This window comes from Myiozetetes cayanensis, unplaced genomic scaffold (assembly GCF_022539395.1).
Source record: "Myiozetetes cayanensis isolate MyiCay16 unplaced genomic scaffold, myiCay2020 scf1, whole genome shotgun sequence".
NCBI classification, from domain to species: Eukaryota; Metazoa; Chordata; class Aves; order Passeriformes; family Tyrannidae; genus Myiozetetes; species Myiozetetes cayanensis.
In genome coordinates this window covers 149,817,038-149,888,197 of record NW_026086604.1, presented here as the reverse complement: position 1 = coordinate 149,888,197, position 71,160 = coordinate 149,817,038, and the positions used below count along the sequence as shown (strand labels likewise).

At 46.4% G+C, this 71,160-nt stretch overlaps 1 protein-coding gene across 1 annotated transcript; it reads left to right on the top strand.

Moving 5' to 3' along the window:
• The first annotated feature begins 21,877 nt into the window (after nt 1-21,877).
• On the top strand, nt 21,878-44,303 carry MYL3 (myosin light chain 3). Its single transcript, XM_050310017.1, has 7 exons — nt 21,878-22,000; nt 32,240-32,267; nt 37,254-37,403; nt 38,383-38,556; nt 40,023-40,100; nt 41,496-41,531; nt 44,018-44,303. Exons 1-6 carry the CDS (start codon nt 21,878-21,880, stop codon nt 41,522-41,524), a joined length of 582 nt encoding a protein of 193 aa, XP_050165974.1. The 3' UTR covers nt 41,525-41,531; nt 44,018-44,303.
• Nucleotides 44,304-71,160: the final 26,857 nt, after the last annotated feature.

The window sequence follows — 71,160 nt, the reverse complement described above, 5'->3', positions numbered from 1 at the left end:
AATTGCTGGCTGTGAGGGTGGGCAGGCCCTGGCACAGCTTGCCCAGAGAAGCTGTGGCTGCCCCTGGATCCCTGGAAGTGTCCAAGGCCAGGTTGGAGCAACCTGGGACAGTGGAAGGTGTCCCTGCCCATGGCAGGGGTGGCACTGGATGATCTACAAGTCCCTCCCAACCCAAACCATCCTGGAATTCTCCCACATCTCCATGTGATGCTGGCTGTGCTGAGGGATCCTTCCCTCTCCAGCCTAAAATCTCAGTTCCTGGGAGGTCAGAAATGCAGCACCAGCCTGGTCTGACCCAAACTTTGTGGTGCTTCCCGTTTTTCAGGGCAGCTCCAGCCTCCTGGAGTGCCCTCACTGACCCTTCAGGCATCTTTGTTGTTGCAAACATGACCCAAATTCCATTCCTCACCTAATCCTCGGAGCTGCCCCTGGAACAGAGCAGGTTTCTATAAATAGTGCTCCAAAAAACCACGGTTATTCTGCCTGGGTGAAGGGGGTCTGTTCTCTGCAGGGTGAGACACAATTCCAGCCTTGTTAATGGATAGGAAGGGTGGGAAATAGAGAAAAAGAGGGGGAAAAAGGGTCTCCTTTGTAAAAAAAAATGTGTTTGTGGAAGGGGGAAATATCCAGCCAGGGCTGTCCGAAGCTCTGGAAGGCTGAATTTATTTTAGAGCCTCCTGTGGTTGGATTTAATCAGCTCAAAAATCCAATTTCACTCTGAACATGACATGAATTCTCTGTGCCAGCTGAAAGATGTCTGGGTCCTCGCTGGAAGTTGTCCTTTTCCCGTGGCTGAGGCCAAGGACACATCCCCTCTTTCCAGCCCTCTCCAGGAGCTTTGAAGGGAGGCAGAGCAGGGAGTGAGGGGCTGATTTTGGCAGGACCATAAATATGCCTGACAGGGGGACAGCTGAGAAAAACCCCACTTTAAATACCTTGGGCTTTGTCTGAGGAGATGGGGAATGTTTAACTGGAGCCTCTGCAGTGCCATTCCCTCTCTTCCCTGTGCTGCTGACAGATGAGGGTGCTCTTCAAGGACTTCATTCCAACACCACCACCGGTATTTTGGGATGCATCCTCCTCACGTTCAGCGAGCGAATCCAAACACCAGGAGTCCCTCCCAAAAAGGGGATTTTCTTCCACAAGCCCCAAGCACTTGTCCCAGATGTGTTGTTAAACTGAGCCTCGAGCCTGGATTGGAGACAGGGCTGGCCCTTCCTGCAGGATGATGAACCCACCAGGCCAACACCCCCACCATGAGGTGTCCAGCCAGGAATTCACCGGGCACAGAAGCCTGGAATGGTCTGAGTGGAAGGGACCTCAAAGATCAGCTCATTCCAATCCTGTGGAAGGGACACCTTCCACCAGAAAGTGGCCAGTCCTGGTGGGATCATTCCAGGGACGCTGCTTTTCCTTCTGGGAGGAATTCCCTCCTTCTCTGCTCTCTTTTCAGAGCTGCACAGACTCTGCTGCGTTTGAGAAGGGTGGAAATCACCTCTTTTGGGACCCTTCCTCATTTTCAACCTCCCTGTAACTCCCAAAGACCTCTGGGGTGAACCCAAAGCAGCACAAAGTCGAGGAAACCGGTGATGGGATGGGAGAATTCCCAACTTTTTATGAATTCCAGTGGCTGTGCTCCATCCTCCTGGATGGCATTCCTTAGGGATGGCTGTGTAGGAACCAGAACTGAGCAGACAAGAAGCCACTGTGGCAGCAGAGTGTGGTCAGTCCCTGGATGGGCACCCTAATTTAATTAAATTGGGAATGACAAGTCCATGGGAAAACCTCGGAAAAGATGATTTCAAAGGAGGTCACGTGAACTAATTTGTCAGTCTGGGGATATTATAATTTTATTGCTTAGGATATGATGTCTCATCAGAGCTTCCTGCAGGGCTCCATAAGGCAAAGGGTGGGACAGCAACAGAACTCTGTTAATAATTAATAAATATTATCATTTTATGCCCTACCTTTTGAAATATTTAGCAGAGCCACATGAATAAGCAATTATTTTGGTTCCCTCAGTGAAAAATAAATAAATCAATACATGCAAGGGCAGTCAGAGATCAAAGGGAAAGAAAATTGGCCTGTTTCCTGAGATTTCTTTGTACAGCAGGAAAAAAAAACAAAAAAAAGTGAAACATTTTGGAGTTTTAGGAATCACTCTGCTCCAAACCATATCCTAATCCTTGACAACCTGGGATTAAAAATTCTGGTGTCTCTGTAGGATTTTATTATCCAGAAGCTGCTGAGGCTGAGGCTTGGGAAGAGAATTTGATGGAGCTGTTTGAATTTATGGGAAGAAAAGTGGGAAGAGCATCCATTATCCCAAAGGCACTGAGGCCCAAATTCCCACGTGGATTGGCCATGGACCATGGCCAGGGAATGAACCCTGTTTTATCACTTTTTTCACCAACATCTGCATTTGACTTAAGCATAATATTAATTTTTATATGTATAAATTAAAATAAAGAAATAATACAATAGAGACTAATAAATATTAATACATGATATCTAATAAATAAGTAATAATATACAATATATAATATATAATAAATATATTTCTATATTTTAAATACATATAATAACATTAATTATTTTTGCTAATCTAAAAATAATTTCATCACTTTACTCTCCGGCATCTGCATTTGACAGAAGCATGAAAAGCATTTATATATGTATTAAAATATTTAAATAATAGAATAATATTGGTAAATTATATATAATAAATATAGACAATGAAAATGTGATATAATATAAATATATAGACAATAAATATGTGATATATAATATAAATAGAAATATATTTTATATAGCCATTCCCTGTGTCCTGTCCCTCCATCCAAAGTCCCTCTCCAGCTCTCCTGGAGCCCCTTTAGGCCCTGGGAGGGGCTCTCAGGTCTCCCTGGCTCCTTCTCTTCTCCAGGTGAACCCCCCAGCTCTCCAGCCTGTCCCAGAGGGGCTCCAGCCCTGGGATCATCTCCATGGCTTCCTCTGGACCTGCTCCAGCATCTCCATGTGTAGGAATTTGGATCAACCAAGTCTGCCTGACACCCACGTGGGGTGGCTGCAGAGGTGACAGTGACCCCAGGAGTCTTGGAAAGTCCCCACTTGGAACATTTCCCTTCCATGGAGAAGATTTTGCTTCTCCCTCAGAAGCCCAGGACTGAAGGAGAGGCTGAGCTCTGATGTCCCAGAGCGAGAACCCTCCTGTGCTGACCTACATTTTTTAGCTTGTTTATTTATTTTTACCGTTTCCTGCTTATTTTACGGGCCCATTCCAGAGTTTATCATCCACAGCGGGAAGGTTCCCAATCCTGCTGGTGGTTTCACGCTCAGAATGCAGAAGACTGATGGAAATTCCTGGATTATTTGTGCCAGCCTTGCAGGGTGGGCCTCACTTGGGCTACTGGGAACTGATGGAAAGAAAGGAGAGGTTTGGGGCTTTCAGGGGGCGGATCAGCATTTTCAAACCCAAAATGCCCACATTGCCTTCATTTCTCCTCCCCCACATCCACAACCCACCCCCTTCCACCAGCCCAGGTTGCTCCAAGCCCCGTCCAACCTGGCCTTGGACACTTCCAGGGATCCAGGGGCAGCCACAGCTTCTCTGGGCATATATATATATATATATATATATATATAAAATACACCTAAATATATATAAGATATATAAATATATATATTTTATATCTTTTTATTTTTGTTATATTTTAGTTAAGTTTTGTTTTAATTTCTAGTTTTATTTTTTTGTTTGTTTTTAATTTTAATTTTAATTTTATTTTTGTTGCCCAGAGAAGCTGTGGCTGCCCCATCCCTGGAAGCATCCAAGGCCAGGTTGGACAGGACTTGCAGCAACCTGGGCTAGTGGAAGGGGTTGGAATTCAACGATTTTTCAGGTCCCTTCCAACCCAAACCTTTCTGCTGAACCAATTTTTTTCTGCCCGTTTTCCTGCATATACACATGATTTACATTTCTTTGGCTCAGACATTTTTGACATGAAAGCCACAGATTTTCCACTCCCCATTGAGGTCTTCCCAGTCTTCCACCAGCCCTGCTCCACATCCCTAATTAGATTTACCTGCATTCCCCTTCAGCTAAAACCCCACCATTTTAGGCTTTCCCCACAACAAGAAACAGTTAATTCATTTTTCCCTATTTTTATCTTTTTAGGAAACACATTACTTTTAAGCAGTCACAGGACTTCAAAAAGCTGGAATTATTGGGGGGGGGGAAACCAAACCAAAAAAAAAAAAACCCAAAAAAGCGAGACTTGCAATAATAACTTGGCAGTTGGGGCAGAGCAGGCCTGTGGTTTGCTATTTTTATTTCTGTCTGATCTGTTTGGCTCTTGTCTCAACCAGATCGTGGAGGGGGCATTGCTGCCTGATTTGTAATGCACCAAACATAACCCTGGGATGAAAATCAGCAGGGCCCAGATGTGTTCCCTGCACACAAACACCTCCCAAAAAATCCCTGTGCAAGGAGACACGGAGGGTGGAGCAGATCCCACTCAATTGTTCCACTCCCCATCGTTAATTCACTGCACTGGGATGCTCAGTTGAACCCTCAGGAATCACATTTTTAACACCTTCTCATGTGAAAATTTTTAACATGAATTTTTTAACAGGAAAACAGAATTTTAATTGAGTGATCCCACTCAATTATTCCACCCCCCATCGTTAATTCACTGCACTGGGATGCTCAGTTGAACCCTCAGGAATCACATTTTTAACATCTTTTCGGGGATGGTGATAAAAGCAGAGGGGAACAGCCCCAATCCCCCCCCCAATAAACTGGAAATGCGTTGAAATCTGAGTGTTAATTCCTCCTAAAATCCTACTCAGTGATCCTCCTGCTCAATCATCCTCCTACTCAACCATCCTCCTACTCAATCATCCTCCTACTCGATTCTCCTCCTGCTCTTTATCCCTCCCCATTTTTACTTCATTAAATTATTTTTGTTGAACCCTCATTACTTGGGTTTTGAACATCTTTTCACAGATGGGAAGATGATAAATAAGAGGGCAAAAAAAAAAAAATACTCCCAGAAGCTGGGAATGCATTGAAATTGGAGTGTTAATTCCTCCCTAAATCAGGAGCTTCATGTGCAGGAGAAGGACGGGACATGTGAGCTCATTTCTGCCGGGGAAGTTCTGGTCTTCTCCAGAAAGGAGGCATTAAGTGGTTGGGGTGTTTTAGTCAAGTGACTCCATGAAAAAAATCAGTTTCTAAGCTGAAAAAACCCAGATATTTGTGCTCTCAAATGCCTCGTTCTTCCTGAAGTGGAATCACGTTCGTGAGATGCTTCGGAATCCTGGAATGGTTTGGGTTGGAAGGGACCTTAAAGCTCATCCAGTCCCAACCCTGGGGCAGGGACATCTCCCACCAGCCCAGGTTGCTCCAGCCTGGCCTTGGACACTTCCAGGGATCCAGGGGCAGCCACAGCTTCTCTGGGAATTTCTTCCAGCTCTCGTGACTCCAAGTCCTCTTCTTGTAGATGCCCCTGGGAGCGAATCTTCCTGCAGAGAAACCCTTGTTTTCATCCCCACAAAATATTGCCCATACTCACTTTTCTTAAACTGTTACAAGGATAAAAAGAACTGAATTTTTCCTGGAGTTTTGAGCTTTTTGGTTAAACTGCAACAAACCCACATCCCTGTTTCTGGTTGAAATGCAGGATTTGTTGTTTAAAAAAAAAAAAATCAAGCTTTCAGCACTGACCAACAATCCTTATCTTCCCTGGATCAAAGTGTCTCTGTCTGGGTGGAACTGGGGCGATGGGACACTTTGACTGTTTTGTGGGAATCTTCAAAGGCTTTTTCCCCTTTGGGAAAAAAAACCCACCAGAGCTGTTCATGGTCATTTTTTTTTTCCCTTTACAGCCAACTTTAATCCTAGAAACTTCATATTACAGAGAGCAGGGAGGATTAAATGATTCAATAAATCAAGATTTGATCAGTCAGTGCCTCGTTCCCCAGGCTGCAGAAAGCAGGTTCAGTGGTTTTGTACATCTTTTTTTAACAGATAAACTCATTCCACGTCCATTATTAAGTTGTCAGGGAGCTGTTTGGCCAAATAAAACATAACAAGCCTTTGATATTAAAAAAAAAATCGTGGAGATTTGTGCATTCAGACCAGTCTTATAAAAAAAAAAAAATTGGTGAAGTAGCAGGGGGAGGTAGTTTAATATAAAGGGGGTTTTATCTGCCACTAGAAAATATGTCCTGCTGTATTTATTGCTTTACAGCTGCTGAGACACATAACACAGTCTTTATCTTATCTAAATTTAGCCCCCCCAAACGTTAGGCAGCTGGAATCTCAGCTATCCCAGGGATTAGCCTGGACAAACTTTGTTTGATCTGTGCTTTAGATAAGCAGAAGGTTCCCTGAGATGATTCCTGCCTTTGATTGGGAACAGCCCAGGGAGGACTGAACCCACTGGGGGGGTTTCTGGATTCAGATCCAGTGAGCTGGAAAAGGAGTTTGTCTCCTCCCAGCAAAGGTTCATTCCCCAAAATGTCCGGGTTTTTCCACAGCCAAGGAATGAACAAACTGAATTTACTCCTCTTTCCACACGGGAGCAGAAGAGGAGAGAAATCCACGGAGCCAAATCCAGGGAAGGTGAGGAACTGGAGCTGTGCCAAAGCCCTTGGAGGACACCTGTCAGAGCAGGGCTGGGAAGAGCAGCTCCAACTGGGAATGTCACTGGTGTCTAATTAACCTCCAGGGGGAATGTCACGGCTGTCTAATTAACCTGCTGTGTGTACGTTGTTAATGATGGTGAATTAACGAGGATCTCTTTGCTTTTCCAAGGCCTTGCACCCAGGCTGGGGCAGCCCCTGGAGCCATCCAGGCTGTGGGAGGAAGGGACCAGGACAGGCACAGTGATCTCAGCACCTGCAATTTTGATGGTTTACCCTTTGGCTCCCACTTTCATCAGTACAAATTAGACACTCCTTGATCTTAAAGAGTGAGAGCCACAGAGTTCTTGCATCGTCTCATCTCCAGGACAGCCTCAATCCTGGGAATTCTCCATTCTCATCTTGAGGGCTGATCAATTCCTGCCTCTGCTCCCAGCCCATGTGGAAGCTGAATTCTTATTGCAGCACTATCTGTGCTCTTTCATGCTGATAATGGGGGAAGAGTGCCCAACTCTTAATTAAAACAGCTGCTGCCTCATCTCCACACATAAGAAAATGAGCTCTTTTGGCCTTTATTAATTTGCTGCATTTACAGGAGATGCAGAGAGAGGAAATTTTTCACCAGGTAATGAAACCTGGATGCACTTCAATGAAGCTCTCCCGTCTCATCATTCCCTCACAGACCGTGCAGGCAGCTTGCAAATTCACCTCCACCCTCAGAGCATGAGCAAAGGGTGTTTTTTTTACCAAACTAATTTTCCCATATTTTGTGCCGTTTCCATATTTGTTTTTTTCTTTTTATTTATTTATTTATTTATTTATATATATATAACCAAACTAATTCTGAGCTGTTTCCACCTTCCTCCTTCTCCTCCATTCCACCGAGTCCTCCTGGGGTTTGCTTTAAATACAACCTGAAAAAAACGGAGGTTCCACCTTGACCCTGCTGCCCCAAAGTGTTGATGGGTGATGGGGAAGATGAAACAGGGTGGATTTAGGGCAAAACTCGGGGTCGATTCCCTCTTGACTGTTCTGTTTCCCACCCCAAATCTTCACCCCGGGCTGGTTGTTTCCCAGTCTCAGCGAGCACCACCCGCTTCTCCCCTTGAAAGCTCTGCTGGATGAAGGAGCAGCTAATCCCGGAGGATCAGGCACATTTGGGAGCAGCAGGAGCAGCTCTGGGGGTGTCACCGGCAGATGAAGGACCCGGAGCCGAGGGCCCCTTGTAAACAGCTCGTTAAGGACTTTACATCTTGTTTCTTTTTCCCCTCCGGCTTCCCCCTCCCACACTCCCAGACTGCTTGATCCGCTCTGTCCCAGGCTGAGGGTGTTGTAAGAGGATCCTGTTGCCATCCAGGGGGGCATTTTTAAGCCTCTGCAGCTGATGGTCTGGTTTAAGTTTCGGGGTGGTTTGGTCTTGGCCTTCAGGGCTTTGCAGGACCTGGGGCTGGAAGGTTGAGCTGCATCTGCTGCTGGGAGATCATGGAGATGATCCCAGGGCTGGATCCCTCTGCTCTGGAGCCAGGCTGGGACAGCTGGGAGGGTTCACCTGGAGAAGAGAAGGAACCAGGGAGACCTGAGAGCCCCTTGCAGGGCCTAAAGGGGCTCCAGGAGAGCTGGAGAGGGACTGGGGACAAGGGATGGAGGGACAGCACACAGGAAATGGCTTTAAGATGAAGGAGAGTAGATTTATATTGGATATTGGGAAGGGATTCCTGGCTGGGAGGGTGGGGAGACCCTGGCTCAGGTTGCCAAGAGAAGCTGTGGCTGCCCCTGGATCCCTGGAAGTGTCCAAGGGCAGGTTGGAGCACCCTGGGCTCGTGGAAGGTGGGGGTGGAATGAGATGATCTCAAAGGTCTCTCCCAACCCAAAGGCTGGCAGGTTTGCCTGGGTGGCACTGCCAGTCCTGCTGGAGCTGCCTGGAGCTTTCCCATCACTTTGCTTTTATGGCACAGAAAGTCTTTCCCCTGTTGGAAGGTTCTCATGGGCTTCTCCAAGCACAACCACTGCTGCCTGCAGTGGAAATAACTCATTTTCTAGAAGTTAACTGCCTTTTAAATAAACATTCCCTCATCTCCAGTAGCTCCATCAGAGGCTCATTCCCAAAATCCGCTAAAAAAACCCCACTGAAGAACAAGAGAGCAGGAAACAGGCTGGAAAAAACAACCTTGAGATAAACAGAGTTTATTTTTCTGCCTCTATTTTAACGAGGTAAGAGGTGGGGAGATTACACGGGGTTTGCATCTCCCCACGCTGCTTTTTCCTCCTCTGGGATTTCCTTCCGTTGGATTCTGGGGAATTTCTGCAATGCTAAGTGTTCTCTTGGTATGGAAAAGAGGAATCCGGGGTGGGGGGAAGAGTGTTTGTAAACATGCCCTGGCTGTTGGAATAAAGTTACACACACACACACGAGGTGGGTTTGTGTTGGGTGTGCCTGGAACAGCTGAAATTCCACGTGCAAACACGTGAGTTTCTCCGTGCTTTGGGCTGTTGGAGGTGGCAGTCACACACTGAAAAGATGATTTTCTGCAAGGAAAACACGCTGTGGAATGATAGCCCAGGGATGTTTCACCGGCTGGGAAGAGCAGAGCGAATTAATGCACCACCTCCCAACCAAGAGTGTTTGCAGGGGGAGGGATCAGCTTCCAAAATACCCCAGATTTGGGATTTACCCACCTGAGAGCCTCTATCCCAGTGTGTCAAGCATTCAAGGCACTGGGAATCCCTGGAAGCTGCTGGGAGGTGGATAAATGAATGCAGGCAGCTGTAAACCACAGTCAGAGCTGCAGTTTTCCTGCTTGCTGGGATCAGGAATCGTCTCCTGCTGCCCAATGTTTGTGAACCCACTGTGCCACCCATTCCAGTGCCCACCACCCTCCCAGCAGAAAATAAAACCTTCTCCCCAATATTCTAAAAGTCCTTGAGACAGAGAATTCTGGATCTGTGTTTCTTTTTGATCTTCCAGTCTTCCCAGGCACTTGATGTTGGCCAAATTCCAAGGAAAGCTGTGCTGGATGGACCAGCCCACTGCCCTTTTAATTCTGATGCCTTCCAGTGGGATAAATCCCTGTCTGGAGGTGCCTGTTGGGTTTTATTGGCTGGAGAAAGTCTGGATCAGTTCTGATTATTGTCAGTTATCATATTATCAGTTACCCAGCATCAGACTGGGCACGAGGGATGGGCTCTGACCTCGTGAACATCTGCACTGGATCTGACCATCGGGTCATTGCAGAGAAAAGGGCCCAAATCTGTCTCTTCTACACAATTTTCCCTCCCTCTCCTCCCTGTTTCTCAGAGAACCACACATCTCCTCCTCATTTCTGACCTCCAAGTCCTTATTTCTTTCTACTTCTGCCTCAGACCTGTTTGGCACAGCCCACAGCAGATGGGAGGAATTCCTGCTCCACGTGGTAGCTGCAGGTAACTGTGGAGCTCACCTTTCCAGGGGCTGGGAGATACCTGAGGATGGGGCATCTTTGTCTTGAGGCTGGGAGAAATCCCAGCTTTTCATTTAAAGCAACAGATATTTCAGATAAAAACCCATCAGGTGGTTCCACCTTCTGCCAAATCAACACTTCATTCCACCATTTCCCACACAGTTCCCATCATGGGGAGCAGGAAGGGTTTGCCCATGTTGACCTAAGGTGGTTTCCATGGGCTCTGATTAATCTGTGATGTGGTTTTTTTTTTACCAGGGGTTTACTCAGGGCTGAACAATAAGGTGGAAATTTAGGAGGAAACAGTGGGGACCTCTGGAAGTTCTTCCTGCTGCTTGCAAGATTTTTACTGACCCAAACCCACTATATCCTGGATTTCCTCTTTACCCTCTAGAACTCAGAGCCATTTCCAGGAAAATGGGTTTTCCAGGGAATCCGTTCTGCCCATGATCCAGTGTTGTGTTTTGATCAGAAATATCTTCTGCTTTCCATAAAAGCCAGGATGTGTCCTGGTGACAGGACCAAGATTCCAAAATTCCAGGTCTAAGTGGGATGGGGGAATGCTCTGTTCGATGTTTATTGCTGAAAATTGGAGGGAAACCACATGGATTTGCCAGACAAGACTTCCAAAAAAACCCCAAACAACCAAAACCCAGCTGCAATAAAAACTTTACAGCATCTCCCCCAGCTCCATTACAGAGACTTCCTTCTGGTTTATTAAATTAGGCATTAACTGATGGGCAAAACGTGGCAAACATCCCTCTCTGAGGAGGGGGATGAAGAGTTTTCCTGTTCCCACTGCTTTGGAAAACTGGAACTGAACACACAGCTGGAGGCTGGCCCTGCATGGGGCAGAGCTGAAGGAGGAAGCAAAGAGGAATGTGATGCTGGCGAATAAATTCCATTTATTTGACTTCATTTCTGCCTCTGCTTGGGGAACATTTGGTGTAAATTGATGGGGATCATTCTGACATCAGATGGGGGGCAGTTATAAATGGTTTGGTTATCTCAGCTTAATGAGTTTATTCATTAATTTATATGCAATGCCATCTGAAGGAATTCTGCTTTACACAGCAAAGCTTGGAGAGCATGAAGATACAGCTATTTCCTCAGTTGTATTTTCCTTTGAACTTCAAACTGCTCCTAATAAAAACTGTTCTAATTAATAAAAAATTGATAAAACACTATTAGTATCACTATTGATATCAGTATTACTATTTTACAGTCTTACAGCACTACACTCCTCTTGTTGGATAGACCAGAAGCAGCTTCAAATTCCTGACAAAAATGAAAAGAATGTTCAATGCAAAACCAAAAATCACAAAATAGAAGGGTTAAAAAGTGATTTTCACTTTCTCAGTGTCCAACTCAGAGAGGCCAAACACTCCCAGGGTTAAAGGATGAACCAGTTGGGGCATCTGCACAAAAACAAACAAGCAAATAACTCCCCAAAAATGGATTGAGGAAGGAGATTTTCTCTGCTTTACTTGGGCTGACGGAGAATTTCCCATCCCAGGGGATTTCAGGCACATCCCTGCTGGGAGTGCCAGGGAAACTCAGCCCTGGCTTGGCAGAGGGAGATGATTTGCCGAGCAGGGAAAGGGTCACTTCTGCAAATATTTTGTTAATTCTGCATTTGCTGGTTTTGGCAGCAGCAGGAAAACAAAGCCTTGTTTAGAGGGGAGATTTATACACGAGATTAAGATCAGGCCTGGTAGCTCTGCTGTTTGACAGGTCCCATCCCGTTTGTCCCATCTGTCAAGAGAGTTTCCTGCTGGAGGAACACTCAGGAAGTGCTGCTTGAAATAAACCCAAACAGAATGAACTGACTTGGTCATTATTTGAGGGGAAAAGAAGGTCTTATAAACACATTTTGTTAACACGTGCTGAGTTTGCCTTCTGTGCTCACAGAACTTAGGATGATGGCTTGGGTTGGAAAGGACCTTGAAGATGATTTAATTCCAGCCTTCCTGCCATGGGCATGGACATTTTCCACTCCAGGATCTCCACTGTGTTCATGGATGTTCGTGATCTGCCTCTTACCTGTTGGAATAGGAGGCAAAATGATGCTCAGAAGTGGAGAAAAGTGGTTTTTCCAAGTGTGCAAGTGGGTAATTCCTATGGCAAGGCTGGCAGTGCCAAAGGGGCTTCCATGGGAGCAAGGAGGGAGGATGGATGGAGTCAGAGATCGATCATCTCTCTCATCCACCGTGGAAACTGAAAAATTCCTGCTCTTTACCTGCTTCCACCTTCTATCCCAGCAGGATGTTGGTTCCAGGTCCTTCTCTGGGGTCAAGTGTGTTCACTTTGAAGGAGGATTGTTACCCTTCATCAGAGGAGATCCAAGAACTGAGGTGTGGGAGGAGATCCAAGAACTGAGGTGTGAGAGGAGATCCAAGAACTGAGGTGTGAGAGGAGATCCAAGAACTGAGGTGTGACTTGTTGACCACTTGGTCAGTACAGGAAAGGCCATGAGGGAGGTGTGACCTGACAGGAGGATGGAGCCCTTGGAAGACAGAGATGTCTCAAATCCCTTGCAGGAAGGCAGAGCTGACCTAATCCTGACATCTGACCACTTCCTGTGCTTGGCTTTGCAGAGAAAACCTCCTTTGGCTTCAGCAGGTCTTGGATTGGCCCATCTGAGAAATCACCAGTAAAACCACCTCAGATTAGAGCTGGGAAGATCCTTGAGGATGAACCAACTCCACGTGCCTGTCCCGAGGTGGAGCTGGGGTGGCTCCAAGGCATCCTGAGATGAGGGACCTGTGCAGGGCATGGAATTCCCATTTTCCCACCTACCATCTCTCTCTGCTGCTGGAAGAAGCTGGGACTGAATATTTCTAGGCCCAGTAGGAACACCACATCCCAACATCTGCTGGGCTGGCCCTGGTTTGGTCTCCTTTCCTCTCTCCTCTGCCTTTCCAAGTGAGCAGAGAGAGAACCTTCTCAAGGCTCATCTCGCTCCTTCCAGTCCTCCTTGATCAAGGGTTGTGGCTCCTTCCCATGAGGTCACCTGGGTTCCTGAGCCCAGCTGGGCTTCGGTGCCAAACCTTCGACAGCAAACTTTGGGATCAGATGGCAGGAATTGCTCCCTCTGTATCCCAGCGGATGGAATATGTCCATGGGAGAAATAAAAGAAATATGTCCATGAGGGAAATAAGTCTGGAACCTGGAGCACTGTCAGCCCAGCTGGATTCATAACTGGTACCAGTGACTGATAAACCAGGACTACACAATGACCTGGACAGTCTGAAAGTGGAAAATCCTGGAAAAACCTTGGGATTGGTTCAGCCCCCCACACAAATAACCCTCTGGGGGACTCTCCACAGCCGTGGCTCCGTCCCATGAGGTCACCTCGGTTCCTGAGCCCCGTGGAGGTTTCAAGGCAAGGCAAGGCAGAGCCTGGGGGATCAGATGGCAGCAATTGCTGCCTCTGCATCTGGAACCCTGCCTGTCATTCCAGAACTATGCCTGGAATGCTGTGCCATGGTGTTCCCCCAGAGGAGCAGTTTCCCTGCAGGGGCACAGCAGACCCTGGCAGATGTTGGCAGCCCCAGGGCCCAAACCCTTAAACCTCTGCTCAGACTGCTCCTGTGGCTGAAAACCAAACTAAAAGCAGCTGCCCTGACTATATTTAGTGATATTTATTTGGGGGTTGATGCTTTCATTACGATGTTTAATCCATCTGGCTGCGGAGCATTCCCAAACAAGCATTCCCAAACAAGTGTGTGCCCCAGAGCAGCCAGTGGGAACAAGGGCTGGATAAAAGGGGTGGACACCCCAAGTTGAGGGGGGCACAAAACCCCAATGAACTGACCAGAAAGGGCAAAGGAGCTTTATCTGTCACGGGGTGGTGGCTGTGAAGTGAAGCAGCAGATTGTCAGGGCTGTGGGAGGGAGAGGGTGGATAAGCTGTGATTCCTGCTGGGAATTTTAACCAGCCTGGATGACACCCAGTCCCGAGGGAGGAACGATGAAATCTCCACTCTCTCCCCTGACAGTGGTTTGTGTAAATTCACCTTAAAGCTCCCCAGCAGGCCCAGGTTTTCCAGCAGCCAGGGCTCATCCTGACGGGGAGTTTATCCCGATATTTCAGCGCAAGGATTATCTGCACTTGGAACTCCTGCCACGGACTTTGGGAACTGAGCAGGTTTGTGGGCTCTGAAACACAGAGGAAGGAATGGATTCCAACTGGAAATAGGGTTAGATGGGATATTGGGAAGGAATTCCTGGCTGGGAGGGTGGGCAGGCTCTGGCACAGGTTGCCCAGAGAAGCTGTGGCTGCCCCTGGATCCCTGGAAGTGTCCAAGGAATGTGCCAGTGGATCAACTGAGGAAAAAGAAGTAGAGGAGAAGGTGAGAACTAAAGCAGGGAAGGGAAGGTTTGGGAAGAGAAAAGGAAAGGTTTGGGAAGAGGGAAGGGAAGAGAAAAGGAAAAGTTTGGGAAGAGAGAAGGGAAGAGAAAAGGAAAGGTTTGGGGAAGGGAAGGAAAGGTTTGGGAAAGGGAAGGGAAGGGAAGGGAAGGGAAGGGAAGGAAGGAAGGGAAGGGAAGGGAAGGAAGGAAGGAAGGAAGGGAAGGGAAGGGAAGGGAATAAACTTGTGCTTATGAATAAGACCTAAAGAAATGAAATAAATCCAACTGAGGGCTGGAGGGTCCCCAGGATTCCAGGAGGGCAGCCCTGGAGTCCTTCAGCCCAGGAATTCCTGGCATTCCCGTGCCAGCTCCCTGTGCCTATTGTTCCCAAGCTGTGGATCAGATTGGATTACAACCCTCCAGGGGGCAGGTTGGGTTTCACAATCGGGGCCTGAATTCCTGCATGAGAAAGGAAGGGGAGTATTTTGGGAAGTGACATTAACTTTACACCTGTGGCATCCCAAACCCAGCTCTGTCCCCTCTGCTGATCAAACAAAGGGGCACCAGGCACGTGATTCCCAGTTAAAACCCTGCTGGGGGAGGTGTCGGGAGAATATTCCCATTTTTCCCTCACATACACGATTCCTTCTGCAGGAATTACGTTTCCCTCCCAGGAAAAATGTGGAAACATCCTGATAAATTCATTTCTTCCCTGATTTTGTCACAGCCCCTCTACTTGACCTTGGTCAAAACTCATCAGTTCTCTCACTCCACAGAAAGAAAAGCTGTGGGATGACATTCCCAACTCCCCATCTCTCCTCTCCTCACTTGTACATATGGTCCTAATTTTTATAGTTTTATGTCTGTTTTTTTGGCATAATTTTCAATATTTTTTCCCCCAAGTCTTTAATAAAAGCTGGAATTGTGGCTTCTGCTGCCACCTCCGTAATTCCAACGACACCAACAAATGACAGCCAGGTGGGAATTTGAACAGCACTGCAAAAGTTGCCTTTAGAGCCCAGGATTTGAAATATCCCTGGTAATAAAAACAAAACAAAAAAAGGGAATAATAAAAAGAGCTGCAGTGCTGGATCTTGAGCCCTCACAAGCTGTCAGTGCTGATGTCCTGGTAGGAATTCTCTTGCAGGAAGCAGGGCTGAGATAAGCCGGGAACGTCTATTTTTGTCCTGGAACACAAAAGCCCTAAAAAGGTCTCCCTTGGAGGTTGTTTCTTGGGATGTGGGATTTGTGACTTCATCTCCCACGGCAGCAGGAGGGAACAGGAGGGAACAGGAGCCCTGAGATTCCCCAAATTAGTGTTGGAGTTGTGGATATCCTGGGAATTTCCTCTGCTGTGCTCTGGGCTTTGGTGGGGACTGGAGTAGAGGCAGCTCCCCCCAGAATTCCTGAGGGTCTCCTGCCCATCAGAACAGGAAAAACGGGAATCTGGGCCTCAGTCTGGGACCTTTGGCATCTCCAAAGTTCCAGCAGTTCCTGCTGCAGTTCCCAAAACTGCACAGCCTGGAATTGGGTTTTGTTTGGCTGCAGCTCATTTTGGGTAACGGCCCATCCTGGTTGGGATGGAAGAGGGAAAGGTTTGGAGGGATATTGGGAAGGAATTCCTGGCTGGGAGGGTGGGGAGGGACTGGAATGGATTTCCCAGAGAAGCTGTGGCTGCCCCTGGATCCCTGGAAGTGTCCAAGGCCAGGTTGGAGCAAGCTGGGCTGGTGGGAGGTGTCTCTGCCCATGGCAGGGGGTGGGATTGGATAATCCTTAAGGATCCCTTCCCACCCAAACCATTTTGGGATTAGATGACTCTGTGAGTAGTTTATAACCCATCAATTATCCCAAGGACAAGAGTTCTCAGACTCCTCTGAGTCCCAGAGACAGAGACACAACAACCTGTGCTGGAGGGAGGGGGGGGGGTGGGTCCAATCCTTGGGAAAACAAAGGAATGTGTTGTTTTATTCCTTTCCTGGGAAAAAAATTAAAATATCCTGGTGGGGATGAAATCAGAGAATCCCAGAATGGTTTGGGCTGGAAGGGACCTTAAGGATCAGCCAATTTTCCATGGGCAGGGACACCTTCCACTGTTCCAGGCTGCTCCAACCTGCCCTTGGACACTTGCAGGGATGGGCAGTGCTGATGTCTCTGCTATCCGGTGTCATCCCTCTCTCCTCACATTTTTAGCAGGAATGAAATGATTTGCTGGAGAAAATGAAAACCTCTCCTTAGCAGGAGTAGGTTATCATGAAGTCTGCAAAACCAGCTGCTAATTAGTCCTTTAATTGCCATCTAATACTTTTCCCTCCCCACAAACCACTGAAGGATCCTATGGATGTTTTTTTTTCCAGGCTTTTGGATTTATTTATTTATTTTTCCCTGGCTTTGCAGCAGGACATCACCAAGAGTTTGCTGAACCTGGAATCCAGAAACCATTTATTTCCCTTGTGTCCCTCATGGTCCCTCCACAGCCTCGGGATCCATCAGGAACCCATTTTCTCCTAAATCCCAGGAGCACATTCCCGCTGCTTGGTCTCCTAGATGTGATATTTTCTACATAAAAGATGTTTTTCCCTCCCGTTTCTCGTGCTGATGAGCAGCAAACATGTGTTCTCCTGCTCCCAGCAGTCAGCAGGCAGAGGATGGATGTTGCCAGACCATCCCCTATTCTGGTCCATCTTCCCAGCTGGAATAAATCAGCCTTTTCCCCTTGAAGTTTTGGAAGAATTTAGAGCAGCTGCAGAGTTTGGGCTCTCCTTTGGAGCTGACATTCCAAGGGGGAGCAGGGGGAATAGTGGGGGGATGAACACCCCCTGGAATGTGGGAGCTGCAGGTTTCACCTGGTGGAAATTCACATTTTTTTCCCTTGATTTCTGTCTCCACCTTCCCAGCAGAGCAGTTTTCCCACCACATCCCTGTCTCTCCACGTGGGTACAACCCCATCTGTGCTTCCTCCCAGCACCTCCTTGTCCCGTTGGAACCCCTCAGGTGTCAAGAGATGGATGGAAAACCATCCCAGAACATCCAAGATTCGACCAGATCTGCAGATCTGACAAAAAGAAGGGCAGAAATGGAGGTTTCTTGGCAATTCTCCCTCTGGTTTTCTTTCTTTTCTTAATAATTTCTGGTTTTCCTCTTGTCCCGTTTGAACCCCTCAAGAGGTGGATGGAAATCCATCCAAAACTATCCCAAAATATTCCAAACTACAGAAGACCTACAGGTGACAAAAGCCGGGTGAGAAATGGAGGTTTCTTTTCAATTCCCCATCTGGTTTCCTTTGTTTATTTGTAATTATTTCTGGGTTTTTGTGTTTTTGTTTTGTTTTGTGGGTTTTTTGTTTGTTTGTTTTTTTGTTTGGGGTTTTTTGTTTATTTGGGTTTTTTTGTGTGTTTTTTTGGTGTTTTTTTTTTTTTTTGGTCATGTTTTAACCCCTCAAGTGTCAGGAGATGGATGTAAAAAGCATCTCAAACCATCCCAAAATACCCCAAACTCTACAAGACCTACAGGTGACAGAAATAAGGAGAGAAATGGAGGTTTCTTCTAAATTCCCCATCTGGTTTCCTTTTTCTTTTTAATTATTTCTCTTTTTTTTTCCGTGTCCTGTTTTAACCCCTCAGGTGTCGAGAGGTGGATGGAAATTCATCAAAAAACTATCCAAAAATATCCCAAACTCTACCAGACCTACAGGTGACAAAAATAAGGTGAGATTTCTTGTAAATTCTCCATCTGGTTCCTTTTTTTTTTTTTTTTTAATTATTTTTCTTATTTTTCTTCTCCTGTTTTAACCCCTCAGGTGTCAAGAGGTGGATGGAAAGCCATCCCAAAATATCCCAAACTCTACAAGACCTACAGAGGACAAAAATAAGAAGAGAAATGGAATTTTCTTCTAAATTCCCTGTCTGGTTTCCTTTTTATTTTCAATTATTTCTCTCTTTTTTTTTCAACTTGTCCCATTTGAACCCCTCAGGTGTCGAGAGATGGATGGAAAACCATCCCAAACCATCCCAAAATATCCCAAACTCTACAAGATCCACAGCTGACAGAAATAAGGAGAGAACTGGAGGTTTCTTTTCAATTCCCCACCTGATTTCCTTTTTAATTATTTCTCTATTTCTTCTTGTCCTGTTTTAACTCCTCGGGTGGCAGGAGATGGATGGAAAACCATCCCAAAATATCCCAAACTATCCCAAAATTCTGGAAGACCTAGAGGTGACCAAACCAGGGCGAGAAATGGAGGTTTCTTGCCGATTCCCCACTTGATTTTCTAAATGTGTTTATTATTTTTAATTTTTTTTTAAATTATTTCTCTTTTATTTTATCCTGAACTGCTGCAGCTGGGAGGGGGAGGAACAGCCGAGCAGGGGTGGTTTTGGGGGCTGAGGAGCTGAAAATCTGCTTTTCTGCCTGCAAACCTTCTCCAAACCCTTCTTTTCTCCCCCTCTCCCAGCCCGTTCTCTGGGGATGATGCTCGAGCTGAGGCCGTGTCCCAACCCAAGGCCAGCGTTCCTCGGTGGGAAGAGTTGCACCAGCACTCCTGATTTATTTTTAACAGGAAAATAAAAAAACACCCCCCCAAAAAAAAACATATTTCAGAGGGGGAAGGGGCTGGAGAAACCCCGTGTCTGAAAAGAATCCGAGGCTTGTGGTGAGATTGAATCCCAACTCGTGTTGGGAAGTGAAATCTGGGAAGAGCGATGAGTTCGTCGTTTTCCTCAGAAAAAAGGTGGTTTGAGTCCCATTCTCCATCATAATAATAATAATAATAACAATAATAATAATAATAACAATAATAACAACAAGAATCTCAGCCAGGTTCCCTCCCCTGTGAAATGTTGCACCAGACGACCCTCTGAGGTCCCTCCCAACCTGGGCTGGTCTCCTGATTCCCGCAGACATTCCAGCGTTCCACTGCACATGGCCAGACTTATGGAGGAGCAGAGGATCACAAGGCACTGTGGCAGCATTCCCAAATTTGCAGTGATGCCGATTCCCGGCCCAAATATTTTGTTTTTCCCTTCAATTCCAATCCTTTATTTTTTTTTCCCTTCGATCCAGTGGTTGGGTTTGGTTTGGGTGGGTTGGGTGGGCAATGTCCGGTCTTGTTCTCTTTGAAGATGATCCTTGTCCACCTCTCAGGAGAATCTCCTCATACCCCAATGACCAAAGGAATTTTAGACAATTCCCAGCCAGCCCAGCCTCTGGAATCACTTCTTGGCACCGGGATCTGCTGTTGACATCTGCTTGGAGCGTGACTGAAATGTGGAAGAGCCTCCCCCCCATTCCCTGCCCTCCAAAACCCATTAATAGGGAGAGGGATTTTTTGCTCCTGCATTTTTTTTGGAGCTGCTGGCACTCCAGGGAATCCTCAGGGAAGGGATGAATGAGGGATTTAGGGCAAGATTAACTGCTCTGATCTGGCTGTTTACAGAAGGATTTGAGGGCACTGGGATATCTTTAATCCATGGAATTGATCCAAGAAATCCACCCAGTGGTTACAGGCACTTCAGACTCTCCATGGGACAGTTTTCAAACTGAAATGATGGATTTAAATAAAGCTGAGCTTAAATAGCAGCAGTTCTGAGAATCCTGGAATGGTTTGGGTTGGGAAGGAACTTTAGGATCATCCAGTGCCATGGGCAGGGACACCTCCCACTGTCCCAGGTTGCTCCAACCTGGCCTTGGACACTCCCAGGGATCCAGGGGTAGCCACAGCTTCTCTGGGCAATCCATTCCAGCCCCTCCCCACCCTCCCAGGCAGGAATTCCTTCCCAATATCCCATCTCCACTTTCCCTCTGATGGATTCTTGGGAATTCCCCTGGAGCTGTGGGAAAGGGTCTGACGTGCTGGGATCATCTGCTCCAGGCCAGATGGACAGAGAGGAACACCCAGAATTCCAGAGGTGATTCCCAAGGGCCTAAAAGAGGAACAGACAGGTAGGAGAGGGAATAAAATCCCAGAGTGTTTGACTGGGATTTAGCATTCCCAGAAGTCCCCAATCCAAGCAGAAGGGACTTTGCAGGGAGTGTCAGGACACTGGAACCATTTGGATCTTGCTGGAAGTGCAAAGGATCCGTTCTGCCAGCTGGATCAGGAATACATTTAATCAGGAACCCATCAAATATATACTTTGAGATAATATTTGGCAATTCTCTCAATATAACATTGAGATGAACATCTCCAACTGCCAGTAATGGATTGGCCATAATTTGAGAGCAGCTGGGCAGGAAAAAGCAGGAATTTTCCAGCAAATTCACCCAGGTAGCTGAGGAGATCCAGAGGAAGGTACTGAGGGGTCCAGCTGGGAGCAGAGCCAGGAAAAGCAGCTCTTCAGAGGGGTTTGGATTGAAGGTTTTCAGGATGACACCACAAGAGGTTTATGATTCAACTGATATTTATTTGAAGTGCCAGCCCAGATCCCCTTTACAAATAGGTTGTGATTTGGTGGGGGGTTGATTTGTTACAGGAGATGGTGGCTTTTTTTTCTGGAAAATCAAACCAATCCAACTAATGTGGAAGTGACCGTGTCTCAGTGACCTCCTGAGAGAGAAAAATGACACCAGTGAAAGCAGACCTGAGAATTATTAACTCCATTTTGCTTGAAGGGGGAGGGGAATTTGTTCCATCAAAGTATTGAATAAAATCAGATTAATTAGATTAGTATTGGTTAGAGTAATGTTATAGATTATTTAGGTTAATAATACGTAGATTGATATTGTGTATTAGGGTAAATTAATTACATCAGTATTGATTAGAGAAGCTTCAAACGGACACCCTTATCTCCCTTCTTTTGATAGGAATTTGGCACTCCAATCCCTAAAAAAAGGCTGGAAAATCTCAGCCCGCGCGGTGCCTTCCCTGCCCCTTAGGTTTTCCTAGGAGGAATTCTGGGTGCCGGGCACCTTCCCGGGGAAAAGAAGAGCCGCGTGTGTTAACCCGAGCCGGGAATTCCTCACCAGCCGATGGGCGGATGCTCAGCCTCCCGTGGAGCCGCATCCTCAGCTCTAAATATAAACCCGGGCTTATCTCCGGCCGTGCCGCTGCACGACAAAGGCCAGGGGTGCCAGCCAGGCTGGAAAAAAAAAGCCCCGCGGTGGGAATGGCAGTGGCAGGATGGCCCCTGGGGAGGATAAACCCGACCTTCCCCCCCCCCCAGCCAGCGCACCAAAAATGTCTTGAGCCCCCGCTCAAGCCCCCGAATCCTCTTTCCATTTACGCGCTAATTGGGAACAATGCCGGGGCCGGGGGGCTCCAAAATAGCCGGGGCAGTGTCTTGTCCTTTTATAGCAGTGCCCCCTTTGTGAGGCCGGGCATGTGACGGGGTGGCGGCCACTCCAGGAGGGGACAGGGATAAAGCCCCGCGTGTGCCCGGGGTTCATCCTGCGGCAGCATCTCCTCCCCGCCTCCATCCCTCAACTCCCGGCCCTTCCCAAACCGGCCCCGGGATGGCTCCCAAGAAGCCCGAGCCTAAGAAGGCCGAGCCTAAGAAGGAAGAACCCAAACCGGCGCCTAAACCGGCGGAACCAGAACCCAAAAAAGAAGTGGAGTTCAACCCGGCTTCGGTCAAGGTAGGGTCTGCTCTAAGCCGGGGAACAGGCTGGGGTGGGGGGGTTTGGGATGCTGGGAGAGGACATTCCCCACAATCAGCTGGTGGATCTGAGCAGAGAATGAGGCTGATTCCCACTGATCCCAACAAGCAGGACACTTGTTGTTCCTCCCCTGGGAAATTGCGGGAAGGTCTGACTGTGCTTGGGACTGACCACTGACTATCCAAGGGCCAGGGCTGGATCATGGGCTTGGAATTAATTTCTCTTGGCCTGGAATGCATCACTTGGGCTGACAGCAACAGCCTGGGGCTTCCTGGAAGTGAGTCAGGAAAACTCCCTTTGGTTTTCCAGAAAAACCCAACACAAGGGAACTGTGTGTTTTGGAAGGCAGAGGGAAACTGGGGCAAAAATCCAGAGTTCCTGAATGACCTGCTGCTTCCAGGTCCTGCCCCAAGGATTCCTCCAAAGGGCATGAGCCTCCTTCTCCTTCTCCTTCTCCTTCTCCCTCCTCCTCCTCCTTCTCCTTCTCCTTCTCCTCCTCCTCCTCCTTCTCCTTCTCCTTCTCCTTCTCCTTCTCCTTCTCCTTCTCCTTCTCCTTCTCCTTCTCCTTCTCCTTCTCCTTCTCCTTCTCCTTCTCCTTCTCTTCTCCTTCTCCTTCTTCTCCTCCTCCTTTCCAGGGTCATTTCAGAAATAGGTTTTAAGAGAATTTGGGGTCCCTCCTCTAATCCTGACTTGCCTAATTTGGGATTTGATTAAGTAATTAATTTGCCCTTTAGGATTTTGGATGTCCACTTAGAATTAGATGAAATTAATTAATTAAATCGCCCTCTCAGTGAACCCCCCATTGACAGGGAACTGCAAATGTTTAGGAAACACTCCAGGTTTTAAAGCCAGGAATTAGGGAATTCCAGTGAAATGATGCTGGAGATCAGTTTCCCTTTCAAAGGCACTTTTTCTTTTTCCCATGGGAATCGAACTTTTAGTGGAGATCTGAGAAATTTCTCCCTGAAAATGATAAGGCAAAAGGAAATTCTATATTCCTGTGCAGATGCCCGTGAAATGGCCCCTCAAAGGGTGACCTTTTGACTTCTAAAATGCAATAAGGAAATAAAGATGTGAAAATGAGCAGTTGCTCCCTGTGCACCATTCCCAGGCAATTCCAGAGATCCAGGAGCAGCTTTCCCACAGTAAATGAGGGATAGACACTGCAAGACACAGTAGGATTTCTTTGCAGGGCGTTGCTCTTTGGGAATTGTCCTTGGGGAAGAGGCTTTGCCCTTGGGGAAGAGAAGAGGAGCTTTGCAGCATCTCCCAGCTTTCCTTTTAATGGGGATTTGGACCAAATAATTGTAGAATCAGAGAATTAGGGAATCATGGAATGGTTTGGCTGGAAGGGACCTTGAAGATCATCCAGTGCCACCCCCTGCCATGGGCAGGGACACCTTCCACCAGCCCAGGGTGCTCCAACCTGGCCTTGGACACTTCCAGAGATCCAGGGGCAGCCACAGCTTCTCTGGGAAATCCATTCCAGCCCCTCTCCACCAACAATTCCTTCCCAATATCCAATATAAATCTATTCTCCTTCATCTTAAAGCCATTCCCTGTGTCCTGTCCCTCCATCCCTTGTCCCCAGTCCCTCTCCAGCTCTCCTGGAGCCCCTTTAGGCCCTGGGAGGGGCTCTCAGGTCTCCCTGGATCCTTCTCTTCCCCAAACTGAACAATTCCAACTGCTGAGTGTCCCTGGACCTTCTCTTCTTTGCTCAAACCCCAGTTTTCCCTTCAGGAAAACGTGGAAAGTGCACAAGAACAGGAATAAGTTGCTCTGTCTCGGTGTCCCCCCCGAGCTCAGCACAGCAGATCCCGTGTGGAAATCCTTTCCCTCTTCTCCACGGGATCAAATCCTACAGCTGGGAATTTCTGGCAGAGGAAACCCTGCCTGGAATCACAAAAACCTTGAAAATCTTTGATTTTAAATCCTGGTAGGGGGAAAAAAAAAAAAAGCCATGATTTGTATCAAGAAGTTGGATTAGAAGGAATTCAGCTTTGGGATAGTTTGGAAAGGACTCCCAGAGTTGGAGAGGAGGACTCTTCCATGACCTTGGATAAGCAGGATCCAGCTCCCTCCAACACCTCTGGACTCGACATTCCTGCCTGTAAAAGGAGCAGGGGGAGAAGGCCAGGATAGGGTGACATTGTGGGAATTCTCGGCTGGGATCGGGTGACGTTGTGGAATGAGGGGCAGGAGAGACAGGAGGTATCTTTAAAAAAAAAAAACCACCTCAAAAATATCCATATTTTTCCAGTGCACACAATCTCAGCCTCACCAAATCTGTTTTCATCCACGTAGGACTGAATTTTTGCAAGTTCTTCTCTTGCCCTTCAGCACATTTTGCAATTAACGGTTCTTATCGTGCTTTATAACGAGCTTTATAAAGACGTGTCCTGAGTTCCTAAATAATAAATAACTCCAAATGCAGTGCTGGGGTGATACCAGCCCTTCAGAGGATATTCCATTATCTTTTCCACACCCAACTGGAGTGGGAAAAATTGGTATTTTCTCAACAGGTTTTCCTGGGAATTTTTTAATTAAATGGTTTTTTATCAGCAATTTTTTTAAAATTTTTTATTTTTTTTTAAAATTTTTGTTCAAATTGAAGCTGTTTGTGCTGGGGCTGGCTCTGCTCCAGAAATCCAGCTCAGGGCAGCTGGTGGAGGTCAGAATTCCTCCCTGGATCGTCGTAAAAAGGTCTGAAAAACAAAATTGTTTTAAGGGGTTTTAAATTCTCTGAACGTCCCATTTTTGCATTGTAGGATAAAAACAGGTCTTGTTTTCCTGAAGAAAAGAATCTGTGTTAAAAAAAAAAAAAATGGAAAAAACCAACCTTCCTTAGAAGAAATAAATGTAGAAAAGATTCTCAAAATGCATCTTTTACTGTGAATATGTCAAATTATTTCCATTTATTCTCGGGCCTTATTAGGCAGCTTTGTATTTGGAATCCTTAGTCATCATTTTTAGCCACACTAAAAAGTCTCAAAACTAAAAATATTTCTGTGGTAGAGAGGAGTCCTTCTTGTTTCAATTTTCCTGACTTTCCTAAATCATGATAATGATCGAAGAACCTCATTTCCCACCCAGAATCCCATGGGATTTTCCCATTATCTTCCTCCCCCTGTCTGATGGTCCCGGGCCGTTTTGTGCCTCTCTTGTAATGCCAATTCCAGTGGCCTAAATATGAGATAGATCCCCTAAGTAAATCCCATTATTCCAGATTTTTTCATGCTAATCCCATGCACATTCCCATTGGATTTGATCCATCAACTGGAAATTTTCACAAAGATCTTCCAAATTTTAGAGTCAATTTTTTTTACAACTCATTGAAAAGAGGATTTTTTTGGAGGGGGAGAGATTTGGAATGTGCTGGATCCAATCCCAGCCCGGACTTGGTCAAGGGTTTATGGACAGGGTTGTCATTGAACCTTTATACAACTTTGTCCTACAAGATCAAGGATGGCAAATATTTATATTTATATTTATATTTATATTTATATTTATATTTATATTTATATTTATATTTATATTTATATTTATATTTATAGTTATATTTATATTTATATTTATAGTTATACTTATAGTTATAGTTATAGTTATAGTTATAGTTATAGTTATATAGTATATATACACTATATATAATAACATACTATATAAAATATAAAATATAATATATAATATATAAGTTATATAACTATATATAGTAATATATAGTAATATATATATGTATATATATATGTATATATATATGTATATATAACACATATATATGTTATATAACTATATATAGTAATATATAGTTATATATTATTTATATCTATATTTTTTATATTTCTGTATTTATTTATATGTGCTTTTATATCAAAAAGATGTACAGATATCTTTATAGATACATACATAAATATATATATTTATAGAAATACACATGATTTATTAGGACAAAAATTAGGCAAAAAGGTCTTAAACAAAATTATTTACTACCCAGCGTGGGAGCTGGAACAGCTGTTAAAATAAAGAGCACTGGGAAGCAATAGTGAAGCAATTATATTAAAAATTGGATGAAAGCAAAAGCAGTTGCTGAGCAGAGATTGGCGTCACTCACCCAGACCGAGGACAGCGGGCAAAGCTCTTGGGAGTGACCTTGAGGGGTGTCCCTGCTCCAGCAGGGAATCTCCACTCACATTCCCAGGAAAGGGGATGTTGGAAGTCCCTGCTGGTAAAATTTGGGCTGAGCTTTGCAGGTTGAAGGGGCTGGGCTGTCAGTCAGGGGGGTCCAGGCTGGGCCAGCCTTGGAGAAATTATTGGTGGTTCCTTTATCCGGGGATTTCTCCCTGTCCTACCTCACTCCTGGGGTGTTTCACTCTGGGAATTGTGTGTTTCCCTTTGGGAATTGTGTGTTTCACTCTGGGAATTGTGTGTTTCACTCTGGGAATTGTGTGTTTCCCTTTGGGAATTGTGTGTTTCACTCTGGGAATTGTGTGTTTCACTCTGGGAATTGTGTGTTCCCTCTGGGATTGCTGTGGGTTTCAGCTCTGTTCAGCCCCCACACCAGCCTGACCCCCCTCCTTCAGTCCCCTTTGCAATCCAGGGCGTTGCTCCGGTTGTTTTCCCCGTTCCAGGCAGAGCGTCCCATCCTGGATCCCTCAGCCTGACCGTGGAATCCTGGAGCGTCTGGGGTTGGAAAAGACCTTAAATCTCACTTTACCTCTTTCCATGGGCAGGAACCCCTGCCAGCAGCCCAGCTTTCTGCAGCTCAGGCACCGAGCCAGCTCAAGGTGGTGGCTGCACGTGCCCAACACCCTCTCACTTTTCCCTCTCCAAGCTACTTTTCCCTGGGTTTTATCCCTTCCAGGTGCTGCCCCGTTTCCATTGTCATCACCAGTGTTGTTGTTGGCTCAGCAGGAACATTTTGGGGGAGGAATGTCCCTGCTGGGCTCAGCTTTGGGAAGGGTCCTGAGGTGGGCAAACACCTGCCAGGTCACTCCAAGCCCAGCCTGGGCCTCCTCCTCCCTCAGAGGTTCCTTCCCGAGCCTGAGAAATTGGAGGAGCGAGTCTTGAGGCCTAAAGGTTTGGAATTTTAGCAAAGAAAGACAAGAGACCCCATTGTGAGTTTTGTAGGAAATGTTTCCTTTGGAATTTTCTGGGATTAGGCTCCGGGTCCCAGTTGCTGTCAAGGAGCAGCGCTCTGGCGAGGAGGGAGAACTTCTGGGAGCTTTTTGTGATTTAATTTTGATTTAGTGAGCAGCAAATGGCTCTTAAATGTGTGTGCTCGAGGACTGCATGGCTCTGGTGCTGCTTTGTATTTCTGCCAGCCTGGGGGCTTTTCCAAAATCCAGGTGTTGGCTGTTGGATTTTAGCCCTGCCCGAGGCAAAGCTCTAAAACAAGGGATGGTTCTGCTCCAAAATGCTGGCTCTGGGCTGACCACGGAGGGGAACAGGAGCCTGAACCTGGGCAATCTTTGCCATGGCTGGAAGAACATCCTGTGTTTGCCCCATCCATCATCCCTGTGAAGCTGCAGGGGATCCAAATTCAGCAGCCTGTGATCCTTCCTTGGGAAACCCTGACCTGAGGATTTCAGCTCATGGGGGAATCCAAGTTCAGTATTGTGGGAATATTGAGGGAAAAACTGATCTGAGGTTCTGGTGGGAATCCAAATTCAGTGCCTGTGGGCCTTTTAAGGAAACCCTGACCTGAGGATTTCAGGTCCTGGTGGGAGGACAATGCTTTGGGAGGGATCCCCCTCCAAATTCCCATCAGCTGAAGTCCATGGCACAATATTTTCCCTTCATGAATAGTGGTTTCTCCTGCCCTCTCTCCCATTCTCTCCATGTCAGGGGGTGCAGAGGTTGGACATTCCACAGCCTGTCAGGGCTCTGTTCCCAATCCAAAGCCTTTTTGCTCTCTGCAGCTTCCACTGGTGCTTTCCCAGGATTTGCCTTGCTCATAAAATTCAGGTGGTGCTCAAGCCTCTCATTCCCCATTAACAATTTGCTTCAGTGCTCCTGGGTGGACTCCAGACATAAGGGGAATTAAATTTGCCCTGGTGCTTCCAAAGGCATCTCTGCTCCTTCCTTCTCTCCTTTATTTATCCCACTCCATGTCAGTCTGGAGGCACAGGATGTTCCCAGCCAGGCTGGGATGGTGGCACAGCTTTGAAGAGGGCAGAGAGCCCTTTTCTCCCTCCTGGGCCTCCCTTGGGAGCAGCTGGGCCCAGACTGACAGGAATTTGGCAGCTTCCCTGACAGGAATGAATCAGTGCCTGGAAGTGGAAAGGGAATTTCAGGGTTAGGAAACAATCCATAGCCTTGATCCCATGAAGCCTCTGCTCTGGAGCCAGGCTGGGAGAGCTGGGGGGGTTCCCCTGGAGAAGAGAAGGCTCCAGGGAGACCTGAGAGCCCCTTGCAGGGCCTAAAGGGGCTCCAGGAGAGCTGGAGAGGGACTGGGGACAAGGCATGGAGGGACAGGACAGAGGTTATTGGTTTAAGTTGAAAAAAAGTGGATTTAGATGGGATATTGGGAAGGAATTCCTGGCTGGGAGGGTGGGGAGGGACTGGGATGGATTTCCCAGAGCAGCTGTGGCTGCCCCTGGATCCCTGGAAGTGTCCAAGGCCAGGTTGGAGCAACCTGGGACAGTGGAAGATGTCCCTGCCCATGGCAGGGGTGGCACTGGATGATCCTTAAGTTCCCTTCCAACCCAACCCATTCCATGATTCCATGATCCAGTAAAACATTTCATGGGAAGAGGGGACATGAGATGACTCAAATCACCAAGTGACCCCCAAGAATTGCAGATCAGGGCCCAGAAATAATCAAACCTTGAGCAGGGATGGATGAAAACCCACCCAAAAGCTTCCTCTGGGTATGTTCCACTCACCCCCAGCTCCAAACCTGGACAGCACTGGAAATCCAGGGAATTTTCCAGCTGGATTTTCCAGGCCAGTCAATCCTTGTGTATGTCCCTTGTTCACAGAGCTGGGGGATGGTTCCCAAAAAAAAAAAAAACTCGAGGAAAACTTCCAGAAGGCATTTTGGTGGGACCAGAATGTTTTGCAAATGCACCCAAGACTTTGCCAAGGGTTTTCCAATAAAAATCTGAGGAGGATAAAGAAAATGACTGGTTTCAGCTTTTTTGCAGTTAATTCCCTGTTTGGATTGTTTTGATCTGAAGCAATTATTAATCTTTGAGGGTTCTTTCCTTCTTATATAGGAAAAAAAAAAATATCCCAAAATTGTTAACGATCGAAATTCCTTCAGTTTGGGCTGAAGAGAACATTTTGACCAATCTGGAAGAGTTTTTCTCCCTCATTTCCAACTAAAACTGTCATCAAGTAGAAGACAAAACCCAAACCTGTTTTCTTAGTTAATGAAAACAGCTTTTTCCCCACGAAAATTGGGGAATTGCTCAGTGGTCCCTAAAATAGATGATGATATTGGGGTTTTTTTTAAACATTTTTTGGAGGGGCAGTTTTCTCTCCCACTCCTTCATTGTGCAGCTGCCAGGGAACAACTTCTGTGTGTCTGTGGCACAGGGAGGTACAAAGCCTTGGTCTGAGGGGTGGAGAGATGGAAATCTGTGGATTGTAAAGGCTTCCCATGTTGTCTTTCAGTTTGAAATAAATCCAAATTTCAGCAGGGCAGAATCGGGAGATTTTGGAGCAGTTTAAAGGCAAAGGTGCGGCTTTGGTGGCTCAGGATTGCTGGAGATGAAAGATCATCTCCTTTCACCTCCTGCCACGGGCAGGGACACCTTCCACCAGCCCAGGTTGCTCCAACCTGGCCTTGGACACTTCCAGGGGTGGAGCAGCCACAGCTTCTCTGGGCATTTGGACCAAACTGGTTAAAATTGTGCAAGGCCAAGACTTGTGCAGATGGAAAGAGGTGGATTGGAAGGGTCTGCTCTGCCCTCACAGGGTGATTCCCACACAATTCTAATTTTCCTGCTTGGTTTTCCCTTTACAGTCCTCATCTCAGACCAACCAGGGCACAAGAAGTGCTCATTTGTTCCATTATTTCTGCTTTGCCACGGAAGGAACTTGCCCAGACTCACAAAGGGCAGCAAAGACCTCGAAGATCCTCAAGTCCAACCATCCCCACCATGTTCACCCCTAAACCAGCTCCTCAGGGGCCACATCCATGGGTTTTTGGAACACTTCCAGGCATGGGGCTCCACCCCTGCCCTGGGCAGCTCATCCCAAAGCTTGACAACCCTTCTCCATACAGGAATTTCTCCTGATATCCAACCCAAACCCCTTCTGGTGCAACCTGGGGCTGTTTGTTTGCAGCAGCAGCAGCAACCAAAACCTGCCCCTTCGCAGCTCTTTGAAAAGGAGGGGATGAGAGAACGAGAAATAGGTCATGGTTTGATTATTTTTAGGGGTTTTCAGGGCTCTGCAGCAGGTCCTGCCCTGGAAACCCCTCACAGAAACACATCCTGCCTTGGAGATTTATCTTCTGAGAATTTATCTTCTAAGAATTCATCTTCTGAGAGCTCAGCCAAGACATCTGCCTGCTCCTGGTGTGGATGTGGCCTCAGAGGGCTTGTTTGGTGCCTCTGCCTGTGGGTGGGAGGGGGTTTCTCTGATTTACAGATGAGGAACAACCTCTCCTCGGGGCTGTCTCGTGTTCCAGGCGTGGGCACCGGGGCGGGAAGGGAGAAATTCCCCCTCCACGCTGCCTTCCCATCATCCCTCCAGCCATTCCCAGCCTTTCCCCCCTCTCCAATCTGCCCCTGGAAGAGCAGGGAGTCATTGCAGACAAACACACCCTGGCTGTGGAGCAGCCCTGTAACGAGATCTGCATTTCTCGCATAGCTGCGAAACCTCCACCAATGTGGTTTTAATCCCCACTTGTGTAACGTGCAATAACTACTAAATTGAAATTAAATGCCCAGCTCAGAACATGCACGAGGCCCTGGACAACGTGCTAACTTCTCCCAAATTGTTGGAAAGCTGGGCTGTGAGGATGGGGGGTTTATTCCTGCCCTAAACCAGCTCGATCTTCACGTGGAGAAGGGGGAAAATTGGTGAGAGAAACTGGAGGAGGGCTGGGGGTAGAAATAAAAGCTTTGGGTTTCCCCCAAACTTTGCCAGGCAGAGGTGCCTGGGTGCACTTTTCCCTGCAGCTTGTGCTGACAGGATGGAAAAAGGCAGTGGTTGGGTGTTCCCTGTGGGAAGTGGAACCACACAGGTTGTGGGTTGGATGGAGATGGGACTCAGGAAATCATCTGGGAATCGAAGATTGGTTGAGGTTGGAAAAGACCCTTCAGATCATGGAGTCCAACCATCCCCCAGCACTGCCAAGGCCACCACTGCCCCGTGTCCCCAAGTGCCACATCCACAGGGGGTTTGAATCCCTTGGGGGATGTTTATAAACTCACCCCTCACTTCTGCTTTCTCTGCCTGCTTTGGGGTTTGATGTGGGTGTTGTCAGACCATGCAATGGATACTGGGGAGAGTATTGGGAAGGAATTCCTGGCTGGGAGGGTGAGGAGGGACTGGAATGGATTTCCCAGAGAAGCTGTGGCTGCTCCTGGATCCCTGGAAGTGTCCCATGCCAGGCTGGAGCAACCTGGGCTGGTGGAAGGTGTCCCTGCCAGTGGCAAGGCTGGCACTGGATGATCTTTAAGGTCCCTTCCAACCCAAACCTTTCTGGGACTCTCTGATTTTCTACAGGGAAAGTTTTGGCCCATGGGAAAGTGGTTCTGGGTTACAGAGGGATTATTTTGGGAGCCCTGTGAGTGTTGGGAAACAAAAGCAGAGCTCTCCCTGTGCCCCCCTTATCAAGGGACTCTTTGGCAGCTCAATCTGTTTCTTGTCCAAGGCAGTTGCAGGGCAGGAGCTGGGACATTTTGAAGAGCTCCAGCTCCTCTCTGATCTTTCAGGAGCTGGAAGTGCAGAGGGATGGGGTGGATTTGCTGAGGGCTGACAGTCTGAATGGCCTTAAGCTGAAAGAGGGCAGGCTTAGATTAGATGGGATATTGGGAAGGAATTCCTGGCTGGAAGGGTGGGCAGGGACTGGAATGGATTTGCCAGAGAAGCTGTGGCTGCCCCTGGATCCCTGGGAGTGTCCCAGGCCAGGTTGGAGCACTCTGAGCTGGTGGAAGGTGTCTTCCCTGGACCTCCCCAGCCCCATCAGACAGACCCTCAAGCAGCATCTCCCCCTGTGCCTCAGTTTCCCCGGGTTCACCTGGGGTCATTCTTTGTGTCTTGCAGGTGGAGTTCACCCCTGACCAGATCGAAGGTGAGGAAGATGTTTCTCTTCTCTGCACAGCAAATCCTGTCCCAGGAGGGGCTGGCAAGTCCTGGCATGAGCAGAGGGGGGGACACTGGAGCCACCTTGGGAAGGCTGTGCTTGCTGTGCTTTCACTCCTGGCTTTTCCTGTGCTCTGTCCCCTTTCCAATTCATGTGTGGAACTGGTAAAAGAAAAGGGAGAAAGTCAGGGATTGTTTTAGAGCAGTTACACCCCCAAAACCTCAGCCCAAATATGTGCTTTTACTTTTAGAAAAAAAAACCAAACAAACCAAAACACACTAAAAAAAAAACATGAACCCTTTCAAGAGAAAGTGCCCCAACCCAACCCTCTCTGGAGAACTTTTCCCTGTGTTCAATCAGAATTTAATGTGTTACAGTTCCACACAAAACCAGCAAACAATCACAGAAACGGCTTCTCTTTTTGCTCCTTTCAAAGCAAAACATCAGCATTAATTTCTGAAACCTTTGTCCCAGCCCAAGAAAAATGATCCCAAAACCTCAGGCCCGAAATCTGGGAACGCTGTGCCTGCAGCTGTCCCCTTTTTCCCTCAACTACCAGCCTGCTTTTTTTTTTTTTTTTTTTTTTTTTTTCACTTCCAGGATAATTGATGGATGGAATCAAACATCTGGGAGAGCTTTGCTTTGCTGTTTAAAACACTTGGCAGGGCTCGGGAGAGCCTGCAAAAGATGGTATCAGAAAAGGGGCTAATTGGAACAGGAAAAAATAAATAAATCAGGGAGGAGAGATACAGAAGGAAGGATTTGCTGTACTGGAAAATGCCATAATATCCTGGAGATTGAGGTTTTGCCACAAACTTCCAACATTATGGATTTTCAAGCCCCTCCTTTAATGGCTTTAGTTTCTATTTTCTACCAACAGCTCAAAAGTGACTTCAGATTAGACCCAGCTTTTAATTTCTGGGAATTTGCCCCTTTTCAAGTCCCAGAGTCCAGGGAGAACCATAGGAAAGGCCCAATCCTGAGCTCCAAACCCTTGGGGTGATTCCAGCAGCACAAAACATCTGGATGTCTCCTCAGCTAAAGTTTGGGGGCGATTGGAAAGGACACACTCCCAATTTTTGGGCCTTGTTTTCCATCTCCCTGAGCAGGACGAGCTCCAGGGATTCTATCAGAGAACGGGAAAAGAGCCCTGCAGAAAAACTGGGATGCTTGTCCGGCCACCAGCACTTGGGATGGCTGGGAAAGGGCAAATTTGGAGGGAATCCAGGGTTGTCAAAAAGAGAGCAGGTCTCAAAACCCCTGGAGATGTGGCCCTGGGGGACGTGGGTTACTGGTGGCTTTTTAGTGCTGGTTTAATGGTTGGACTGGGATTTTCCAGCCTGAATGACTCCAGGATTCCAGAGCAGATGCAGGACATCTCTAGAAATGAAAAGCTGTGCCTTCTTTCTCGTTTTCTTTTTCCTTTTGCAGCTGACTTTTGTTCTGGGGAAATCTGGGAATGTAGGACTGGGAAATCTGGGAATGCAGGACTGGGAAGTAGGATGGCCTTGAAACACCAAAGGGGAAGCCAAGGGGCAGGAAGCAGATAACGTGTGTGAGGAGGGTTCTGAGACCTCCCCAGCAGCTCCAGCAGCGTCTCAGAGTCCCCCTGTGTGTGCTGGCACTGGGGGGGAACCCCAAATCCACTCCAGCTTAACCCCACAGTCGGTCCAGAGGTTCTTCCACGAGTGTCCAACAGCCTGGACATCACCTGGGGAGGGAGCAGGAAAGCCCTGCTTGTCCCCAGCTCCTCAGCTCTTTTCCTCCTCCCCTTCTCTGCTTCTTTTTCCTTTTTCCCTGTTCCTCAGGGGTTTTTTTTGGCCCCCAGAGGGGTCCCCAGACACCCCGAGAGTTGCCAAGTAGAGATTTCCTCCCAGGTGAAGCTGAGCTGCTCCAGGGCTGGAATTCCCTGCCCCTCTGGGCTCTTTTGTGCAGGTCAAGACCTTGCCAAGGAGCGTCAGCAGTGAGAGAGAACTGAGGATCCCATTCCAGTGCTTGGAGTGGTTTTATTTTGTGTCCACTTTGGAAGGCCAGGACCACTTGCCATCACTGGCACCACTGGAAAGTTGGGACTCACAGGAGAGTGGGATTGATTTGTTCTCTCCTTCCCATTCTCTCCTTGCTCCCTCAAGTTTCCACCATTCCCAGCTCTCTCATTTTCCTGGGTTTCAGCTGCACCTGTTTGATTCTGGGCTCATTTTCCAGCTCCACTTTGCACTGTTAATTTTGTCAGCTTTCCTCTTTCAGGAGCTCCAGCTCCCCTGTCACACCTTTAAATGTGGGGGTTTATATTAAATCAGTAGATGGATAATAATACCTACAATGATTTATAATATATATAATAATAATGTATAATAGTCACCTCTCCTTCTCTCTCTGTTGACCTGATGAGTACTCAGGTGTCTCAGGGAGGTTGGATGTTTCCCAATTTTTCAGCTGGTCCCAGAGCAATGGGAATTCCACCCTCTCTTGGGTATCCCTGATCTTCACCATTGACCCAACTGGTTCCTGGCAGCTGATTCTGAATCGAGCTGGTGGAGGAGAAACAGAGGCTGCAGCACCTCAAGGTCTTTTCCAACCCTTCTAGAACGTTCCAAAGCCCTTCTCTTTGCTAAGGAAAAGACTTTGATGTGCCAAGGAGGCCCTGAAAGGTTTCATTGTCGTGTTGGGCCCCCAAAATGCTGCTCTCAGGGGCAGAATGGTCTGTGGGTGAAGCCACACACCCACCTTTCCGTGCCCTGCTGCCTCCCCCAGCTGTGAGACCCAGCCCTTTGTGGCAGGATGTGTTTATAAAACTGCATTTCTGGCCTCTTCAGCCCCTCAAACTGCTGGAAGGGGAAGAATGGGAGCTATTCAAGATGAGCAGAGAGGCAGTAATTAGACATCTGAAAATACAGGTTGCTCCTGCCAGTGGTTTCATGGCTTGCAGGAGGGCAAAGGACAGCGTGGCCAGCCTGGCCTGGGTGCTTTGATGGGGATTTGCATCCAGTCAGCAAATGCAAATGAAACCAAAAAACAGAAATAGAAAGGGGGAAAAAAATTGGCAATGAGAGCTGGCAGTAACTGGGGTGGGTTGGGAAGCTCTGGGAGTTGCTCAGGAGGTTGGTGCCAGGCAGGAGGTGAGTGGTGGGTGGATGAGCAGCTCAGGGGGGTGGATGGGTGGGTTTCTCCTCCACCTCAGGAGCTGAGACCACCAGGACAGGCCAGAGCTGGGACAGGGTCTCTGAGCCCCTTGCACTGCCAGCAAGGAGCCCGGGAAAATCCAAGGATGCCCTCTGCTGGAATGAGGGGCTGGCCAAGGGACCGGGGACACGAGCAGAGAGCCAGGAGGGAAGGAGGAAGAGGGGGATGCAAAGAAAAAAACGAGGGGAATGGGAATCAGTCCCAAGTGAGAAAATGTTGTTTGAAAGCGTTGGATGAAGTAGGAGATGAGTAAGATGTGAGTGGAATGGTAAAAATTAAAAAGGAGGGAGAAAGGAGGAGAAACAAACCCTGAAGGAGGAACAGAGGGAAAGAAGCAAAGGAGAAGAGAGGGGAGAAAAAAAGGGGGAGGTGGGAGAAGGAGAAGGAATTGAGAAGGGAAAGGTGGAGAAAACCTGGTGTGCAGAGGGAAGGGCTGAGTGGCTGAACGGGTCAGGACCTTGGGAAAAGGGGGATAAACTCACTGTGTGTGGAAAGTGGGAGGGGAATGTGTGCAGGAGGGCAAGAGTGGGACGAGGGTGGGATTCAGGGATTCAGGATTTAAAGCCAGAGGGATATTTGTGGATGGGGTGCTCTGAAGTAAAGGATAACAGTAGAGTTGAAGGATAAAGGATGGTAGCAAAGGGTAACAGCCCATTATTGCCCTCTGAGGTGTTCCAGCTCCAGCAGAGAGAGGGGACCTGAGGAACTGCTGTGTCCAGGGAAGTGTCCTGGGCTCCTGCTCTGACCCCATTAGAATCACAGGATCATTTAGGTTGGAAAAGACCTGGAAGATCATCAAGCCCAACCATCAGCCCACCACTACCAAGTCCAGCACTAAGCCATGTCCCCACATCTGCAGGTAACTGGGGGCAGAACAGGAATCATCTCCTGTGGGAATGTTCTTACCAGGATACTGCTGTGGTAATTTAGGCCTCAATTTAGGGCCAGAAGAGAAGACATGAGGATGTTCCCAAGGATGTTATGGAGAGGATCTGTCTGCCTTGCAAGGGACAGGGCTCTGCAGGGGGCCCAGGGGACAGGGAACAGATGAGAAACCTCTGGAGGGAATGATTCCATCTCCACACAGGAGACCTGGCCTGCTGGCAGTAGCTGATGGAACACCAGACCCTGTTCCCTGGATCCTGTCCCTCTGCTCAGCCCTGGGGATATTCCAGACCCATCTGGACACAATCCTGGGCCATGTGCTCTGGGGTGGCCCTGCTGGGACCAGATCACCCAGAATGGTCCCTCCCAACTTGACAGATTCTGGGATAAGGTTTTCCATCTTACCTTCACCCTCCCCCACCAACTGCTTGGTGGGTGGTAATTCCTGTACCTCATCATGGCATATCTTGCTCCTAATTCCAGTATCTCATCATGGCACATCTTGTTCCCTGCTGATGGAGATGCTCCTTCAGCTCCAGGGGCTGTTGCTCCCTGAGTGCCTCACGTTTAACACGACACCCAGTTATCCCAGGAGCAGAATTACTCCCGAATCCTGGGCCTTCCTGAGTGTTCCTGAGGAGCTGGAAGGCTCTCAAGGCCAACCATTCCCGCCCTGTTTTCGGTTCTTTGAGGAGGAAATTCCACGAGGTAAAAAAATGTGACCTCTCCGATCCCATCCCTGGTGGAACCGGAAAACGCAGCGGAGGAGGAACACAAACATTGCAGATAACAGAGGCCACAGAGCTCACCAAGGTCGTTCCCAGACTCCCAAATGAAAGGCTCAGGCGGATCTGGCTTTGGGGGAGCGTGGAATGAATTTCTCCTCATCTTTTTTTCTCCTCCCAGAATTTAAGGAAGCGTTTTCCCTCTTCGACCGGACCCCGAAATCGGAGATGAAAATCACTTATGCCCAGTGTGGGGACGTCCTGAGAGCTCTGGGGCAGAACCCAACCCAGGCTGAGGTCATGAAGCTGCTGGGCAGACCCAAACCAGAAGGTTGGTGCCCTCCCTTTGTGTGTGTGTGTGTGTTTTGGAGAAGGTCACTCCAAGAATTACCCGTGAACTGGTGACATCTCCATTTTCTGATGGAGACATTAATTTTGGAACAACAAGGGCTGCAAAACAGAAAACAAATGAGGAGAGAAGTGGCCTTGCAGTCACTAAAATTGTCCCAAACTGAGGAGAAGGGTTTAATTTAGCCCTGTGCATCGATGTGTTTTACACTGAGAATTTTTTCCCCTTTTAAAGTTGCTTTGATGGCAGGAATTTGTGTGTGTTGACTAAAAAAAACCAGGGATATTCCAAAACCATCCAGAGAAACAGAGGGATAGACTGATTGTGAGGGCAGGGATTGTTCTGCTGAAGATGTGTGAGAAGGTGTGGGATGTTTGCAGAAACACCTCCCTGTTGCTATGCTCTTCTCTCCCAGAAATTTTTGGGACAGTTCTTGTACCCATGGTGGGTGTTCCATTGTGAGTGTCTCATGGTGGATGTCCCATAGTGGGTGTCCCATGGGTGATGTCCCTTGGTGGGTGTCCCATGGTGGGTGTCCCTTGGTGGATATTCCATAGTGGATGTCCCATGGTGGATATCCCTTGGTGGATATCCCGTGGTGAGTGTCCCATGGTGGATATCAAAGTGGATGTTCCATAGTGGATGTTTCATAGTGGATGCCTGCAGAGCCATGTGGTGTCCCTGGTGGAGTGTCCCATAGTAAAATCATGTGATATTCCATAGTGGATGTCCCATGGATGACGTCCCTTGGGGGGTGTCCCTTGGTGGATATTCCATGGTGGATATTCCATAGTGGATGTCCCATGGATGATGTCCCTTGGTGGATATTCCATGGTGGATATTCCATAGTGGATATTCCATAGTGATGTCCCATGGGTGCTGTCCCTTGGTGGGTGTCCCCTGGTGAATCCTGAGCCCTCCCAGACTCCAGGGTGCCTTTGCTCTCCCCCTGTGGTTGCAGAGATGAACTCCAAGATGATTGACTTCGAGACCTTCCTGCCCATGCTGCAGCACATCGCCAAGACCAAGGACACCGGCACCTACGAGGACTTCGTGGAGGGGCTGCGGGTCTTCGACAAGGAGGGCAACGGGACAGTCATGGGGGCCGAGCTGCGCCACGTCCTGGCCACCCTGGGTAGTGTTTGGGTTATCTATTTTATGTTTTATTTTATATTATTCTATTTATTTTATTTTTATTTTGTTTTATTTTATTTTTACTTTATTTATTATATTTTAGTTTCTATTTTAATTCATTTTATTTTATTTATTTTTTAATCTTATTTATTTTATTATTTTATTTTACTCAATTTAATTTTACTCTATTTTACTTTATTTTTATTTAATCTAATTTTTAAAGTTTTGTTTTATTTTATCTCATTATTTCATTTAATTTCATTATTTTATTTTATTTTATTTTATTTCCTTTAATTTAATTTTTAATTTTTTTCACTTTTTTTTGATCCCTTCCTTCCTCCCTTCCTTCCTTCCCTTCCTTCCTTTTTTCCTTTTTTCTATTTTATTTTATTTATTTTATTTTATTTTATTTTATTTTATTTTATTCTATTTTATTTATTTTATTTTATTTTATTTTATTTTATTTTATTCTATTTTATTTATTTTATTTTATTTTATTTTATTTTATTTTACTTTATTTTACTTTATTTTATTTTATTTCATTCTGTTTTAATCCACTTTATTTTGTTTTACTCTATTTTACTTTGTTTTTATTTAATCTACTTTTTTTAGTTTTATTTTATTTTATCTCATTATTTCATTTAATTTCATTATTTTATTTTATTTTTTTTTATTTCCTTTAATTTAATTTTTACATTTTTTTCACTTTTTTTTGGATCCCTTCCTTCCTCCCTCCCTTCCTTCCTCCCCTCCCTTCCTTCCTTTATTTTATTTTATTTTATTTTATTTTATTTTATTTTATTTTATTTTATTATTTATTTATTTATTTAATTTTTTATTTATTTTATTTTATTATTTTATTTTATTATTTATTTTATTTTTTATTTGTTTTATTTTATTATTTTATTTTATTTTAATTTTTTAATTTCATTTTATTTTATTTTATTTTTCATTTTATTTTATTATTGTATTTATTTATTTATTTATTTATTTTTATTTAATTTGATTTTATTTTTATTTTTATTTATTTTTCATTTTATTTTATTTTATTATTTTATTTATTAATTTAATTTAATTTAATTTAATTTAATTTATTTTATTTTATGATTGCCTTGCCTTCCCTTCCCTTATTTTTATTTTATATTAATTAATTTATTATTATTATTATTATTATTATTATTATTATTATTATTATTATTAAAATTTAACTTTCTTTCAGTTCATTTCCCTTCATTACTTTATTTCACTCCTGCTTTTTTGGGGGGGATGGAATTCCCTCACCTTTCAAGCACGAAAAGCGCTTTTTTTTTCAAACGACACAGAGGAGAAAATCCCCTCTCTGCTCTGTGCTCTGTGCTCTGTGCTGTGTGTGCTCTGTGTGCTCCCCGTGCTCTGTGCCGGTGTCCTCCGGGAATTCCGGCATTCCCAGGATCATCCCAGGCGCTGACGGGGCTGTTGCTCGTGCAGGGGAGCGGCTGACGGAGGAGGAGGTCGATAAACTGATGGCAGGGCAGGAAGATGCCAACGGCTGCATCAACTACGAAGGTGGGTCCGAAACCCCCAGGGAGGGAAGATTTTATTCAAATTACCCTGAGCGAGTTCAAATCCACGGGCTGGGCCTGATTTTACACCAATTCACACTCTAGAAACTCTATTTATTAAAGATTAATTCCATTTTCCATAACGGTCCTTTCTGAGGAGGGGGCTGTAAATTATAATTTTATTTCATTTTTATAATTTTTATATTATTTTAAATAATAGAATTTTTATTGTCTATTTATATTATTATATATAATTAAAATATTTTTATGTAATGATATAATTTATATAATTATTTTAAATATATAAATTTATATTAATTATTAAATGTATATCATTATTTTAAATAATAGAATTTTTATTGTCTAGATATTTATTTTATTATTATTATATATAATTGTAAAATTATTTTTATATAGTGATATAATTTATATAATTAAAAATATTTATATTACATAACATATATAGACATTATTTATATATATATTAATATATATCTATATATATCTATATTAATATATATTAATATAGAGAAATTATTTATACATAATATATATTAGTATAGATATTAATATTTATTTTAAAATTTAGTTGCCTATTTTTTTAAAGTTTAACGTTGTTTTTTCTACCTGATCCCACAATTCCTTGTCCTCTGAAAAAAGGGATTGACATCCCTTTTGACACTTACAGAAAATATGGAAGATAAAAATATACCCATATTTGGAAGGAGATGATCTTTAAGGTCCCTCCCAACCCAAACCACTCTGGCATTCCACGAAAATCCCTAAATTTTCCTGCAAAATCTCAGAAAAAATAAAATAAAATAAAATAAAAAATAAAAAATTAAATTTTGCATCCTCTTTGTTGTCCCAAGAACCCTTCCAGACCTTCCCAAATCCCTCCATTTCATTTCACTGCTGCTGTAGAAAAGCAGAATGAAAGGAGCTGGTCCTTCTGAAGGTGGAATCTTGCACCTTTAGGTGCTCCAGGCTGCTTGGAAATCCCAAAATATTCCAGGAGGGATGGTGAACACTCATTTTTGAAGTCCTTTTTTAAGGGTAACAGGTGACAGTTGTGTCATCCTGGGGGTTTAACTGCTCTGTCATGTTGACAATAATCAATATTTACACATTTAATGAAGAGTTGGGTCCGTGGTCTCCTTCTATTTCCAAATCCCACGATTCAATAAATTAATGGAATTCACACAATGAGGGAATCATTCAGAAGGAAAAACATTTCCTTGCATCAAACCCTCTTGTTTCTTTGCTTTCGAAATTCAAAATTACCTATAACCACATAAAATAAATATAATTACATATATATATACAACTATAATACAAAAATTCCATTTTTAAACATAAAAATGACCCTTCTTTTCCTCTTTTTTTTTTTTTTCCCCAGCTTTTGTGAAACACATCATGGCCAACTGAATCCCAGGTGAGTCTTCCCTGCCTCCCTCTGCTTTCCCCACAACATCGTTTCCTTTAGGATTCCGTTGGAATCCTTGAAGGATGGGGTTTTGTTTTTTTCCACATGGAATTCCAAATCCCTGCCCCTGGATTTGGTTGGGCTGGGTTCCATCTGCTCCACTGGATTCTTTTCCCCTCTGTCAGCAGTTGGTTTGATTTGGTTTGGGTTCAGACCTGACTTTTCCCAGCCCACCCAGACCTGGCTCTTGTGGAGTTGGGGGTGGAAATTGTGATTATCTTCCTTGGCCCCCCCGGGAGGGAGTCGAGTGGGAGTCACATCCAGCTTTTTGGGCACTTTGGTTCCAAGAAATGATTGAACCCAAACATAAACAAGCTAAAAAAAGAGAACTTGGGGTTTTGGGGTTTGTTTTTGTTTGTTGTTTGTTGGTTTTTTGGGTTTGTTTTTTCCTTATTATGATCCATTTTGCTTTCTTAAAAAGACATTTATCTCTGACCTTGGGTCAGAGTTTTCCAAGCCTGGTTCCCAGTTTTCTGTTCCAAAGATCTGGACTGGACAATCCCACATCCATGGTGGGCAATCCCACATCCATGGTGGGCAATCCCACATCCATGGTGGGCAATCCCACATCCATAGGGATCAATCCCACATCCATGCAGGGCAATCCCACATCCATAGGGATCAATCCCACATCCATAGGGGTCAATCCACATCCATGGTGGGCAGTCCCACATCCATAGGGGGCAATCCCACATCCATGGTGGGCAATCCCACATCCATAGGGGTCAATCCCACAGCCATAGGGATCAATCCCACATCCATAGGGGTCAATTCCACATCCATGGTGGGCAGTCCCACATCCATAGGGATCAATCCCACATCCATGCAGGGCAATCCCACATCCATAGGGATCAATCCCACATCCATAGGGGTCAATCCCACATCCATGAAGGGCAATCCCAAAAGCAGCAACGAGCTTTCCATGTTGTTCAGGAATATTTTCAATCCTCAATCCAAACCCACTGCCACGGCAAATTCCCACTCTGATGATGCCAAAAGTCTTTCTGGTCACCTCAAGCAACGTGTCAGCCCCTGGAGAAGCCAAGTGAGCCTGGAAAAAGCTGGAATGCTGGCACAGGGCCGGGAGCTGCAGCTTGGGATTGTTTTGGAGTGGGAGCTGAGAGCTCCTGACTGACTCCCAGAAAACCAGGGTATGATTGTGACTGTTTTAGACATCTATAATATTTTATACTGATTTTTCTCAGGTCCAGCCTCTCCACTTCCCTTGTCTCCAGGTGCTACACACTGTTTACAACCCAGAGGAATCAATTCCATCTCCAATTAGTGGCTCTCCCCTAATTTTCCACCCCCCTGTCAATGTTCTTCAGGAACAGGTTGCCCAGAGAAGCTGCTGGATGCCCCTGGAAGTGTCCCAGGCCAGGTTGGAGCAACCTGGGCTGAGGCTGAACCCACTGTATCAATCTCATGAGTGCAGGGAATATTCCCAATCTTTAGAGGAAAACTGGAGAAGTCGAATTCCCAGCGATCAGCAACAAACAAAGCCTTGCTGACACCTTTTCCTCAGCTTTGGGAGCTACAAGGTGCCCCTAAGTTGGTGTCCACACCTGTTCCCAGCCCTAAAATGGGGTGGAGGATTCCCAGAGATTCACCTCATCCCAGGAAGGGATGGGGATGGAGTTAGTCCTGGTGCCAAGAGTGAGAAGGACAAAGCATTTCCAATCCACATGGGAATGTCCTGAATGCCTTTGGGGGGTGGGGCTCAAATTGCACCAGATCCTTCTGGTTTAGGAACTCATGAGGATCTCAAGTTGCATCAAATCCTTGTGGTTTAGGAACTGATGAGGATCTCAGATTGGACCAGATTCTTATGGATTAGGAACTGATGAGGATCTCAGGTTGCATCAAATCCTTGTGGTTTAGGAGCTGATGAGGATCTCAAATTGCCCAAGATCCTTTTGGTTTAGGAGCTTATGAGGATCTCAGATTTAACCAGATCCTTGTGGTTGAGGAACTAAATCCTGCCTGAAATCCTGGTGTCATCCAAGAGAAATCCCTGAGCTCCAATGTTGCTGCTGGGAGACCGAAGACAGGCAAAGAAAAAGTGGGAAAAACTCTCAAGTAGCCGAAGAATTGGCTTTTTTTTCCTGGAAAGCTGAGCCTTTCTCCTGGATTCACGTCTGGCAATGCCTCTCATGCCACTGCTCCCCGTGTTTTGTCCATCAGTGGTCAAAGACTGGGGGGTTGGGACAGGTTGGGACAGGTTGGGACAGGTTGGGAGAGGTTGGGAGATGTTGGGACAGGTTGGGAGATGTTGGGACAGGTTGGGACACTCCTGTTGTGTTTTGTCAGGTCTTGTGTCCCATAAACCCAGGCCAGACCCCAGAGGATGGTTGAGGTTGATCTCTGGTGGGATTGCTGGTCCTTCCTTTTCCCTCCAATACTTCATTTTTCCCTCCAACAACTTCATTTTCTAGGATGAGAAGCACCCAGATTCCCTCAGAATTCCATGGCCTGGAATGTCTCCTCATTTCCCAGCCCAGATTCCCACCTCAGAGCCACAGAAGGAGATTTTTTTGGAGCCCTGAAGATGTTTTGGTTGGTTGGTTGGCCTTGTTTCCTGCTGGGAAGAGGGTGATCCCTGTGGAGCTTTGAGACACTCAGGAAGCTGAAGGAACTGGAATCTGAGCAATGAACACCTGGGAATTGTTTGGGATACAGGATGTGAACAGCAGTGCAAAACTGAGTGAGAAAGGGAATCATTTTTTCGTGGTTAAAGTAATAAAAAAATGAATTTGTCATTTGAACATCTGCTTCCCTTTTTTTCCCCCCCCGCAAAAACAAATTTCTCTTTGTGTTTATGGCATGGAAGAGAGAAAAGAAACTGAATCAGTTGTAAAAAAAAATCTCATTTATCCCAGGAATATTCTTATCTTTAGAGAAAAACTGGAATTAGGACCAAACAGAACCCCGTTCACACATTTTCACCCTAGGAAGATAAACCAGAAAAGATGTAAAAGGAAAAAAAAAAAAACAACAAAGCAAACACAGTGTTTGCTAAAATACCTCTTTTCTCCACAAGGATTGCTTCCCATTCCAAGAAGGACAGGCAAAGGGAAGTGGGGAAGCGTGGAAAAGGACAGGGGTGAAGAGGGATCATTTTCTGGGGGATAAGAATTCCAACTGTAAGGAGAGAAACCCTCTGGGAAAAGGAGAGGTTGGAAGCTGGTGCAGTTTGTTAGGAGATGCCAAAGAGTCTGAATATGGAACAGTCCTTTTGAGCAGGAGGAGGGATAAAATAACTCAGAGCTTGGAGGAGGAGGAAGGATAATCAGGGAAATATTGGAATACCAGGATACAAAGCTCACAAAGCCTTGCTGGGGAGCCTGGAGGGGCAGGAAGGAACTCCCTGGCTTTCCAAACTCCTGCTCAGGGAAAGCTGAATCCCATCTTTTAGCCCCAGGGCCGTGTCAGCAGCTTAAATTTAAAGGAATTGCAGAGCTATTAAAGCACTTTGTCCCACAGGTTTTAATGGTGGCGGAAGGAGAATGTTTATACGAGATGAATCATTTCTTTGATACAAAATAAACCTCCCAAAAGCAGGGGGTGTGTTCAGGGTGGGATGACCCAGGATGGTTTCAGCAGAGGTAACACCCAGACATCACTCTGGCTCCAGGAGCTGGTCCTGCATGATGGGTTTAATTAATAACTGATTGGATCTTGAGTCTGCTCAGGGTGGGACTGAGCTGTCAGAATTCCCACGCAGATCAAAGCCTGGTTGGGTTGTTCTGATCCCTTGGCAGAGAGGTTTGGGCAGCACAGCAGGTGCAGCTCAGGGGGAGGAGAAGTCCCTGCTCTCCAAACACAAAGCACCACTGCTCAAATTCCCACCTGGAGCAATCCTGTCTCAATCTCAGCCCGTATTTCACCCCAAACAACCCCTGCCCTCATCCAGAGGTGCAGGTGGCCCCCCCACGAGGGGCAGGGTCCCCATCCAAGGGCTGGGATCTCTGGAGTTGGTGTCTCCAACACTTCACTTCTTCTCTTATTGGCACAGGTGGTGTCTGTGACATGAGGATCTCACATTATTATTATTATTGTTATTATTTTTGCACTGGTTTTGTTGTTTCTGCTGCCAAAACCACGCCTGAAACACCCTCAGTGCATGAATCCAGCAGCTGGGAATTCCATGGAGTTCATGGGTGTGTCAGGAGAACTTGAAGGGCTGGGAATGCTGGGAGTGAGCAAACAAGTCCTTGGATGGAGGAACATGAGAGACAAAATCCACCAGCAGAAACTTCCTGGAGTTTGGGATGGAATAAAGATACTGGCTGGAATTTCATCCCTGTCTCCTTGATCCACCTGGATTAGAGCAAAAGGGGGAAACATGGATTTCTTTTCATCCAGAAGCCAAAAGGAAAGCGAATCTTATTTTTTTTTCCCCAGTGCTATTCCCAATTAAACAAACAAGTAAACACATCAAGAATGAAATCTGGAGAATCATTAAAAATTAAACTAAAAATTAAATTAAAAATTAAATTTAAAGTAAAAAATTAAATTAAAAATTAAATTCAATTAAAAATTAAATTCAATTTAAAAATTAAAAATCTTGTGTCCCCCATTGATACTTTTCTACTTATTCAGCACTCTAAAAGCTGTGTTGTTTTTAATCCTCAATTAATTAATTCCTGGCTTGGAGTGAAAAATCCAAATCCATCCATAGGCATCATTTTAACATGAAATATTCTTATATTTTCAACATTTCCCTTTCTGAGCAGAATTTTTACAATTATTTTTATTTATTCTTTTTTTCAGCCAAGCCTGTTGCCAAAATGACAAAAATTGGGGATTTTAAGCCCCAGTTCCCTCCTGGAAAATCTGTAGGGTTTTTTTTCCCAGGATTCCTTTACCTCAACTGCCCCATTTGATTTTTCAGGGCTTAGATTAATTACCCCTAAACCCCACTGTGAACCAACCCTAAACAACTTCTTATTTGAGCTCAATTTGAGCAGTTATTTCATTCCCAGCTTTACTGAACACAGAAATCCTTGGAATTCCCTGGAGTTCCTCGTGTATCCTGTGTGGATATCCTGATTTCCCCCTAAAATCCAACCTAAATCTCCCCTCTTTGAGACCAAAACCCTTCCCCTTGTCCTGTCAATATTTCTGCCCATGGAAAAAGTTGTTTGCCAGGCCAAAGGCATCTTTTGTTTCTGGGACAGATCACGTTTGTCCCGGATTTCAAACCCTCAATCCTGGATTTCAAACCTTCCATCCTGAATTTCAAACCCTCAACCTGGATTTCAAACCCTCAACCTGGATTTCAAACCCTCAATCCTGGATTTCAAACCTTCAGCCTGGATTTCAAACCCTCAGCCTGGATTTCAAACCTCAGTCCTGGATTTCAACCCTTCATCCTGGATTTCAAACCTCCATCCTCCAAATCAGACTCTCATCTTGGATTTCAAACCTTCTTCCTGGATTTCAAAACCTCAGCCTGGATTTCAAACCTCCATCCTGGATTTCAAACCTCCATCCTGAATTTCAAACCTCCATCCTGGATTTCAAATCTTCCTCATGGATTTCAACCCTTCATCCTTGATTTCAAACCTTCATCCTCAAACTCAGATCCTCATCCTGGATTTCAACCCTTCATTCTGGATTCCAAACCTTCATCCTGGAGTTCAAATCTTCATCCTGGATTTCAACCCTTCATCTTCAAATTCAGATCCTCATCCTGGATTTCAACCCTTCACTCTGGATTCCAAACCTTCATCCTGGATTTCAACCCTTCATCCTCAAATTCAGACCCTCATCCTGGATTTCAATCCTTCATCCTGGATTTCAATCCTTCATCCTGGATTTCAATCCTTCATCCTGGATTTCAAACTTTATCATCAAATTCAAACCCTCAGCCTGGATTTCAAACCTCAATCCTGAATTTCAAACCTCCATCCTGGATTTCAAACCTTCATCCTGGATTTCAAACCTCCATCCTGGATTTCAAACCTTCATCCTCAAACTCAGACCTTCATCTTGGATTTCAAATCTCAATCCTGGATTTCAAACCTTCCTCCTGGATTTCAAACCCTCAGCCTGGATTTCAAACCTTTTTCCTGGATTTCAAACCTCAATCCTGGATTTCAAAGCTTCTTCCTGGATTTCAAACCTTCATCCTCAAATTCAGACCCTCATCTTGGATTTCAAATCTCAATCCTGGATTTCAAACCCTCATTCTGGATTTCAGACCTTCCTTCTGGATTTCAAACCTTCATCCTCAAATTCAGACCTTCATCTTGGATTTCAATCCTCAATCCTGGATTTCAAACCCTCCTCCTGAATTTCAAACCTTCCTCCTGGATTTCAAATCTTCATCCCTCCCAACTCAGCATATTTGGCAATTAATTGTTATTAATTCCTAAATCCTAATAATCATTTCCAGGGATCATTCTGTGCTTGATGCTGGACCAAACCAGACCAAAAAAAAAAAAATTGCTTCACAGTGGCATTTCCAGTCCAGTTTCTTTCCAAATCATTGTTTTCATCAAAAAAAAGAGATGTTTTCAGTGTTTGCCCAGTGATTCATGGCACCATCAAACAGCAAAGTGAGGGACTGGCTAAAAAAAACCCAAACCATTTGAAAGCATCAAAGAGGAAAGTGAGAGACTGCTAAAAAAAATACCATTTGAAAGCACGTTAAGGTGTGAAAAAGGATGAAAAAGAGCCCAAATTCCCATCACTTTCTGGGCTCAAATTGGAAATGAGAAGTGACAAAGTAATTTCTTTTTTTTTTTAATTTCCTGAAGAATGGGGAAAAACAGGGAGAGAGGCACAAGGGGAATGGTTTTAAACCAAAATAGGAGAGATTTAGGGGGATATTGGGAAGGGATTCCTGTTTGTGAGGGTGGGGAGGGGCTGGAATGGATTTCCCAGAGAAGCTGTGGCTGCCCCTGGATCCCTGGAAGTGTCCAAGGCCAGGTTGGAACAACCTGGAATAGTGGGAGGTGTCCCTGCCCATGGCAGGGGTGGCACTGGATGGGCTTTAAGGTCCCTTCCAACCCAAACCATCCAGGGTTTTATATAAACTGGAAACTTTGGGGCAGTTTCCCTTAGAATTTTGTCAATAAATATCAGTAAAGAAACCAGTGAAAAATCCCCAGTTTCAACAGGACCAATTTACACTCAGAGCAAAGTCAATAATTGAGGATATTTGAGTTTTTATTTCTATCAGTGAGACGAAACCTCCAGAAGGATCCATCTGTGGGAGGGGGCTCTTATGTCAATTGAGGACTGACCCCACCCCAGGGGGTGTTTGTCATGTTTAATTCACACAAATCTGGTATACAAATACTAACCCTAAACTTAACCCTAATCCTAGAGAACCCCTCAAATCATGTTTAATTCACACAAATCTGTTTTACAAATACTACCCCTTCTCCTACCCCTAACCCTCAAATCATGTTTAATTCAGGCAAATCTGTCTTACAAATACCCCCTCTGTCCACATGCAGGAGTCAAAAATATCCCTCCTGACCAAATTCCTGTGCCAAATTCAGGATCCACAGCCTCAGTTTAAGGGCCTTGGAAAGCAAATCTCCCATCAGAAGGAAGGAAGAGGAAACCTGGATATTGGCCATGTCAGAATTCCTGGTTTTCCTGCTGCAGGGAGGAAAATTAAATGAAGGGAAGAAACATCTCGTGAGTGGAACCCCTTGGCAGCTCAGCAGCAGGAATTTCCACTTGTGTCCTTGGATTTGGATCAGACTTGGGCACAAGCCTTGCCTTGGAGAGCCTTTCACTGAATTGAGGTTAAATTCCAACCTTCCAGCCTTCCATGGTTCAAACTCCAGCTTTCCAGCCTTCCATGACCAAGTGTGGCACAGGCAGAGTTGTGGGCAGGGGAAGGAGCTGCCTGAGCTTCCCCAGCCCCCTCAGGTACCCCCTGCCATGAGAATTCCCAAAGGAAAGGATGCCCAGATGTTCCAGCCCCAATTTTGGAGCTCAACCTTCATCCCTGGAAGTGTCCAAGGCCAGGTTGGAGCAAGCTGGGCTGGTGGAAGGTTGGAAGTGGAAGTTCCCTGCCTGTGGAACAAGAGGAGCTTTAAGGTCCCTTCCAACCCAAACCGTTCTGGGGTTGTGATTCTCTGGGAATATTTGGCCTCCCAGCTGCAGTGTTTGGGATGCTGTGGCTGCCCAGGGAATCAGGGGACATCTGAGCCCAGGCTGACCTTCTCCCCATCCCAAAAAACCAGGCTGAGGCTCTTCCCCCACAGCTAAGGATGCAGTGCTGCTGATGAACAGCTTTGGGAATTCAGGAGCAGCTGCCAGAGGGCACTGCCACATCCCCATGGGAGCCAACTTCCCACTGCTGCTGCTATTTGGGACAGGGGTGAGGGATTAAAGGGGTTCTTTCCAAGGTCAAATCCCATTTCAGAGCCAGGGTAAACACTTCAGGAACTCTGACAACACTCCAGCCTGGCTTTATGTCCACAAACCCTGCAAAAAAAACCCCCAAAAAATAATAATTAAAAAAAAATGCAATCAGACAAACTAATAAATCCCACAGAAATAACAAGATGCCGAATTCAGCTCCTTGGCCATAAACCCAAAGATCTGAAAACACAAAAAGCCCCGGAACAACTGCAAAGATGTGGCCCAGGGGACCAGGGGTTTGTTTGCAGAGGGATCCAAACCACTGCCTGGAGATGTTCCGAGGTCAGAGGTGGTTCGTGGGTGGCACAGTCTGTGCCCTGGGCTGGGCTGGCCCAGCAGTGCTCTAAATAAAGCTCTCTGGGGGTGAAAATCCCACCACACTTTATGGGGGCACAGCAGGGCAGTTTGGGCCACAGGGTGGGTTTGTGTGCAGGAGCTTTGACTCAAATCCCCCCAAGGGATCTGCTGAGCTGCTCCTGCTCCTCAAACCCCTCAGGGAAAAGGGAGAGGGGAAGAGCAGAGTCCAAAGGAGAGGATGTTTTGCTCCAGGGAATGATGGCATTGACAGTCCCACTGGGGGAGGGAGGGGTTACCCCAGGTGTTTATCACCTCATGTCAGACCTTTCCCACAGGGATTTTGAGAGGATTTTGCTGCCTGGTTGCTTTTATTCCCTGTCAGGCTGTAATGGGTGGGATCCCCCCCAAAAAATGGGATTCCTTAGGGGCAGTTTGGGGGCTCAGTTTCTAAACCCACTCAGGCACCAAGATGGATCATCACAGAACCCTGGAATGGTTTGGGTGGGAAGGGACCTTAAAGATCATCTCATTCCCACCCCCTGCCATGGGCAGGGACACCTTCCACCATCCCAGCTTTTCCCAAACTCCAGCCTGGCCTTGAACATCTCCCTGTCTTTCCCAGAGGAGCAGGATCCCCGTATTTTGTGTTTATCCAAGTCAGATCCTCACGCATCTCTGAGTCCACCCAACTTTGCAACCCCTTTCTCGTCTTCCCCCATCCCAATTTTCCCGTGTCTGTGCCTGATTAACTCATCCAGGAGTGGAAATCCGTCTGGGAAGGGGGGATTTGATGGGAATGTCTGTGTGTGTGTTGATGCAGGTCCTTGGGCTGGTCCTGCTGAGCTCCCCTGAAGGACCAAACGTGGAATTCCAGGCTCCCCTCGTGCCCAAGGGGAGGTGCCAAGAGGGGAGCTGGCTCTCCGGGATGTTCCCACATTCAGGGTTGGAAAGCACCTTAAAGCAAAGTGGCAAAAAGAACTTCCCTGTGGATTATAATCCATAAAAACCCATCTATTCCAGGAACTGCTCTGGGGAAAGGGGGAGGCTCCCCAGGAGGTGCCAAGTTGGGCAGGGAGACTTTTGTCCGTTCTCTTCCCTTTGCTGATCCCAGCAAGAACCAACTCCTGGGGGGATCTCAAGTCCCAAACCTCAGGAAGTGTGTGGAGACGAGGGCAGCACAGCCAAGGCCAGCAGCTCCTGGGGGACACCCAAAAATGCTTCTCCCCCCTCTCCCCAGTGCCACCAGTAAGGAAGGGTCGGCTCCAGTTGGCCTGGGATTTGTTGCAGGGGGGAGAACGTGCTCAGCCTGTCCCTGGATGTTGCAAAGACCTTTGTTTGTCCCTCCCTTCCCTCCCACAAATCCCTCCAGGAGGAAAGGAAACAAGAAAACTAAAAAAAAAACCAAAAAAAAAACCCCAAAACCCAACAAAACCAGAAAAAGACCCAAACCAAACAAAAAAACCTCAAGCCCAAAATAATATATATACATATATGTGGAAAGAAATTCCAGGGAAAGGCAGAGGGGAGGGGGAGAGGACCAAAAGAAAAAAAAACAGTGAGAAACATGAACTAAAACCCAGTTGACATCCCTGGCCTCCCTCACCGTGTTTTTCCCAGCTGTGCTCATCCCTGAGTTTCTGATTTTAGGGGTAAGGGGGTGATAATTTCTCTCTGATTCCTGCTCATTTTCCCCCTGGGCAAGGAGAGATGTGGGATTTATGTGTCTGAGAGGCAACATTTCCACCAGAGATCCATCCCCTGAAGCCCTTTTGTTATATCAGAGGTGTGTTCAGCACATTTCATAAACTGGAGAGTGGCTCTTCCAGTGCTGAAATTGGTGTTGAGGGTGAGCCAGGGTGAGTTATTCCCTCAAATCCCCATTTCCCACAGCTGATTGTGAGGAGGGAGAGGCTCCCTCAGCTGTCTGTGATAACCCTGCAGACACACCAGGGCTCTGTTCACCACCTGCAACCATTTACCAGCTTATTTGGGATGTATTTTCCCCCCAGTAAATCCAGGTGGGTTTGGCAGCTGGTGAGCAAAGGCACAGGTGGGAGCCAGAAGTCATTTAGGTGGAGCTCATCTTCACCTCCTGGGTTGGTTTTCTGCTCCAGTTCTGGAGGTGCTGCCCCTCTGCCCGTGACGTGGAGGGGCCCAGAACTGCCCCAGGATCCGAGGTGTGGCCTCCCCTGGCTGAGCACAGGGGGACAATCCCTGCCCTGCTCCTGTCCCACCCTCTTTGGGATCCCACCCAGGTGTCCTTGGCCTTCTTAGCCCCCTGTGCTCCTGTCCAGCCTCTGGCACCAGCACCCCCAGGGCCTTTCCCAGCTGCTCTTCCCAACCCTGAAGTGCTCCATGGGATTGTTGTGACCCAAGGATTCACCACTTGGCCTTGCTGACCCTCACCCTGTTGGCTTTGGCCCACGGATCCCATGGATCCAGTCTGTCCAGATCCTGAGCATCCAGGATTCCCTGGATCCTGCCTGTCCAGCTGCTCCTGAGCATCCAGGATTCCCTGGATCCAGCCTGTCCAGCTGCTCCTGAGCATCCAGGATTCCCTGGATCCAGACTGTCCATATCCCTGAAGATCCAGAACTCCCTGGATCCAGCCTGTCCAGCTGCTCCTGAGCATCCAGGACTCCTGGATCCAGCCTGTCCAAATCCTGAGGATCCAGGACTCCCTGGATCCAGCCTGTTCAAATCCTGAGGATCCAGGATTCCCTGGATCCAGCCTATCCAGATCCTCTGAGGATCCAGAACTCCCTGGATCCTGCCTGTCCATACCCTGAGGATCCAGGACTCCCTGGATCCAGCCTGTCCATACCCTGAGGATCCAGGACTCCCTGGATCCTGCCTGTCCATCTCCTAAGGATCCAAGACTCCCTGGATCCAGCCTGTCCACATCCTGAGGATCCAGAACTCCATGGATTCAGTCTCTCCAACTGCCCCTGAGGATGCAGGACTCCCTGGATCCAGCCTGTCCTGCTCTCCCTAAGGATGCATGGACAGCCTGTCCACATCCTGAGGATGCAGGACTCCATCCCCCAGCCCCTGCACCCCAGTGAGTGATTTGCAGGCTCAGGAACTGGGTTGAACTGGTCACTGAACTGGTTTGTGACCCTCTCCTTGCTGCTGAGACCTTTCCAGAGCCCTTGGCCACCCCTCACTCACCTACCTGACCTCCAAAAAACCTCTGGATCTGAGCCAGCTTTTCCTCAGGCTCTTTTGGCTTCTCTCCAGGAACAACTCTCCTGTTTTGCTCTGCTCTTTAAAACACCAGCCACGGCCCCAAATTATTTTACACACACACAATCACACTAATAGATATTTTTATATATTTTTATATATATATATATATATATTCACTGAGATCTGCAAAAGAAGCTGTTCAGAGGGTGAAATGAGAGAGTGGGAGATGCCCAAATCCTCCCCTCTTTCACTTTAAATGAAATAACCACCTGTTTTATCAATGGAATTCAAATGGAGGGTGGATTCACCTCCTTTCTTCATTGAGCTTTTCTGCTTTGGATAAAAGATGTTGAGTGGGAAAGGGAAGGGATTTAAATTCCCCTTTTAGAGATTTTTTTTTTTTAGGGACAAAAACCCCATTCTAGAAGGGAAAGAGGTTGACAGGCACGAATTGGAGTCTGAAATGCAGTTGGTTCTGAGAGGATTTATGTGCAAATTCCCAGAGTTCCCAGGGATTGTAGGATGGAAACTTAAGTCTGTTAAATTTATCCTAAGGAATATCCAGGTGTAGTTCAGGATGGGGGCCTTCAGCAGGGAAAAATGAAGGAAGGTGTTTAATTAGACATTTATTACCCCAGATTCCCTCCAAGATGTTCCATCACTCCCCTTCCCCAATGGAATAGGGGGAGAAAACACAGCAAAAAACACCTCCTAGCTCAAGATAAAGGGAATTTAACAAAAAAACAAACCAAAAACAACCAAGAAGAAAAGAAAATCAAACATATTTATTGCTGATTTTTTGAGTAAATATTTATTTTGGTTATTCAAATGTTTTGTTTTGTGTAAATATGTATAAAAGATATCATAAAGAAATATATAACTGAAGAAATAAATATATATTATATATTATATCTATTCTATTCTATCTTATTCTTTGACATCAGGGCTGGAAAGACCAGGAAAAAAAGAAAAAGGAGGGGAAAAAAACCCCCTCAGGGTTATATATTTACCCTCAAACCACCAAACTCAGGCATGAGAGTTTATGAGGGTGTTTCAAGGCACACAGGGAAGCTCCTGTTGGGCAAAATTATTCCCTGGGTTTGCCTCTGGAATATCAGGGCACTGGAATATCAGGGCACTGGAATATCAGGGCACTGGAATATCAGGGCTCCCTAAAGAGCAGTTCTTGGCCTGCAGGTGTTTAATTAAGGTTGTAATTGTGGTTGGCTGATCGAGTTTCCAAATTTTGAGGTTTTTTTTCCCCTTTTATCCTGGATCTTGTGGGGCCACCCCAGTGAGGGCAGATGTGCCTTGGAGATTCCTGAGGTTTGGATCAGTCCTGGGCAGCACAAAGGTCACAGCTCAGTCTGTGCTTGGGTTTGTCCCCCATCCTTGCAGGGAGGGGAATAAAACTGGAAGGGCTCAAACAGCAGCAGAACTTTCCAGTCCCCAGGGAAAGGAGCTGGTAGAGCTTTTCCTAAGGACACCTGGGATGTGAACTGCTGGGACAGTGATCCCAAAAGGGTCAGACACCTCATTGAGGGCCAACAAAGAGTTTGGAGAGCACAGAGTGACTCTGGAGTCCATCCTGTGGCTGCCACACCCCTGGAAGTGTCCGAGGCCAGGCTGGACAGGACCTGGAGCAGCCTGGGATAGTGGGAGGTGTCCCTGCCCACGGCAGAGGTTTGGAACTGGGTGGGCTTTAAGGTCCCTTCCAACCAAGGCTGTTCTATGAACCCATGTTCCCATGGAAGTTTCAGGAATCAGCTGCTGTCTGAGCACTCTGGATGAAGGGAAAAGAGTCCTTGGCTTTGTCCAGGTAAAAGAAATCTGGGGTTGAACGCTGAGATTTAGGGAAAGAGTTGTGCAAAATGTTATGGGTTTCCTTCAGGGGAACTTGCTGGGAACCTTTTAGGGAGATACCAGGAAAAGGATGGATGCTCAGTGATTTAGATGGGCTTCTTTCTACCTGTGCATTGCTGGAGCCTCTGGTTGTTCCCACTTGGAATTCTCCAGGGAAGCCCAGATGACATTTTCCTACAAAAGCCCAGCTTCTTTTATTGCTGTTCCATCAAGATTCCATCTCAGCCTCCATTCCAACCAAGATTCCACATTTTTCTGCTCTCACATATCCTGATCTGTCCAAGTCCTTTTGCCCAACTGGTTGTGAGGGGTTTGAACTACAACCCAAAATGTGCCATTGGGCAACTCCCTTGGAAAGGGCTGGAATTCCCACAGAGCTGGGAAGGTGGCAGATTTAATGGATATTGAGGATTTAACTCAGTGCTTAGATCAGGTTTTAGATGATTTCTGCTGCTCTTGGGTTTCTGGGACATCCTGGAAGAAGTGGCACAGGATCTGCAGGACAACATTCCCCTCGTGTTTAGGGAATTGCACCTTCAGGCAGGAGTTCAGCTGGAAAATTTAGGGATGTAGCAATGCCCGTGTGCAGGGAGCAATCAGTGGGATAGGTGTGGAATATCCCATCATATTCCATGGAAATCTTGAGCTCAGTTGAGTCATTAATACACAGAATTCCCATCTAAGATGCTCCAGAGGATCCCATCTGGTCTCTCTGCCACAACCCATGCCGTGTTCACCGTCCCTGCCTGGATAATTTGGATACCCAAAGGCACCTTGAATGGCCAGAATTCCTTGGATTTCAGCACCCAAAGTGCATCCCCAGCAGCTTCTGCCTTCCAATGTGCTCTGAATTCCCCATGGCACAGATTTGCACCTAAAACTCTGGCTGGAATCTGCAACCTGAAACTGCCCTGAGCTGGGAATAACTCAGACAATCCCTCCTGGATCGTTATTCCCAATTAACAATTCTCAGAAGTTCTGCATCATCCCACAAGACATAATTTACACTCCACTTCCCAGAATTTGGGGGAAATTCGTTTTGCTCCCCCAATTTCATGGCACTATCGTGGTGTCTCAGGTGATGTTTTGCTTTGGAGGCTGGGAAAAGTCGGGATCACCTTCCCAAAGGAGAAGCTGCCAAGTGGGATTTGATTAAAATCCTCAGTGCCCTGAATGTGCTGAGGATTCTTTTAGTGCATCATTTGATCCCCCTACAATAAAATCAAAGCCTGATATCCCTCCCCTAAATCCAGCTCTTGTTTTTCAGCACTCAATGAGGCAAATCCTATTTATTCCCCACTCACGGCTGAGTGAGTTTTATGTTCTCCACCAGCATTTTTTCCACATTTTGCTCCTTCTTTTTTTTTTTTTTTTTCTTTCCTAGTGGAAAATAGCTCTGAAAGTGCCCTCAGACTAAGAAACATCAATTATAAATTAATCTCCCCCCTCCTCATTTCCGAGGGTGTAACTCGACAGCCTCCAGTTTGCAGCTGGAAAGCCAGAAAAAAAAAAAAAAAGGCGCTTTTTTATTGCTTTTTTATTACTTTTTTCGGGTTTCTTTTAATAACCATAAATTTATTTTATTACTTGGTGATCCAACAACAGCAAAACTCCGAGTTGTTTCCACTTTTTTTACCGAGGGCTGTCAAAAGCAACGTCCAAGACCAAAGGGCATCACCCAGCGAGGAGAGTGAATGGAGCAGAACGCCCGTGTGGCTTCCAAGTTTTCCTCCTCTCCTTGCTCCGGGAATGCTTGTTTGGAGAGTCCCTTTTAATGCAGAGCAGGTGCTGGAGGGGGAAATTCGGGAACAAACGGGCTCCAAGGGTGGCTTGGCAAGGTCCAAACCTCCCCACGGAGGTGGCAGAGAGCGGGTCCCAAACTGCGGCTCATCCTGGGGGAGCGTCGGTGCCGTCGTTTGGGAATGCTGGAAAAACAGGGGATTTATGGTTTCCTGGGGAAAATCCATGCCATTGTTTGGGAATGCTGGAGAAACTGGGGATTTATGGTTTCCTGAGTTTTAACCTGCTGGTTTTGGGCCAGTTTTGGGCATGGTTGTCCCTCACTGGAATAAATGTGTTTTTTCTCCTTACAAGTAAATGGAAATGCCCTTTGAAAAGGGATCTATTTAATCATTTTTTCTTAATTCACACCTTAATTTCTTCTTCTGGGCTCAAGAACAAATGTCATTTTCTTCACAGTTTTTTTTGTCTTTCTTGCTCCATTTTTTGCATCCCCCGAGTGTTTCCCATGACGAGAACAAAGAAAGCGGTGGCAGCAAAACCTGGGAAAGGGCAACCTGAGAACTGCAGAGACATTAAAAAAATGATCATTCCCCAAGTTTTATGGATCTTCCTCAGCACCTGGGTCATTTCCTTTCATGTGCAGAGGATGGACTGCGGTGGTAGAAAATCACTGGGTTAAAAATCCAATTCAAAAGCAGAACAAGAAATATTGGAGCATTATTTGTAACTCTGTCGGTGCTTCGCTGGTGCAACATCAAAGGAACGTTGAATATATGTGGGATATAAAGTGAATGACGTGTGGAAAATAAGCTACAGGTCCTAATTTGCTTCTTTAATGAAAATCTTCAGGAGGCAGCCCCTGTTTCAGCTCTAACCATTTATATTCTGGGATCTTTTCTTCCTTAATTCAGCCTTAATTCATGGAAGGAATTGGGATGTCTGTCCCTTTTCTATCCCAATTAACAGCACCTCCTTGGGTCTCCATGCCCCAAACAATCAAGATCTGGGACATGATGAGCCCAGATAATTTCCAGTTAATTAATTCTCTTTAAACTCCACAGAAAGTAGAAGACAGGATGGGGCTAAATGGGGGGGTTGGGTTATTCTGGGAGGGGAATTTTCCATAGGACACCATGGATGGAGCTGCTGGAGTGAGGCTGGAGGAGGCCCTGGAGCTGCTCCTAGGGCAGGATGGAGCTCTGGAGCCAGGCTGGGAGAGCTGGGGGGGTTCCCCTGGAGAAGAGAAGGCTCCAGGGAGAGCTGAGAGCCCCTTGCAGGGCCTAAAGGGGCTCCAGGAGAGCTGGAGAGGGACTGGGGACAAGGGATGGAGGGACAGGACACAGGGAGTGGCTTCCCACTGCCAGAGGGCAGGGATAGATGGGATATTGGGATGGAATTCCTGGGAGGGGCTGGACTGGATTTCCCAGAGAAGCTGTGGCTGCCCCTGGATCCCTGAAAGTGTCCAAGGCCAGGTTGGATCATCCCATTCCACCTCCTGCCATGGGCAGGGGCACCTCCCACCAGCCCAGGTTGCTCCAAGGATTCTTAGGATTGGCCCAAAGGGGAACAAAGAATGGTGATTTTTGGGATGAGGCAATACAGCCTTTTAAATGGGAAATTGGAGGGTAATTGGAGAAGGAATAAAGAACAGTGATTTTTGGGATGGAGAAGGGTGGTAAGAAAAAACACAGGATTTTTTTAAAGGGTAAAACAGGGAGGAAATTCCAGAAGGAACCAAGTATTCTGATTTTTTTCCTCTCTCCTTACATAATGTGCCTGCTCATCCTGCACACTGGTGTTTGCAGCTACACAGTTACACCCCTAAAAATGAGAATTTCTATATTCATTTCATATTTTTTTGTATTATCAAAAAATGAGAATAAAAGGAAAAGCAGGACTGGGGAGACACATCAGGTGTGAAAAAGGAATCAGACACCAACAGAATTCCCATCTGCCAGCAAGGATTGCTGTGAGAGCAGGAAAACCTTCAGGGATTAAAATCCTTCCATTTTTTGATAAAATAAGGAAGGATACCCCCTAATTTAATGGATTTTTTTTCTTAGACTGAATTCCTGACGTTGTTATTCCCATGGGCCATGCAGGTGTGAATTAGTGCCAAGATGCCATTTTAAGGCTTAAAGAAAAATCCCATTTGAATTAAAACTCTGCTGAACTCCTCACTTTGGGAACAGGAATCTCTTTTCCAACAGTCCCTCCTGAACAGTTTTGGTTTCTTGGTGGAAACTTGGTTGGGAAAAAGCTGGAGCAAATCCAGAGGAGGCCCTGGAGCTGCTGCAAGGGCAGGATGGAGCTCTGGAGCCAGGCTGGGAGAGCTGGGGGGGTTCACCTAGAGAAGAGAAGGCTCCAGGAGGAATTAAATCCCCTTCAAGGAAAGCTGCTTTGGTTGTGGGAGATGTGGAGCCCAGAAACCCACACAAAGTGAGCTGTGAACTGCAGGATCAATCCACCTCCCGAGTGACCTCGTGGAGTCCTGAGCCCTCCTGGAGATTCCTTTGGCTTCATCCAAGCAAAACAAAGCCACAGAATTCCCCCCTCAGCTTTTCAGATCCCTGGAAAGGAGTGGAACAGGATACAGAGGATTTAATTCTGGAGTAAGCTGTGGTTTTAATGCTTTTTGGTGATCTCAGAGCAGACAGAGCATCCCAGGGCAAGGAAACATCTGGATTTCCAGGCTCTTGCTGGTTTTGTTTAGATTAGTTAATAAATAGATGAACCCAACAACTGATTAATAATAAGTAAATAATAAATAGATGAATCCACTTAGAACTGAGAGGGAAATATCCAGAATTATTAGAGGGCTGTGTAATATCTTCTGTATTCTGGGAGATTCATGTGGAGGATGGAATTCTGGGTAGAGCTTGGGAAAGACCAAACCCAGCAACCAAAACAAAGGAGATTTATTGGAACTGAGCCCTTTGCTTGGATTCCAGGGGAAGTGGCCAGGATGGAAGTGGGAGAGTCCCCTGGACAGGCAGGGTTAGGCACAGAGCAAGCAGCTGATCCAGAACTGACTCTGAAATCAGAGCTAAACCTGGATCCCCTCGGAGCAAACGGGACTGGAATTAGAGGGGTGAATCCCAAGGGGTTCCTGATGATGCTCAGCTGGGAAAACACGATCCCTGAGCATGGACAGAGCATCTTCTCATCCCTGCCATTCCAGCCTTGCCATTCCAGCCTTGCCATTCCAGCCTTGCCATTCCAGCTGCACAGCCCATTCCCCAGCAGGTCATTCCTGCCCATTCCCTGCAGCCAGGAGCTCCATTTCCCTGGGATCATCCCGAAATAGCCAAAGGTTTTGGCCAGCAGTGCAGCCCTCGTTACATAACCATTGCCAAGGGATGGAGCCTGCCCCGATCCAGAGGTTCCACACAGGTTTGTACCAGGAATTTGAAGAACAAAGATCGGGGCAGTTCTTGGAATTGCTTTTTTTTTTTTTTTTTTTTTTTTCCCCAGCTCTTTGACAGTTTGGAAGCAAATTTGGGATGGGGAGAGGGGAAGGAAGAGAGACTTTGGCAAAGTGAAATGTTGTGGATTATCTGTGAACTCTTCAGAACTTGGCTCTTCTGGTGAATATTATTAAGGATCAAGTTATCTGGAATTAAAAGAAAATACAACAACAAAAATAGCAGTAATTTTCATTTTCCGGAATTTATTTTTCATTCAGATAATCCTTTCTCCTCACAAGAAACCATTGCCATTCATCTGGGAATCTGCAGGATGCATTTTCTGCCTCCTTAACCTTCTGCTTCCCCTCAAACCCCATTTTATTTTATTTTATTGTTTTTAGGAGTGAAATATTTCTCAGCCATGCTCCAAATTCCCTGCTCCTCCTCCGAGCACTGGGAGAGACACCAACTTTCCAAGCTGTCCCCGTGGAAGGAGGAGCTCGGCACGGACAAATTACAGCCTGGGAAAGAACCACAACTCATTCCTTGGGCTCAGCCCGGCCCTCCAAAATTCCAAAGGGTCAATGGATGACGTCAGGGCTGCCTGTTCCCTCTGGCTCCCAGAACTCCTGAGCTCCAGTAACACCTTGGCTCCTTCGGGAGCTTTCACACTTCCAAGCACTTGACCTTTTCATTGCAACACTTGGCCCCAACTCCATTTTTTCTTTTTTTTTCCCCATATTTTTTCCTCTTTTTCTTTTCTGGTTTTCTCTTTTTTTCCAAATTTTGCTATTTTTCTTTTTTCCCCACTTTTTTCTATTTTTTTTCATATTTTTTCTTCTTTTTTTCTATTTTCCCCATTTTTTAGTCCTTCTTTTTCCCATTATTCCATTTTTTCCTTTTTTTCTCTATTTTCCTTCTTTTCTTTTCTATGTTTCCCTGGTTTTCCTTTTTTTTTTTCTTTTTTTTTTCCCCAATTTTTTTCCAATTTTTTCCATTTCTCTATTTTCCCTGTGTTTTTCCCATTTTTTCCTATTTTATCCCTCTTTTTTATATTTTCCCAATTTCCCCCCTTTTTCTATTTTTCCTTTTTTTCCTATTTTTCCCTTTTCCTTTATTTATTCCTCCTAATTTTCTACTTCTTCCTCTTTTTTGCCCTATTTTTCCTTTTTTCTTCTTTTTTCCTATTTTTCCCTCTTTTTTCCCTACTTTCCTTTTTTATTTTTTTCCTACTTTCCCTCTTTGTTTTCTATTTTTCCCTATTTTTCATCCTTTTTCTTTTTCCAATTTTTTCCCATTTTTTTCCCAATTTTTCCTTTTATTCCCTCCTACTTTTTTATCTTTTTTTTCCCCATTTCCCCCCTTTTTCCCCCTTTTTTTCCTTTCCTTTTTTTGTACATTTTGCTCTTTGAACAAGAAGAAACCCCAATGCCCACAAGCTGCCACTCCAAGGCTCGGGGAAAATAAAATCAGAATTAAAAAGGCCACTTGTGACAACTCCTGGAATTCCTGGGAGCTTTAGAAGTTCCTTCGGAGCTGGGAAGCAGATCCTTGAGAACAAGGCTTGGAAAATCCCAGCCTGTGGAAAAGAGGGGGAGCTTGGGGGTGAGGAGGGGAAGAGTGGGAGGAAAGCTCAGCTCGGAGTTTCCACCTCGGCTCGGGAATTGCACTGAGGATTTTCTTGGATGCCCATCCCAGCCGGATGAAAGCTGGAGCACCCCGGGCTGTGCGAGGCGTCCCTGCCCCCCATTCCATGATTTCCTGACTCCTGCCCCGGGGACAGGTCCTTTCTGAGGGATCAGAGGGATCTGTCTCAGCTCCAGCCCCGTCCCTGCCCCTCGTGCCGCTGACTCTGCGATTCCACGGGCCCTTTCCCAGCTGGATCCTTCCCACACACAGCGGGCTCAGCTCCCAGCCCTGCAGGGCCCAGCCAAGAGAAATGCCCTCAGACCACCCCAGGAGGCCAAGGCAGCCTTTCTGCTTTGCCTCCTTTGCTTTGTTCTCACCCCCACAAATCCACAGCAAAGGCTTCTCCAGCCGTTCCAGTTCATTCCCATTTCCTGGATGCTCTATTCTTGCTTCAGAAAGAAAACAACAGTGGAGTGATAATATTCCCTTTCCTCCCCAAACCACACACACAGAACCGGCATTTGTGGTTTGCTTTTCTTTTTGTCAGACTCGGGCCAAAGTTTGGGATGCAGTTTGAGGTTATTCCTAAAGAATAATGGAACGATGATCCCACTGAGAGGGGTTTGGGAAATATTCCTGTCATCTGCTCTGGGCAGCTCCAGTGGTGTCACCAAGGGTTGAGTTCCTTTGCTGGACATCAAAACTCTGTGGAAGTGGATCCCATCTCAGAGAATCCCAGGATGGTTTGGGTTGGAATGGACCTTAAAAATCTTGTTCTGCCTCCCTGCTCTGGGCAGGGACACCTTCCACCAACCCAGGGTGCTCCAACCCGGCCTGGGACACTCCCAGGGATCCAGGGGCAGCCACAGCTTCTCTGGCAAATCCATTCCAGTCCCTTCCCACCCTCCCAGCCAGCAATTCCTTCCCAATATCCCATCTAATCTAAGCCTGCCCTCTTTCAGCTTAAGGCCATTCAAACTGTCAGCCCTCAGCAAATCCACCCCATCCCTCTGCACTTCCAGCTCCTGAAAGATCAGAGAGGAGCTGGAGCTCTTCAAAATGTCCCAGCTCCTGCCCTGCAACTGCCTTGGACAAGAAACAGATTGAGCTGCCAAAGAGTCCCTTGATAAGGGGGGCACAGGGAGAGCTCTGCTTTTGTTTCCCAACACTCACAGGGCTCCCAAAATAACCCCTCTGTAACCCAGAACCACTTTCTGATGGGCCAAAACTTCCCTGTAGAAAATCAGAGAGTCCCAGAATGGTTTGGGTTGGAAGGGACCTTAAAGATCATCCAGTGCCACCCCTGCCACGGGCAGGGACACCTTCCACCAGCCCAGGCTGCTCCAACCTGGCCTTGGACACTTCCAGGGATCCAGGGGCAGCCACAGCTTCTCTGGGCAACCTGTGCCAGGGCCTGCCCACCCTCCCAGTCAGGAATTCCTTCCCAATATCCCACCTAAATCTCTCCTCTTTTAGCTTAAAGCCATTCCTCTTGACCTATCAGCAGCTTCCCATTTTGGAACCATGGAATGGTTTGAGTTGGAAGGGACCTTAAAGATCATCTCATTCCACCACCTGCCACTGGCAGGGACACCTTCCACTAGCCCAGGATGCTCCAAGCCCTGTCCAACATAGCTTTCCAGATCTTCAGCAGGAAGATTTTAGGACCAGAAAAGTCCAAAGTCCAATGTGGAAAGAATGGGCTAAAAATCAGATTTATTTCCTAAATCCAATAGCAGGTGTTTGCCCATAGGAACTTCTTCCCATAAGTCCTTTTGTCCTGAGGCAGAGGAGCTGCCTTCTCCCTTCACAGATCATTCCTGTGGTAAATCACCAGCATTTCTGAGATGGGCTTCATTTTTCACCAATCACTTTATCCTCACATTCCAAACACTGGGGTTTATGAGAACTTCTCCTGCTCCTCTTCTTCCTGTCTCCTCTTCCCTCACCTGGGATTGGGAAAGAGAAATTTATCAGGGAAATTAGGAAAAAATGAGAGAAATTCATTGGCCAAAGACTGGGCTGGTGGTTTGTCTATGTTGAGGGTTTATTTTTTCCCATTTTCCCAATAAATAAGGTCTTTTTCCCACTTTCTATGGGCATGAGGGTAACAGAAATAACTTAGGCCATAGTTCTGAATGTCTTTGATGGTATTTTAGAAATCTTATTTATCTCACACTGGGAATGGCAAAATTCTCCTTCCCCTTCTACTTCTTCTCCTTCTATTCTACTTCTTTTCCTTCTCCTTCCTCCTACTTCTACTTCTACTTCTACTTCTACTTCTACTTCTACTTCTACTTCTACTTCTACTTCTACTTCTACTTCTACTTCTACTTCTACTTCTACTTCTACTTCTATTCTCCTTCTCCTTCTTCTCCTTCTCCTACTCCTCCTTCTCCTTCTCAACTTTCTTCTAACTCAACTTCTACTGAGTTAAAAGCTTTAAATATAACTCAGGTACATTTTAGTTGCCATAATTTGCACATCTCTGCCCTTCCTCAGCCACCTGTGACCTCCTCTCTGTTCTGTCCTTACCAGCCTGAATATTTTATATATTATAATATTTATATAGCATTATAATATTTATATAGCATTATAATATTTATATATCATTATAATATTTATATATCATATGTCTCTGCTTCTCCTGTTTTCCTTGGCTCAGGTGGATAAAAGCTTCAACTAACGTTCCAAACCTGGAAGGGAGTGCAGGGAGGAACAGGAGGATGAGTCAGGAGGTGTTTGATGCAGCTGGGAGGACACTCCTTGGGATAAGGAGTCTCCTGGGTGGGAGTGCTCCCTGTGAAGACATGGAATCACCACACTGACAGGAATAAGCAGGAAGTCCATCCTGTTCCTGGAAACACAAGTTTTGGATGCCTTCTCTTACCAGAGCTCTTCAAGCTTCATAATTAAACACACCCACCAGCACAGCTTGGGCTCGAGTTTAAGACTCAGAGAGCGATGGGATTTTGGGTAAATTTAGGTATAATTACCTTCTTTCTCTACCCTTTTGGCACAGGGATAGTTTAGACTGGTCATCCAAGCCGTTATCTTTGCACAGGACACCCAGAAACTCAGCTTGGAGCAGGTTCCTGATCCAGGCAGCAAAACACCTCAGCTCTGGCACCACAGGCTGGTTAGCTGGACATTGTGTCGGTGTCTCAAAGAGATTTGGGGGGCAATTCCCATTTCCCAGTGGTGGCTGCCACTTATATCCTTATTGCATGGATGGAAAAAGCAGCTGGGATGCTCCCACTGCAGCCTGGAAAACCAGCTTCCTTCCCTGGAAAACTGAGGGATGAGGCAACAGGCAGGATAAGCAGGGATTTGGGGATGAGATGTGGGCTGTGCCCTCGACTTCATGCGCTTCATCCCTCTCCAAAAAGGAGTCTGGGGGAAAGACACAGCTTTTCCATTGTTATTTAAGGAGTCAAAACAGTCCTCTCTTGTCTCTCCCTTGTGAAAGGGGCTGGGGGAGGGCCAGGCTTGGACAAACGTGGAGCTGTTTGGAATATCCACACACCGAGCTGGGAACTGCCTCTTGCTCCGGTCTCCTGGGTCAGGACAGGGCCAGAATGAAGGGTGGGGTCAGGGATTTCATGGCTGGGTTCTGCAAGTGGTAATTAAAGAAAGCTTCTCCTCAGATGTATTTCTGGAGCCACCCAGAATTTGATCTTTGCCTTTCCACAAACGCCAGCTCCGAGTGCGTTGGAGCAGGACGTGAAATACGTGGTTCTCTTCCCCCCCTCCCTCCCTCTGGGAATTCCTTGTCCCTTTGTTTCAACATCCCCATTTAGAAAGGCAGGATAATGAAACCCTGAAAGTGTTTTCAGCCCCACTGCTCAAAAGCCAGGTATTAATAATACCAAGTGCTCACATCATTCCTGCTCCGAGGAGTTTTCCAAAAACTGACTCTCCAAAGATTTATGTCCACTTACTTAGGCTCCATCAGCTTTTACTCCAGAGCAGCCAGGACATACTTTGGCATGGTTTATGCTGTAATTCAGAGCCCTGTTGCCCTTTGGAAGTTGTGATCTCTACAAAACCTTCCCAAAGCTCTGCCACAAAGCCCTACCTGGAAAGCCTGTGTGCCAACAAGTCCTTTAGAGGGATCTTTGGGATTTTGTCAGCTGTTGTTGATCTGACCTGGTGATGGTCAGGCCCAGGGAGTGGTGGTGAATGGAGCTGCATCCAGCTGGGATCTGGGCACCAGTGGTGTCCTCAGGGATCACTGTTAGGCTCAGGCCTGTTTAATATTTTTATGGATGGCCTGGATGAGGGGATGGATCTGCCACCAGCAAATGTGCAGATGACACCAAGCTGGGGGGAGTGATGATGTGCTGGAAGGCAGGAGGGCTCTGCAGAGGGACCTGGACAAGCTGGATCCATGGGCTGATTCCAATGGGATGAGGTTCAACCAGGCCAAGTGCCGGGTCCTGCCCTTTGGCCACAACAACCCCGGCAGCCCCAGGGCTGGGACAGAGGGGCTGGAGAGCAGCCAGGCAGGAAGGGAGCTGGGAGTGTGGAGGGACAGGAGCTGAACAGGAGCCAGAGTGAGCCCAGGGGGCCAAGAGGGCCAAGGGATCCTGGCCTGGCTCAGGATCAGTGGCAGCAGGAGCAGGGAAGGGATTCTGTCCCTGTGAGGCCACCCCTGCAGTGCCGTGTCCAGCTCTGGGCCCTCAGCTCAGGAAGGACAGGGAGGGGCTGGAGCAGGGACAGGGAAGAGCAGCGAGGCTGGGGAAGGGACTGGAGCACAAGTGCTGTGAGGAGAGGCTGAGGGAGCTGGGGGGGCTCAGCCTGGACAGGAGGAGGCTCAGGGGACACCTCAATCCTTTCCATGGAGAGTGCTCAGCCATTGGAATGGGCTGCCCAGGCAGGGGGTGGATTCCCCATCCCTGGAGGTGTTTAAGGACAGGCTGGATGTGGCATCAGTGCCGTGGGCTGGGAACCATAGAGGGGTTGGAGCGAGGGTTGGACTGGATGATCTCAGAGGGCTTTTCCAGCCCAGTTGATTCCATGATTCTGTGATTCTACAATTCCACGATTCCATGATTCTCTGTCTTTGTTTTTCTCCTCCCTGAGGAGCTGTCTGTGCTCTCCAGCTCACTGAAGACACTGAACAGCCAGTGCTGGGGCACCACTGCCCTGGCAGTTCTGAGAATGTGCTCTTGTTGTGCCTCTGTCCCAAAAACTGCTGACCACAGGGCACAAACCCAGGCCATGTGTGTTGAATTATCTGCCTGCTTCACATAACCCCCAAAAAACCCTGGTTCCTCCTCTTAAGGAAGAATATTTCATCCCTGCCCAAGCCCAACAGGCCTCCTTTAGATTTACTCTTGCTGCTATGGTTATTATTATTATCAGCATTATTGTCGTCATCATCATCATCATCATTCTCTTGGATAAATCTTATTGAACAATTCACAGAGGAGAGGAGAGGAGAGGGCAGAGCAGAGGGACCCTGCTGTGCTGAGGTTCAGTGCTCTGAGCACACACCAGTTCAATCCTGACAAGCAAAGAAGGACAAACTGTCTCACCTTCCTCCTCATCAAGCACTCCATAAAAATCTCCTCACGCCTGCACAACCCGGAGCAGGGAGGGGGTGACCCTTGCCGTGTATAATTAACGTGTCACTGCTCACCTGAGCACCTGAACCTGCCCAGAAATGTGGGATCACGACCCCCCCAGAGGTGCCAGGAGGCCTTTAGAGCCCGTTCAGCTCAGCAGGTGGTTCTCCAGCACGTTCCTGCCGTCCCAAACAGCCCGTGTGGGGTGTGGGACGTGACAATGTGCCCAGGTCCTTCTGTCCCCACGAAAACAAAGGGAATGTTGATGGAGGGACTTTCTCTCTGCGTCAGGATTCAGCCCCACAGTCAGATCACTGGGTTTTGCTTTCCAAACCCTCGTGATTCCCAGAGGCAGGGATGGCATTAAGGCCATTGACCCTCAGGCAGAGTTTAGGGCAGGAACAGGCTTGGCTGGGAACAATCTGGGCCTGGAAATGCCATTTCCAACCATCAGTAGTGGGGATTTTGGTTTTGAAAGGAGCATGACAAGTTTATGGAAGGCACTGGATTGGTGTTTGATGTTTGATCTGGAGTGTTTAACCCCCTGATGAGGTGATTTAAAGGATTTGAAGGGCGATAACTTTGCTGTTTGTTCATCACATTCGCTCCTCACAGGGATTATCACATCAACCTCCTCCCCCCTGAGCTCCCACTGGTTCCTTTCAGGAGGAAGGGAAGGATTTGCCTCCTTTCCATGGGTATCTCATCTGAAAGGAGAAGAAACTCTTTTATTCCTTCCCCTGAAGCATCCAGGACCTGCTCAGGATAAAGAGAGGCTGAACTTCACATCATTAACACCTTGCAGGTGCCTGATGGACCCTCCTGGCTGGAATCCACACCATTCCAGCAGGGAATCTGAATCACCCTCCTGGGAGTTAAGGGAGGTTGGGAAGAGAGATCCAGCCACATTACATTTTATTACATTATATTTTATTAATTATATTATATCACATTACATTATATTAATTCCTATTCTATTCTATTCTATTCTATTCTATTCTATTCTATTCTATTCTATTCTATTCTATTCTATTCTATTCTATTCTATTCCTCTATCTATTCTATATATGTTGTATATTCTATATAATCTATTGTATTATACTATCTTGTCTTGCAGCCTCTGATACTTGATGGAGCAAAGAAATCAATTTATGGCAATTAAAAAACATCCACAACTTCCTCTCCCTGAAATGGCCCAGAAATGGGGGTTTTTTGAGACAATCAGAGCCTGCTCTTTACCAAGCAAATTCTTTTCACACTGGATGAATATCCCTGAATAAAAACTTACTTTTATTTCCTTGGAAAATAAACAACAAATAGGTTGTGTCAGAGAGGCTCCCAAACCCAGAGCTCCTCAAAGAGGACACCTGGCAATTTTTGGAAGGGACCTTAAAGATCATCCCATTCCAACCTTCCACTGGCCCAGGTTGTTCCAACCTGGCCTTGGACACTTCCAGGGATCCAGGGGCAGCCACAGCTTCTCTGGGCAACCTGTGCCAGGGCCTGCCCACCCTCCCAGCCAGGAATTCCTTCCCAAAATCCCACCTAAATCCATTCCTTTTCAGACTAAACTCATTCCCCCTTGTAGTCCACGTTTAGAATACAAATATTCACGTGGGAAAATAAAACGATCCAACCCAATTCCCGCCTTTAGCAACCATTCCATAGGGTGTCTGCTTACCATCCTTGCACTGGGAATCAGCTCCTTTCTGCTGAAACAGGCACCAAAAGTGTCCCTGGGAATGGTGGGAATCCCCAGCACCGAAGCCATTCAAGCCCGTGAATCATTTTGCATGAAAACATTATTGTCATTTAGTGAATCCTCAAGCAGAGGTTTGGAAATTTCCATCTGCTCTTTGCCCTGAGCCGTTATCATCACAAGAAATAGGAGGGTTTGTGTTTTGTTTGTTTGTTTGTTTTGTTTTGTTTTGTTTTGGTGAGGAATTTCAATGAGAAAATCTCAAACTGTTTTGTCTCAATGATTCCCTCGAAGAGGAACATTTTAACCTTCCATAAATTAAAACGTTCTAGCCCGACTTGTTGAAATGAATCTTTGTTCTGAGGCTTTTTCATCATCAAACTGTGTTTTCTCTCATGTGGTGTGTTCGAGAAAGAGTTTCCAGAGGGGTTTGAAGCTCATTTCTTTTGTGGGGATAAAGTTTTTATGGTCAAATTACATCTCTTGTCATGCACCAAGTAAAAAAAAAAACAAAACCCTGTCAAAAGAATTGGTGGCTTAGAGTAAGCACATGGTGAGCAAAGACTTCCATCAGTTCATTCCAGGAGATTTCAACTGCAGTTCCTACAAATTAATAGGAATATATACTCTGGAACTGATTGGAAATTCAGAGGCTTACACCAGAGCAGCAAAACAAATCCTTTGTGATAGGATTTATTTAATAACATTTAACTGATCAGTGCATTCACCTCCTTATTGATCAGTTAATTGACCTTCCTCAGGACATTTGAATTTTACAGGACTCCATTTTCTGCTCAGAAATCACTGGAGTAGAAGAATTCCTGTCCATCCATCCTTTTCAGGCCTAAGCTCCCAGGAAAACTCTCAGTGCAGGAATTACATTAAGCAATTTGTAGACTCTATGTTTTTATATATGTTGGGTTTACACACATATTTCCACATGCATATATTAGATGTTGTATTATCAGAGAATCCCAGGATGGTTTGGTTTGGAAGGGATCTTAAAATCATCCAGTTCCACCCCCACATGGTGAGCAAAGACTTCCATCAGCTCAATCCACAAGATTTCAGCTCCAGTTCCCACAAATTAATAGGAATACAGTGTTGAACCGCTTGGAAATCAAGAGGCTTACACACCTGAGCAGCAAAATAAATCCTTTGGGATAAGATTTATTTAACAACCACTGATCACCCTGGGAGCAGAGCCCCACACCCCCTCAGCTCTCCCTTCCTGGCAGGGATTTACAGAGCCTGGAATTTCTAAGAAATGGGATGGAAACTGTCCCATATTCCAGCTGTTGGACCCTTGAACGTGTGGCTTGAAGGAACTTTGCAAGATTTGGAGGCAGACCCCTCTGATGGAGGGAAGCACTCCTGGAAAACACTCCCCACGCACATCAGTGGATGCAGGAGAGCAGAAGGGCTGGGAATCCCTCCAGCCACCGTGTCCCAGCCTTTCTGCAGCCCCTGATGAGCTGCCACGGGCTCAGGGAGCAGGGAAATCACATCAGGAGAGTTCCTCTCAGGTCACTCCACGGGAAAAGAGCCAGGGAAACCGGGAATGTGGACAAGGGGATCCTGCTCCCAAGTGCTCCTCCTGGGGCCGTGCCAGCAGCAGCACAGGGAGCTGGGTTTTGTTCCTGTGCAGAGGGAGGCTTGGATTGCCCCCTCAAATCCTGGGGAAGCTCCTGAATTCAATAAAACCATTGACACAGGGAGCTGGCTGGGCCTTTTTGTGTTTTTTGGAGGTGCTGGGAGTCAGACCCTCATCTGGGGCACATTTCCCCCTG

What these genes read in the sequence shown, in the direction of transcription:
- MYL3 (XM_050310017.1), top strand. Translation starts at nt 21,878, where the DNA reads ATGGCTCCCAAGAAGCCCGAGCCTAAGAAGGCCGAGCCTAAGAAGGAA. An exon ending in TCAACCCGGCTTCGGTCAAG is followed by an intron (nt 22,001 to 32,239) that starts GTAGGGTCTGCT and finishes TGTGTCTTGCAG; the next exon opens with GTGGAGTTCACCCCTGACCA. An exon ending in CCACGTCCTGGCCACCCTGG is followed by an intron (nt 38,557 to 40,022) that starts GTAGTGTTTGGG and finishes TTGCTCGTGCAG; the next exon opens with GGGAGCGGCTGACGGAGGAG.